Here is a 72,089-nt window from a genome sequence, read left to right on the forward strand (position 1 = left end):
TTATACACATTATCAGATATTTATAAAGTTAAATTACCGTGTTCGCCTCTCAAACCATGCAGATTAAGAATTTCTTTGACAGACTACCTGTCGTTTCTCTGCATCCATTTTAGTTCTTCTGACCCAAATGACGCAAATCCGCTCTAAACTGAACCGGGTCATTTGACACCTCTTTATCAACGTAATCCTTACTTAAAGAACCCCTTAACTTTATACATAAATTATGAATATTGACTTCTGTATATCACAATTGTTTTTTAAATTAAATGAACTCAAATTTACATTAATTTATAACATAAAGCAAATACACATCAACACAAAACATGTCATTGACAGTTACAGCCAGTCAATGGCATCAATGCCTTCAACATCCAGGAACTGCCTACACACTCTGGCCACATGAGGCCAGGCATTGTCCTGCACCAGGAGGAACCCAGGGCCAACTGCACCAGTGTAAGTTCTGACGATGGGTCTGAGGATTTCATCCCATTACCTAACAGCATTCATGGTCCCATTGGCTGGCATGTGGAAGTCTGTGTGACCCTCAAAAGATATGCCTCCCCAGCATCACTGACCCACCGCCAAACCGGTCATGCTGGATGATGTTGCAGGCATCCTGGTGTCTCCTCCACGCTCTTGAGACTGTACTGGGAGACAAAGCAAACCTTCATGGGATGGCACTTATGGATGTGCCATCCTGGAGGAGCTGGACTACCTGTGTCACCTGAATGGGCTGCAGGTACCTCCTCATGCTACCAGTAGTAACAAGGACACAAGAAAAATGCAAAACTGTAGAAAAATCAGTCATGAAGGATGAGGAGAGAGCAGTTGTTTGAGGCCACCACCTGCAAAACCATTCCCTTTTTAGGGTTGTTTTGCTGTTGCCTCTCCAGTGCACCTTTCATTTCCACCGAAACAGGTGACATTGATTCACAATTGCTTATGCTTCCTAACTGGACAGAATGATACCCCTGAAGTTCAATTGACTTGGTGTTATACTGAGATGATTACGTGAGATGATCACCTGTTCCCTTAATTTATTTGAGAAGTGTATTCTTCTGTCAAATGGCTGACATGCTACTGGAGAATCTTCTGTGAGTCAATAACATGACTGGGAAGTAGAACACAATACAAAGATGCCAGATTGCTTAAAACATATATGACAGAAAAAGCCTCCTTGTAGGAATCAATATTTTTTTTAATCTGTTTTCATTATGGAAGACCTTTTATAGTTTACCCCATTTCAGAACAATGAACAGTTGGAAATTCTGGACACTTCCAATACTGTAATTTCATGCCAACTACATCTAGTGTATCTTTAACTGATTCTTCTGTTTTGTGACTGTTTTTGTTGTGGGTGAAGATGACTGGACTGTGAGATACTCCACTCAGAGTATCTGTGCCTTGAAGGGGTCAAAAATGGAGATGTCCTGCTCTTACACATTTCCCAGTGGAACAGTCAAATCAACTTTATGGTTCAGTAAGGGGCCAGATTATAACCCTGTGAACCTGATTGATGACACAGACTACAAAGACAGTGTGAAGTACCATGATGAGAAGTATAGACACACCCTGACAATCACAGACCTGAGAGAGACTGACTCAGCTGTGTACAAGTTCAGATTCATATCAGATGGAGACAAATATACTGGGGTTCCTGGAGTCACTCTGTCTGTCACAGGTACAGTAACATTCTTTATAATAATATTCTTTATTTATTTTTAAGTCTGGGAAATTGAGTATTTTTATGAACTATTAATATTGTGTAAAAAACAGAAGATAATAAGGCAAGGCAAAAAGAACTATGTTTTAATGCTGTTATGAACAGTTTTCTGGTGTTCTGTGATGTTCAGGGCTGCCGGGAGCTTTGTCATTTGTTGCCACTCCCTTTAGCTGCTGCGTCTTCTGCTTCTTCTCTTTACTCGGGTCTTTGTTGAAGCACCTTTGCCAGTGATTACTGCCTTTAGTTAGTCTCTGGTTTCTGGTGCTTGGCATTCAAGCGATAGACTTTAATGATGGTTTTATCCGAAACAAAAATCTTGTCTCTCGTGATCTGAGAGTCCATTAGGTGCCCTTCAACAAATTCAAAGCTGTCATGTTGTTGGGTCAATTTGTAATATAGTATGCATTTATCAGTTTTAACTAGAGAATTGATCTAACATGAGTAATCTTTGATTAACTTTTGTGAGGACCTTAATGTCATCCAAAGATAAAGATTTGTGTAAGAACTGACATTTACTAAATACTGATGTTGCTTCCTTTTATTCACTGGCTTTAAGCAAAATGTTTACTAAAAGTAGAAATGACCAGATGAACTGTTTGATAAACTGTCTGGAATAATAGCGCTGTGGTTAAGGGTGAAAGAAAATGCATATACATGTTCTTGTTTCATTCACGTGTTTCCTGTTTTCCATGTATGTTGTAAGGTCAGACAAAGGGCAACCCGGCCTAGGTGTCACATTAAAACATTCATAGCACATGGGTAACCAATAGGAAGGAAGAGAAATAGGACAAGGAAGTATTCAGGGTTGTCTACTGACAGGTATAACATGTATGTGTTTTTCCAATTGTATCAGAGCTTTCAGAATAAACGCTTAAGACCTGTTGGCCAGTGTTTCCAATGGGTTCTTTAAGACCAGTTGGCTTTTTCCAGTGTTTCCAGTGGGTTCTTTTAAGACCAGTTGGCTTTTTCCGGTGTTTCCACTGGGTTCTTTAAGACCAGTTGGATTTTTCCAGTGTTTCCAGTGAGTTCTTTAAAACCAGTTGGATTTTTCCAGTGTTTCCAGTGAGTTCTCTAAGACCAGTTGGCATTTTCCAGTGTTTTCAGTGGGTTCTTTAAGACCAGTTGGCTTTTTCCGGTGTTTCCACTGGGTTCTTTAAGACCAGTTGGATTTTTCCAGTGTTTCCAGTGAGTTCTTTAAAACCAGTTGGATTTTTCCAGTGTTTCCAGTGAGTTCTCTAAGACCAGTTGGCATTTTCCAGTGTTTCCAGTGGGTTCTTTAAGACCAGTTGGCTTTTTCCAGTGTTTCCAGTGGGTTCTTTAAGACCAGTTGGCTTTTTCCAGTGTTTCCAGTGGATTCTTTTGCTTTACGACTATTAAGTCAGAGCCTTACAACCTCTGACTAGTGACCTTGAACCTGACACAAGTGCCTTTTACTGAGGATTAATTGTCATTCAGCCCCTCTACCTTGAATGCCGGACATGTGGAGTTCTGTAGGGATTGGCTGTTCTTCTGGTAGGTTCTTCCATCACTAGACAGGAACTCTGAACGTCTGTCAGTCAGTTATGGCTTCCTGGTCATCTCCCTGAGCAAGGTTTATCTCCTCCCTGGGTGGCCAGCTATAGAAAGGCTTCCATGTGATTATAATGTTTGTTTATTTATTTTAAACATTTTCAAACACTCTCTTTCTTGTTAGAGTAATGCAGAGATCTTCAAATGGTTGACTTGTACACCATTACTCCACTCCAGGCCAATGAGCTGGGAGTGACAGGAGAGAAGACAAATTGATTGTTGGACATTCATCATATAATCCAGATTATTATCAATATCCATATTCAGCTGTTTTATCATGTATGCATTGACAGAAATGTGTAACTAAGTCAATGTAGGGAGCCATTACTATGGTGATTAACTCAGCGTGTAATATTAATCTAATTCAGGTTTGCAGATGAAGATGACACCTGTCATTGTGACAGATGGAGATAGTGTGAATCTGACCTGTAACACCACATGTACTCTGATTGGCCACACCTACATCTGGTACAGGAACAAACAACTCCTCACCAACCAGGAAGTAAGTCTGCATCTAATCCCAGTCAGCACTGAGGATGCTGGGAACCATTCCTGTGCTGTAAAAGGACTTGAGTCTCTTCCCTCACCTGAGAAGAAACTCATAGTCACATGTGAGTATTTCAATAGAAGGTATATTAGGTATATTGTAGTGATTCATTTTATGTTCTGCATTGCTCATAATATTTATGACTTCCAGATGGACCAAAGAACACCTCAGTGTCAGTCAGTCCATCTGGTGAAATAGTGGAGGGCAGTTCAGTGACTCTGACCTGCAGCAGTGATGCCAACCCACCTGTGGACAAATACACCTGGTACAAGAAGACTGTAACCTCACCAACAGCATCAGGACAGAGTTACAGCATCACTAACATCACATCTGAGGACAGTGGAGACTATTACTGTGAGGCTGAGAATATATATGGACGTCTCAGCTCTCCCCTTGTGTCTGTGGACGTTCAATGTAAGTACACCTAACCCTGTGATTATTTTTGTCAATTAATGCCACCATATCAAATAGAAAATACAGTGGGGAGAACAAGTATTTGATACACTGCTGATTTTACAGGTTTTCCTATTTACAAAGCATGTAGAGGTCTGTCATTTTTATCATAGGTACACTTCAACTGTGAGAGACAGAATCTAAAACAAATATCCAGAAAATCTCATTGTATGATTTATTTATAATTAATATGCATTTTATTGCATGACATAAGTATTTGATCACCTACTGACCAGTATGAATTCTGGTTCTCACAGACCTGTTAGTTTTTCTTTAAGAAGCCCTCCTGTTCTCCCCTCATTACCTGTATTAACTGCACCTGTTTGAACAAGTTAACTGTAAAAAACACCTGTACACACATTCATTCAAACAGACTCCAACCTCTCCACAATGGCCAAGACCAGACAGCTGTGTAAGGACATCAGGGATAAAATTGTAGACCTGCACAAGGCTGGGATGGGCTACAGGACAATCGGCAAGCAGCTTGGTGAGAAGGCAACAACGCAATTATTCGAAAATTGAAGAAGTTCAAGATGACGGTCAATCTCCCTCGGTCTGGGGCTCCATGCAAGATCTCACCTTGTGGGGCATCAATGATCATGAGGAAGGTGAAGGATCATTCCAGAACTACATGGCAGGACCTGGTCAATGTCCTGAATAGAGCTGGGACCAGAGTCTCAAAGAAAACCATAAGAAACACATTACGCCGTCATGGATTAAAATTCTGCAGCGCACGCAAGGTCCCCCTGCTCAAGCCAGCGCATGTCCAGGCCCGTCTGAAGTTTGCCAATGTCTATCTGGATGATCCAGAGGAGGAATGGGAGAAGGTCATGTGGTCTGATGAGACAAAAATAGAGATTTTTGGTCTAAACTCCACTCGCCGTGTTTGGATGAAGAAGAAGAATGAGTACAACCCCAAAAACACCATCCCAACCGTGAAGGACGGAGGTGGAAACATCATTCTTTTGGGATGCTTTTCTGCAAAGGGGACAGGACGACAGCAAAGTATTGAGGCGAGGATGGACGGGGCCATGTATCGCGAGATCTTGGCCGACAACCTCCTTCCCTCAGTAAGAGCATTGAAGATGGGTCGTGGTTGGGTCTTCCAGCAAGACAACTACCCGAAACACACAGCCAGGGCACCTAAGGAGTGGCTCCGTAAGAAGCATCTCAAGGTCCTGGAGTGGCCTAGCCAGTTTCCAGACCTGAACCCAATAGAAAATATTTGCAGAGAGCTGAAAGTCTGTATTGCCCAGCAACAGCCCCGGAACCTGAAGGATCTGGAGACGGTCTGTATGGAGGAGTGGGCCAAAATCCCTGCTGCAGTGTGTGCAAACCTGGTCAAGAACAACAGGAAACCTATGATCTCTGTAATTGCAAACAAAGGTTTCTGTACCAAATATTAAGTTCTGCATTTCTGATGTATCAAATACTTATGTCATGCAATAAAATACAAATTAATTTCGTAAAAATCATACAATGTGATTTTCTGGATTTTAAAAATGACAGACTTCTACATGCTTTGTAAGTGGGAAAACCTGCAAAATCGGCAGTGTATCAAATTCTTGTTCTCCCCACTGTATATAGATTCAAAGAATACTTAAAACATGTTATGTAGAGGTAATTGTATATCATGTATCTTGTATTGTAATATTATTTAAGTCCCAGTTCCAAAATGCCATCTATAGTAATTCATTGTTTTAAGACACTCTTTTAACATAATGTCCCCCAGATGGACCAAAGAACCCCTCAGTGTCAGTCAGTCCCTCTGGTGAAATAGTGGAGGGCAGTTCAGTGACTCTGACCTGCAACAGTGATGCCAACCCACCTGTGGACAAATACACCTGGTACAAGAAGACTGTAACCTCATCAAAAGCATCAGGACAGAATTATAGCATTGCTAACATCAGCTCCGAGGACATTGGAGAATATTACTGTGAAGCTGTGAATACATATGGATGTCTCAATTCTACTGCTCTGATGGTCATTGCAACAGGTTTATGTTTTAATCTTAAAATACAAGGCTGCTGTGATGGCATTTGCATAGAATAGCACTTTTTAGGAAGTAGATAACGAAAACAAAATTATCTTGGAACATTTTATTACTTGCAAGGAGAGAGAATACACAGTCGCAGGGTAGCACATTACCAATGAACACATTATTAAGGTAACACATTACAAATGAACACATTATTAAGGTAACACATTACAAATGAACACATTATTAAGGTATCACATTACAAATTAATACATTATTAAGGTATCACATTACAAATTAACACATTATTAAGGTAACACATTACAAAGTAACACCTTATTAAGGTAACACATTACAAATGAACACATTATTAAGGTATCACATTACAAATGAACACATTATTAAGGTATCACATTACAAATTAATACATTATTAAGGTATCACATTACAAATTAATACATTATTAAGGTATCACATTACATATTAACACATTATTAAGGTAACACATTACAAATGAACACATTATTAAGGTAACACATTACAAAGTAACACCTTATTAAGGTAACACATTCAATACCTGTACAAGTTGGTGGGTGAAAGAATCTGCATATTCATCCTCGGATGACAACATCTTTTCCTTTTACCTTCCTGCTACCTGTTTGGTGTCGTCCTTTACCCTGTCCTTAATCTCATTGATGTTTCCATTTACTTAATACTCAAATCATTCGTTCCAAATTTGTAGAATCCAAATATACCTGTTCAGGATATTCCTTGACACTACTAGTATATTGTCGAAAATGACTTGTTTGTAGTGAGTCCAAATAGCTTCTGATCAACATGAGATTCCTTTACCCAAATGCCATATCATTGATTATAGGTATGTGCCAATAATATTTTAAATTTAGGTGGATTGGAAATTACACCAAAGTGTACATTACGAAAAAAACACTTTATTTAATATATTAAAAAAAAGAAAAGAAAATGCAACTATTTAGTGTGTATATTCTGGAAATACAAAACATTCCTTCTGTTTAACTTTTAAGGTACAACTTAGAAAAAAATAACTAGTAGTATTTCTGTGGAAAAATACTAATTATTTTGAATAATCCCAACCAATGTTTTCTTGCAATGAGACAAAGTTTGTTTTGTGCCCCATAGCTTCAGCATGTCAGTGCTTCACTAGAGTCAAAGGTCATTTGAACAAACATTGTCTGTTTGTCAGAAATACAGAGTGGACGGCACTTTATTGAAGTCAATTTCTTCATACAACAGGATAATGACCCAAAGAAGAGCTCCAGACTATCCAATAACTTTTTAGGGAAGAAGCAGTCAGCTGGTATATTGAGCTGTTGTGGGTGCGGCTTGTCCGTACGGTAGATAAGAAGTGCCATTCAAGCCCATCCAAACTGTGGGAGGTGATTCAGGTAGTATAGGGTACAATCCCTTGAGATTAAATCAACAAATTGACACCTAGAATGTCAGAGGTCTGCAAGGCTATAATTGCTGCAAATTGAAGGACACAATTATTATTTCAATGAAATAATCTTTCTAACCTTGTCAATGACTATATATACCAAATTATTTTGTTAATTTTCGTATTCAAACTCATTTCATGTGGGCTTTCATGAAAAACAATGATGTTTCAAAGTGACCCCAAACTTTTGAACGGTACTGTATTTAAACATATATATTTGTCACAGCTTCGGGGGGTGGAAAAAGGAGGAGCAGGAGAACGGCGTGGTAGAAGGATTATTTAATACGATCAAGTGAATATATCGAGACATGAAGCGTAGCACATCTCTTTTGTACAGTCAGAGACAATTACACACAAAGACAGGGGGAGCAGAGGGAACATATATACTGGGGGGAATGATGAGGATGAGGAACAGGTGCGCCAAACAGGACACAGGTGAAATGCATGATGAGACGAACGGTGGTGTCAGAAGGCCGGTGACGTCGAACGCCGGAGCCCGTCCGCTGCAGGGGGAGGTGAAGCAGCAGAGGGCGCAGTTGTCACAATATTTCACTTTTTCTTTTGACTTTAAACATTTGCTACCTTATTAAATGGCTTTAGTTTGAATGTCATGGTACCTAAGGCTTTAACACCATCACTGTTGATGGTAGGTATCAGTAAATAATCACAGGCAGGACACAAGGCGCAGAGTTGGAGTATCTCATTCCTTGTATTCATTACCAACAAAACAAATGAAGTACAACCTAAAACTGATGACAAAACTGACCCTAACCCTAACACAAATAATGAACCACACAGAGTGTGGAATAACAGGAACTTAAATAGGATCCCCAATTAGAGGCAATGCTAAAGGATTCCCCGATATCAGAACCTGACTATCCCCACTAGAGACCCATAGAGATGCCAAGACGTCTCCCCACTGTCAGGCTCACAGCATCCCGCTAGACACCCATAGAGACGCCTAGAGGCATCTCCATAGGCAGAACCTGACATGCACAGTGCTGTGCCTTTGAAATATTGATTTCATTTACTGTATATTCAAAATGACATTTACTCATATCCATTTTCTATTTAAGGAAAACAAACCTCAGCTGCAGGAATCACGGTGGTTGTTTTGTTTCTGGTTCTCCTACTCCTTCTTTTTGGCCTCATGTGGTTTAGGTGAGGGAAAAAGATTTTAGTTTTCGATAATTTAAGAATTTCTTTGCACAAATATATGTACTTATACATATAATGTTTTCATAACTTTACAAAAACAGAAAGAAGCCCTCCAAATTCACAGCAGACAATGGACACGTGAGTCTGTTGAATCAGAAGATCACTTGGATGTCAACGTTTAGTGGAACACATCCTCATCTTGTCTGTCCTTTCTCCATCAGGGATATTCCATCAGGTGTATGAAAATATCGACATTGATATTTCGATCATCAGATTTTTACGAAGTCTAATTAAAATGATATGTAAATATCTGCCTGTATGAAACTTTAAACTCTACTAGACAACAGACATCTCAAGAGCTTTTCTCTGAACTATTACAAAGGACTGTTTGATACTATGGGTTTTGATGAACTGTTCTATGTTAGTTTAGTTGCCTTATAGGTCCGCTTTAAATCTATGGCACTACAAAAGTAATGGGGAGGACAAACTCCTTTTTCATTTCTGTTTGATTCTCTTTAGATTGACAGCGGCTCAAGTAGCTGAAGAGGAACTCTCTATTATCTACATCACAGGCCACAACACAGAACCAAGAGGACCGGACCACACCAAGACATGAATGTAGGACAATCTGGAAAAAAAAGAAAAAAGAATAGCCCCAGCCAGAACCTGAGAGGAATACATGGTTGCAGTGGGTCTTGTTATATTGGCACTAAATTGAGGATTACAATTACTTCCACAATGCATTATTTTAGTGTGCAACTACGCAACATGTAATTATAACAGCTCTTGGTACATGTCTGACCATCACGTTAAATGTTTCAATTTGTCTATTCAGGGGTATGATGTCACGTGTTTTTTGAACAAAATATTTGTTATTCCTTTGCCATTGAATGCTATTCCACATTTATTACATCTTTGTTTGTTCCATTAAGTAACAGACCAACATGCATAGATTTAATTTAGTTCCTGAAACCAATTCAGGCCTGTCTGCAGACATGATTAATCATATGCCTAACTTCAATATCCTGCTTGTTTAATCATTTAACATTACAAAGCCATGTATTGTGCCGATTCATTAATGAAGTGTTACTCTTACTACTAGTAAACAAATGCCAGGCTCCTACCTGCTCTTCTCTGTGGGCTGTGTATTCCTAATTTACATTGTTCTAATCCACAGCTGGACTGGATGAGGATTACAAAGATCAATAAATCATATGATATGATTTGCTGACACAGTATTCATTTCAAAATATTTTTGTTTACATATTAGTTAAGATACATGTTTAATCAAAAAAATATATTTTGTCACACTGACATTTTGTAACAGATATGTATTCTAAAATGATTACAAAAAACTTAACAAATAGTTAAGCATTGTGATAAAAAATTAAAAAAAACACAGGAATAAAAAACACAAAAAAACATAATTGACATAATTCAAGCAGTATTCCAATAAATATGTTTTAACATTCAATTATCAAGTAAACAAACTCTATAGGTGTGATTCTTCCATTTGCATATTAGGAAATACACTAGAAAATGAAATAGTTTTAATTATATTAATTATATCATAGATACATTAAATGTAACTGGACATGGCTTTTAGGCAGCCTACAGTGGGAAGAACAAGTATTTGATACACTGCCGATTTTGCAGGTTTTCTCACTTACAAAGCATGTAGAAGTGTGTAATTTTTGTCATAGGTAGCCTTGTGCAAATTCAGCCTTGTGCAAATTCACAATTGTATCCCTGATGTCCTTAAACAGCTGTCTGGTCTTGGCCATTGTGGAGAGGTTGGAGTCTGTTTGATTGAGTGTGTGGACAGGTGTCTTCTTTACAGTTAACGTTTTCAAACAGGTGCAGTTAATACAGGTAATGAGTGGAGAACAGAAAGGCTCCTTACAGAAAAATTAACAGGTCTGTGAGAACCGGAATTCTTACTGGTCAGTAGGTGAGCAAATACTTAAGTCATGCAATAAAATGCAAATTAATTATTTAAAAATCATACAATGTGATTTTCTGGATTTTTGTTTTAGATTCTTTCTCTCACAGTTGAAGTGTACACAAAATACAAAAATGACAGACCTCTACATGCTTTGTAAGTAGGAAAACCTGCAAAACCGGACGTGTATCAAATACTTGTTCTCCACACTGTACATTATTACAGATCAACATTAAATATAATAAGAATGTGCAAATAACATATAACATCTAATAAAAATTGTAATGAGACCAAAACACAACACAATAGATCTGGTTAATTGATCTGTAAAACAAGCTACTTTTCTTCATATATAGATACCATGGGGCTGACCATGAAAGTCAGTTTGTGGTTATTTCTTGGTTGGTTTCATATCTTGTTGAGTTCAGGTTTTGTTGTGTTCAGGTGATTCTTCATTCAGGTCTTGCTGTATTTATGTAATGTTGTGTTCAGGTTCTCTTGGTTCTGGGTTTGTAGAAATTAGATGAATCCTCTTTTTGTCGCTGTTTAAAACAGAAATGAAAAAGAAAGTGTATCCCAAATGTCAACCTGTCCCCTCTGTAGTGCACTCCTATTAAACAGGGCTTTTATTAGACTATTTAGAAGTCAGCCCCTACATCAGCCATCATATTGACCAATCTGTGGTTATTTTCAAGTTTTTCATTACATAGTTCCCCCCTTTTAGAGTATTTGGACAGAGCACACATTATTTATAAGAAATTAGTGGTGTTTAGTACTTGATAGTATAAGTTAGTTTTCAGAGCTAAAAGGGACATTGTAGGATTGCTCTAACAAGGACAAGGCCACGAAAAACAAAGAAGTCTGGTCACCTTTTGCAGAAGGGGTCATGAACATGTTTGAGTCGATCACATACACAGACTCCTCCTGATGGAGAAAACAGACAGATGAGCACGTGTTCCAGAAAACATAAACATCAAACATCTGATTTAACAGTCTCACCTCTCCATGATCTGTTGTCTCTGCTGTCTGTTGTGCTATAGGGGCCATGGTCTTGTTTGAGAAATGTACATTGACATAATCCTCCTCCTGGATGGAGAGGACAGACAACATGAAGAAATGTTCCACAAAACACAAGCATTGATCACAGTAAACAGACACACCTCCTCGTTGTCTGTCGTCTCTGCTGTCTGTTCTGCTGAAGGGGTCATGGCCTTGTTCGAGATATTTACATTGACATAATCTTCCTCCTGGATAAAGAGGACAGACAACATAAAGAAATTTTCCAAAAAACACAAACATTGATCACAGTAAACAGACACACCTCCTCGTTGTCTGTTGTCTCTGCTGTCTGTTCTGCTGAAGGGGCCATGGCCATGTTCGAGATATTTACATTGACATAATCTTCCTCCTGGATGGAGAGGACAGACAACATGAAGAAATGTTCCACAAAACACAAACATCGATCACAATCAACTTCTAATTTCAACAGACTCACCTGTCCATCGTCGGCTGTGAATTTGGAGGCCTTCTTTCTGTTTTTTGTAAAGTAATGAATAAATGACTTCATTAATTCAATTATATCTATATAATAAGCAGGGCCTATATATATATATATATATATATATATATATATATATATATATATATATGTATGAAGAGAGAGAGAAAGAGGGAGAGAGAGAGATACACTCACAGTATCTCACAAAAGTGAGTACACTCCTCACATTTTTGCAAATATTTGATTATATCTTTACATGTGACAACACTGAAAAAGTGCCACTTTGCTACAATGTAAAGTAGTGAGTATACAGCTTGTATAACAGTGTAAATTTGCTGTCCCCTCAAAATAACTCAACACACAGCCATTAATGTCAAAACCGCTGGCAACAAAAGGGAGTGAAAATGTCCAAATTGGTGGTTCTTCTCTCCCCGGTGTCATGTGACTCGTTAGTCTTACATGGTCTCAGGTGTGAATGGAGAGCAGGTGTGTCAAATTTGGTGTCATCGCTCTCACACTCCCTCTGGTCACTGGTCACTGGATGTTCAACATGGCACCTCATGGCAAAGAACTCTCTGAGGATCTGAAAAAAAATTAATTGTTGCTATTCAAAAAGATGGCCTAGGCTATAAAAAGATTGCCAAGACCCTGAAACTGAGCTGCAGCACGGTGATATCCTCCCTTCAGAGACTGGGCCGCAGGGCAGTATTCCTACATGATAACGACCCCAAAAACACCTCCAAGACAACCACTGCCTTGTAAAAGAAGTTGAGGGTAAAGGTGATGACCCCTGGCCAAGCATGTCTCCAGACCTAAACCCTTATTGAACATCTGTGGGGCATCCTCAAACGGAAGGTGAGGAGCGCAAGATCTCTAACATCCACCAGCTCCGTGATGTTGTCATGGAGGAGTGGAAGTGGACTCCAGTGGCAACCTGTAACACTCTAGGGCCAATTAGAAAATTTTCGCTTTGGGGTGTACTCACTATTGTTGCCAGCGGTTTAGACTGTGTGTTGAGTTATTTGGAGGGGACAGCACATGTACACTGTTATACAAGCTGTACATTGCTGCATTGTACCAAAGTGTCATTTCTTCAGTGTTGTCACATGAAAAGATATAATCAAATATTTACAAAAATGTGAGGGGTGTGCTCACTTTGTGATATATATATATATATATATATACACACACACACACATACACCCCCACACACACACATAATGCTTCGGAAAAAATGAAGAGACAACTGCACCTTAATTTTAGTATCTTAATTTTATCCCTTCTGTTCCTCACTCAAAACTTTCCTTTTCAACTTTTTTGGAAAGGAAAGAAAAAGGTGCAGTGGTCTTTTCTTTTTTTCCGGAGCTGTATATATATATATATAGTGCTAAGTAAAATTATTTGAAGTAAAATAATCTTAAAAAGAAGCTTTTCCTCTCACCTGAACCAGATGAATACAGAGACACAGACAATGAGAACCAGAACAACCGCTGTGGTTCCTACAGATACAGTCAGAACTGATGTCTGTTTCCCTAAAATACAATGTGGATGATATGAATACATGATGTTGGAATCAACAGAGAATAAATGTAATACAAAATATGAAATACAAATATTCTTAAAATGTTCACTTGATTGTGTTATTTCTAAATAAACTGTAACACTGTCATGGAAATTAACACAAATGATAAAGATATGTCTGATTACTGAAATTGAACCTCCATAAAATTAGCAATTGCAGGAAACAGTGTTTACAGTCTCATTTGCAACACTCTGCTTAATGAATGACGTCCTGACCCTGGTTAAACAAGGAGACCAAGATGTCTTGAAAAGAATAACAGATCCATATGATTTGTTATTTACTTGCTCATTGACCAGGTTACATCAAGATATCATAAACAAAGTTCACCTGTTCACTATTTTCAAATGTAAGTTTCCACAATATCTCACTGTATAATGATAAGTGCCAAATCTGTCTCTCCCTTAGGATTGAGTGCCATCATAATGTATGCTTGTTTTCATTGACAAATGTGTTGAACATTGTCATAATTGTTTTTTGAATGTTTGTTTCGGGGCTAAGATTTCTAATGCATCTTCAATTGGTGCTGATGAAGAGTTTCTCTAAACTACAAGAAAACAAAAAAAACTCTCAAAATAAGGCAAACAATGAATATCAAAATAATTTGATCACCAGGTTGATTTGGAATGCAGTGTAAAGTCACCAACCTAGCTGAGAAAAAGGGGAGTTTTAAAAAGATTTGGTGCTCAAAAGTTTCCATACCCTTGGAGAATTGTTACTATATTTACCATTCGTAATGAAAACATGAGAGAGCAGGCAATCTTATGGGATTCACATTCAACTGTAAGTCATAACGGAATGGCACAATCAAAACAAAACATGGCAACAAAGAAAAAAATTTAACTGACCCCTGTTCAAAAAAGTAATACCCATAGATCTTATTACTGTCTATTGCCCCCTTTAGCATCAATTACAGTGTGCAGTCTTTTGTAATAGTTGTCTATGAGGCCCTGAATTCTTGCAGGTGGTATAGCTGCCCATTTGTCTTGGCAAAATGCCTCCAGGTCATGCAAAGTCTTGGGTCATCTTGCATGAACTGCATGTTTTAGATCTCCCCAGAGTGGCTCAGTGATATTAAGGTCAGGAAACTATGATGGCCACTCCAGAACCTTTTCTGCTGTAACCACTGGAAGGTCAACTAGGCATTGTGCTTAGGGTCATTGTCATGCTGGAAAGTCCAAGAGCGTCCCATGCACATTTTTCATGCAGCAGAATGCAAATTGTCTTTACGGAGATATCCTGTTACGCAGGTCTCTTGACAGTTCTTTTCTGCTCCCCATGGCTCAGTATCTAGCCTGCTCAGTGCATCCAGTTTAGAGCTAACAAACTCTATTTATAGACGATTTATACACTGACACTAATTGCAATTTAAAATTCCACAGATGTGGGAAATTCAACTTTAAATGCCATTTTCACCTTGTGTGTGTCACCTTGTGTGTTTGTAACAATTCCAGGGGTATGTACATTTTTGATCAGGGCCATTTTGTTGATTTTTGTTATTCTTATGATTTAAAAAGGAACCAAACAACTATGTGATAATAAATGGCTTTATATGACCAACATCCTTAAATATATATTCTTTTTTTGCAAGATTAGTCATATTTTCAATAGCACTTACATTGCTTAAGATGGCAACATGGAATCTGACCTTACATCATGATTGTACATAATACATAATATGGTAATAGCTTTAAATATCATGTTTTTAGTATTCATTTGATAGATATTGAGCATGAATGTAATTGATTTAAGATTGACACAATGTATAAGGGTACTAACTATCTCTGTATGGAGGACACTAGGTAGGAAATGTGATGTCCCATTACTGAAGGGTCCCAAACACCCTGTCCATACCACCTGATAGGAACTGTGTATGTGACTGTCACAGGACTCTCTGAATAGACCCTTGGACTGAATCTGACACACTGAAGCTTTAGTTTATATAGTGGCACTGACTAATGAAAACACCAGAGGGTTAGGTGTACTTACATAGAACATCCACAGACACAGACAAAGAGTTGAGACGTCCATATTTATTCTCAGTCTCACAGTAATATTCTCCACTGTCCTCAGATGTGATATTAGTGATGTTGTAACTCTGTCCTGATGATTTTGGTGAGGTTACAGTCTTCTTGTACCAGGTGTATTTGTCCACAGGTGGGTTGGCATCACTGCTGCAGGTCAGAGTCACTGAACTGCCCTCCACTATTTCACAAGAGGGACTGACTGACACTGAGGTGTTCTTTGGTCCATCTGGGAGACATTTTGTTACAATAAATAGTTTTAAAACAATCAATTACTTCAGATGGCAACGTGGAATCTGGCCTTATATCATGATTGTACATATTACATAATATACTAGTAGCTTTACATATCATGTTTTTAGTATTCATTTAAGCTTTAGTTTATATGGTGACACAGACTAATGAAAACACCAGATAGTTAGGTTTACTTACATAAAACATCCACAGAAAAAGACATAGATTTGAGACGTCCATATTTATTCTTAGCCTCACAGTAATATTCTCCACTGTCCTCAGGTCTGATGTTAGTGATGCTGTAACTCTGTCCTGATGCTTTTGATGAGGTTACAGTCTTCTTGTACCAGGTGTATTTGTCCACAGGTGGGTTGGCATCACTGCTGCAGGTCAGAGTCACTGAACTGCCCTCCACTATTTCACCAGAGGGACTGACTGACAGTGAGGTGATCTTTGGGCCATCTGGGGGACATTATGTTACAATAAATAGTTTTAAAACAATCAATTACTTAAGATGGCAACATGGAATCTGGCCTTAAATCATGATTATACATATTACATAATATACTAGTAGCTTTGCATATCATGTTTTAAGTATTCATTTAAGCTTTAGTTTTTATGGTGACACAGACTAATGAAAACACCAGATAGTTAGGTTTACTTACATAAAACATCCACAGACAAAGACATAGAGTTGAGACGTCCATTTTTATTCTCAGCCTCACAGTAATATTCTCCACTGTCCTCAGATCTGATGTTAGTGATGCTGTAACTCTGTCCTGATGCTTTTGGTGAGGTTACAGTCTTCTTGTACCAGGTGTATTTTCCCACAGGTGGGTTGGCATCACTGCTGCAGGTCAGAGTCACTGAACTGCCCTCCATTATTTCACCAGAGGGACTGAGTGAAACTGAGGTGTTCTTTGGTCCATCTGGAAGACATAAATATTGTGAGCAAAGCAGGACATTAAAGACACCAATAAAAAAATATACCTTCTATTGAAATACTCACATGTGACTATGAGTTTCTCCTCAGGTGAGCGAAGAGACTCAAGTCCTTTTACAGCACAGGAATAGTTCCCAGCATCCTCACTGCTGACTGGGTTTAGATGCAGACTTACTTCCTGTTTGGTGAGGAGTTGTTTGTTCCTGTACCAAATGTAGGTGTGGCCAATCAAAGTACATGTTGTTGTACAGGTCAGAGTCACACTATCTCCGTCTGTTATAATGACAGCTGTCATCCTCACCTGCAGACCTGGATCGAATAAATATATAATTCTGAGTTTATGATCTTTGTAATGGCTCCCAATATTGACAAAGTTACACATCTTTGTCAATGCATACAAGAAAAGAAAGGCGTATATGGAAAATGATTAAAATCAGGATTCTACAGTGAGAGGCCAACAATCACTTTTCAGCATTTCAAGAACTCTGCATTTAACTAACAGGAGCGTGTGTTTAAAAATCTATAAAAAATGTACAGAACTATAGCACTGAAGTTTTCATTGATCATCCTTGAGGTGCTTCTACAATTCAGTTGGAGTCCACCTGTTTGAAAAGTCAATTGATTAAACATCCAGTGGCGTTTTTATACATAAAAAATTGGTGGGGCGCAAACCATTTCAAAATATAGGATACATACCAGTAAAGTTACAAACTCCCTCTTGCTACTGATGTGTTCATTTAACACATTAACAAACAGAGTGTCTCCACAAAACACTTTTAACGACAGAGCAATTGGCTTCTACAAGGTGTTGTAGAACACATACTTGAGAGAGAGAGAGAGAGACCTTCTTGTGTAATTGCTCTCCTTCTCTCTCACACACATGTAAAATTACCACTGTCACATTTACAAACCTAAATTAGGAATGTAACCAAGCTCAGAACCAATGTCCCTACAGGGCCATACCCGAACAGCAATGAGCTCAACACCACTGAAGGCCACAACGAAGGGGAAAGACAACTTTCTAGGGATACAGATCCATTCTATGACAACAACCTTGATAGATGAGCATGGACACACTGACACTCGTCACCATCTGTATCAATCGATCCAGCACAAAAATATGACCTTTACTGGTATGTATCCTATATTTTGAACTCTAGATAAGTTCCCACAGTTGTTAAGGGCATGTCAGAGAAAAAAGCCAAGAAGCTGAAGGAATTGTCCATAGAGCTCCGTGACAGGACTTTTAAGGCACCAATTTGGAGATGGGTACATAAACATGTCTGCAGCATTGAAGGTCCAAAAGAACCCAGTTTCCTCCATGGAAGAACTTTGGAACCGCAAGACTATTTCTATTGCTGGCCACCCAGTCAAACTGAACAATCGGGTAGAAAGTCCTTGTTCAGGGAGATGACCAGGAACCCAACGGTGACAGACAAAGCTCCAGAGTTCCTGTCTGGTGATGGAAGACAGCCAATCTCTCCAAAACTCCACCTGTCAGGCATTTAAGGTAGAGTGGGCTGACGAAAATCCCTCCTCAGTAAATGACACAAAAAGGCACGTAAAGGGCACTCAGACCATGAGAAACAAGATTAATCTGTCTGAAGACGAAAATCTGTTGCCTGAATGTCAGGCATCAGAAACCAGAGACTAACTGGGTCAAAACCATCCCTATTATGAAGCATGAAGCTGGTAGCATAATGCAGTGGGGAAAACAATGACCTTAATTACACAGCCAAGACAATGCAGGAGTGGCTTCAGGACACGTCTGTGACTGTCCTTGAATAGCACAGCCAGACACCAGGGGTGAAAATGGTTGTGAGGTGAAATTTTCCATACAACCTGATAGCACTTGAGAGGATCTGCATAGAAGAACAGGATAAAATCCCCGAATACAGGTGTGTCTACAGTACAGTGTAGAACCCCAGAACACTGGAGGCAGTATTCACTGACAAAGGTGCTTCAGCACAGTGCTGAGTAAAGCGAGGAAGCAGACGACGCAGCAGCCAAAGGGAACATTTCCATGACAAGGCTCCCGGCAGCCCTGAACGCCACAGAACACGCTGTACATAATAGCATTATAACATAGCTATTTTGCCTGGCCATTATGATCAACAGTATTTCACACAATATTAATATTTCATAAATATATTGAATTTCCCAGACTTAAAAGAGAAATAAAGAATAGAATTACAAAGATTTTTACTATACCTGTGAGAGTAAGAGTGACTCCAGGACCCCCAGTATATTTGTCTCCATCTGTTATGAATCTGAACTTGTACACAACTGAGTCACTCTCTCTCAGGTCTGTGATTGTCAGGGTGTGTCTATACCTCTCATCATGGTACTTGACACGACCTGTATAGTCTGAGTCCACAATCAGGTTCACAGGATTTTTATATGTATCTTTAGTGTACCAGAAGGTTGATGTGACTTTTCCACTGGGAAATGTGTAAGAGCAGGACATCTCCACTGTTGACCCCTTCAAGGCACAGATACTCTGAGTGGAGTATCTAACACCCCAGTCACCCTGACCCAGAACCACTGAAACACAGTCAGACATTAATAGGATATACAGTACCATTAAACCACAAACCTGTAGCTCTCCTTGAAAATAGAGTATGCCCACACTTGATTCTGGAGGTGCTGATTTGAATGTGAAACCACAGATTATTTATTTAGTGAGGCATGATACATTTTGTTTTAATCAAAGTAACTTGTTCAAACTGCAAAATTAATCTAATAATAATTTAGGATTGTAATTTTGTAGCCTACATTATTGTAATATACATGTCACTGGTTGGCTAGAATTTGTTTTAGAAATCACATTCTTAATATGTGGGACAGCAGTATGTCTTCATGACAGATATGGGAGAATTAGATGTCTTCGGGGCAGATATACGGAACAGCTGGGTGTCTTCAGGACAGACATTTGGGACAGCTGGACGTCTTCAAGGCAGATATATGGGACAGCTGGACGTCTTCAAGGCAGATATATGGGACAGCTGGATGTCTTCCTAACAGATATATGGGCCAGCTGGACGTCTTCCTAACAGATATATGGGCCAGCTGGACGTCTTCTAAACAGATATATGGGACAGCTGGACATCTTCTAGACAGATATATGGGACAGCTGGATGTCTTCAGGACAGACATATGGGACAGCTGGATGTTTTCAGGACAGATATATGGGACAGCTGGATGTCTCTGAGACTGACATAAAGGACAGCTGGATGTCGTCAGGACAGATATATAGGACAGCTGGATGACATTAATTGAAGAAAACACACTTTTATTAGTAAATGGTTGTTTTTGTTGTTTGTTCTTTATGAGACTATGAATTGACTCCCGAAATCTGCAAACGTTCTTGTTACAGTTGGAATATGAGCAATTTTCTGGATACATTAATGATTATGTTATTATCCACCAAATAAAGTTACTGAAAGCCAGACTTTCTGACATCACTCAAACTGCACAGATTGGTCAACGTCCAGTTGGATGATTCAGCTGACAGTAAAGACACTTGATTTTCTTATTAATTTAGATGTTTCTTGTAGATTGATGAAATGAGAAACAAAAACACTCAAATGAAACCATACCTGTTATAGACAATATGAAGACCACCAACACACTTCCTGTTGTACTCAACACCATTGTTGTATCTCCCTGTAGTCTTAGAAACATGAAGAACAACTCAGTCTAAATCTGGAGAATAACTATAAAGTGTATACAGATATGTTCCATTGGGTAAACAAGTAAGAAAAAACAAGGAATAAAGACAACATATCCAATATTGAAATTGAGAAATGGTATTGTTTTTGAAAAATACATGCCCATTTTGAATTCAATGCCAGCAAAATATTTCAAAAAGTTTGGAACAGGGGCATGTTCACCAGTGTGTTGCATCAGCTCTTTTAACAATACTCTGTAAGTGTTTGTGAACTGAGAAGACCAATTGCTGTTTTGAAAGTGACATTAATTCCTGTTTTTGCTTGAAACAGGATATCAGCTGCTCAACAGTTTGGGGCAGGCCAGTTTAGCACCCTGACTCTTTTACTAAGGAACCATGCTGCTGTAATATGCAGAATGTGGTCTGGCATTGTCTCGCTGAATTAAGCAAGGTCTTCCCTGAAAAAGCTGTTGTCTGGGCGGCAGCACTTGTTGCTCCAAATACTGTATGCATTGTGTAGTGATGATTTCACTGCATTAATGGATTTTAAATTGTAGATTTCTAGTTAAATATTGAGTTAATGGAAGAGTACTAAGTCACACATTCAAAGCACATTCCAAGTACTTTGTGTTTAGACAAGAAGAGGAATGCCAGAGTTGCTGACAGTGGATCTGGTCTTTGTTTGTTGACAGTGTTGTAAATGTGGGAGAGGGGATCTGGTCTTTGTTTGTTGACAGAGTTGTAAATGTGGGAGAGGGGATCTGGTCTTTGTTTGTTTGCAGTGTTGTAAATGTGGGAGAGGGGATCTGGTCTTTGTTTGTGACAGTGTTGTAAATGTGGGAGAGGGGATCTGGTCTTTGTTTGTGACACGTCTGAATGGTATCAGTGGATCATTGGGTCTTCTGACCATTTGTAAATCTGCTAAAACCTTCAGTGTATCGGTTCTATGTTCGGTAGGTATGTGGCCATCTGTCTTGAAAGGTAATTTACAATGCCCCTTTAGCCCCTTGGTGGAAACACTGGGAACATGTATAGTTGACGTAAAAACGTTATTTATACTTCAATGTCAAACGAGCCTGCGTTGGGTCTGCGGCCACCGCAGAAAGCCGCACAGGCCCGCCCAGCCAGGCCACATAGTTTAAATAACTATTAGCACGTAGCTTTATGCATATTTGAAATGCATCCTTTCCTCAGTGTTGTGAATCTGCTAAACAAGCACACTGTACTCACCCTAATCTGCTAAAGACATTTTTGGCCAAAGATCAACACCAAGGACAGCGCTGTAAATTTTGTTTTTTCATTTTGTGTAGTTTTAGTCATTTTGACTAAAACTTCTCTCGGTTGTAGACACATCAAGTGAATAGTGAATTTGCCTAGTTATTGTCAAAAGGACGAAAACAGTGAGCCATTTTAGTGAACACAACGCCCTCTTGTTTTAGTCACAGTTTAGTCCAACTCATAGTTTTTGCCTCATTAACCTCTAGTAGCCTAAACCCACCACCATATCAAACAAGGCCAGTGGAACATGTCATAATTGTCCGCTAACAATGTTGATATTGCCAAGAATTTCTCCTATTTATGAAAGAAATGTCAGCGCAGTGTTGTGCACAGTATGGAAGCATGACATTTCCAAAATGTAATTAGCCAGTGGAGAATGCATATTGCACACCTGCTATTATTCGACCAGTTTAATTGACATGGATGTCAGTTTGAAATGTAAAAACGTTTTGATAGTTAACAATTAGGGTATACCCATGTCTCAGGCATCACACTGTGGTGGATATTTTGGGATGGCACGCTTTCAGATGTCTTTTGATGACTGTTGTCAGCTTGCAGTGCAGCTTTGCTATCGTGGTATGCATCGTCAACATTAAAGAATTGGGACAAAGGTAATAATGCTAATTACGGACTGGGACAGAGCTGAATAATGGATTGTTTTGTGCCTTCAGGAACAACTCGGGGTAAGTGGACTTTTAACCAAATATGATTTTGGGACAAACTATCCCTTTAAGAGTGAACTGAAATCAAACCAGTGACAAGCGAGATCTCTGGGAAAATGATGCACAAATACTTCCAGTTCTTGAAAGTTACGTACTTCAGCTTTAACTGAGACAATTCAATCTGTGCAGTCATCCCTATATTATTTGCCGATATGAATGAAAACACCCTCAGATCAAATCAGATAGCCTGCATTTTAACATTGTTACTGTATAATTTTAACGCAGAGCCAAAAAAAGGAATGTGTCACAGATCAACCACTTGTCAAGTGCGTTGTTTTCCATATAATGCAATATGCACCTAAAGTGCATGTAATGTTAAGTTAATGGACAATATTGCTACACATTACAATGGATATCTAACTGCTGTGGAACTCTGATAAAGAACATCGATATGATCCCTCAGTCACAGTAATTATCCCTCAATAAAACACAAAGTAAGAAGTTATCTTCTAAATGCAAAAATACATCTAACATTCAACTAAACACAAAACAAGGCAGCATGACTTCTGACAACATCATCATGCAGTGGACATGGCCAGAAATAAATCATGAAATTGTCCTTAATTCTTAAACAATAAAATATTCAAAGGTACTTACGGAGTGAAGAGGAGAGAGGTATTGTACTGTATTTTAAGGAAACAGACATTGTGTGTGAGGTTTGTGGTTTCTGGTTAACCCTACATTCAAGCAGTCAGGGACCATGAAGTAAAAGTGAAACAAAGCCATTTTTTAGAATGGGCAGCACCATTGTATTTACAGCTTTAGCTTGTTCAACACAACCAATCAACTCATATATCAATAAATACGTATTTATTTAAATGGAGATTTGTACTGCAAGTTACAGATCACTGAACCTTTTCTACTGTAAAGGTGCCTACTAGATTTCAACACCACCTGTTGGTGACTGCTCAGCTTATTTTCAAAAATATCCACTCCTTTACAACAATCTCATGTCCTGTATATACTGAACATTCTATACTCATCACAGCAGCAAAGAAGTCATTTTATATTTCCATTTTGTATTTGTCAACACACAGTGGATTGTAGCTTGAGTTCAGCTGTCCAGTTTACAGAAAACATATTTACAATAAACACTGCATATAATGTCTGTTGTAGTACACTACATTTAACCAGGGTCTATTGGACTAGACTATCTGTTGTAGTACACTACATTTAACCAGGGTTTATTGGACAACTAGACAATCTGTTGTAGTACACTAAATATGTACTAAATATTTGTACACAAAACACATGATTACATATGCTGGAGCGTACTGTCCATGTGACCTCACAGCACCATGGCAACCAAAAGAATATTGAATGTAAATATAATAGAAAATAAAACTTTTTTTTTTTAAATACAAAATTAACAAAAATAAACATGGCCAATATACCACGGCTGTGAGCTTTTCCACAGCTTTACGCCAGTTTTAAGAAAATGGGTAAAGGTTTCAAGAAATGTGTCGTAGCAATTGTGAAAAACTGTAAGTTTCTCCTTCTTGTTATTCACTGACATATTTCAAGCCTAATCAGAGTTTGTTATGCAGAGAGTCTGTTAAGCTGACATGCTGAATGGCAAAAAACACTTCCCTGTTCTACAGTAAATCAACTTACTGTCAGTGAGGGGAAACAGAGAGTGAATTCAAATATATTATATCAGCAGATGTCACAAAGTCCTTTTACAAAACACTTGGCCTTAAACCCCAAGGAGCAACAGTAGTGTTGAATATTTGGGGCTAGGAAAAACTAGGAATGCCAACATTTAGGAAGAAACCTAGAGAGGACCCAGGCTCAGAGGGGTGACCAGTCCTTTTCTAGCTGTGCCAGGTGAACATATTAAGATTACAATTGTAATGATTAATAAATGCGAGTGGGCTGAGTCTAGAGTCTATTTAAACCTAGAGCCAGATCAGAAGCAAGGAAAGGGACAACACAGGGGAGGGGGAGGTGTCAGCACATTGGCAGCTGAAATCGTCAGGCATAGTCTCGATATGCAGCACAACCAGGTGGACTCTGGAAAGGGACAGAAACAGGTCCCAAAGCCAGGAACTCCGCAGATGTGGGCCAGGACCTCATGCCCTCTTAAGTTCAAAATGGGAGGAGACTGAGAAAATTCAAAAAATGCATTCCTCATATCAACCAGGATTTACAGTGGAGAAGGAGAACTTAATGAAGAAGGAGAACTGACCCTACTCCCCTAGAACAATAATGTAGCAGCGTAACACTTTGGGACTGAGACGGGGGAGCCCCCAGACATGGCCCAACAGGCAGGAAATCAATCCACCCACATTGCCAAGCATCAACCAAAGGGACACCCACCAACCGCGATCACCCTGAATGAGGCCTGAGTATTGCCAGCAGAGTACAGCCCAATTGGACAAGTGCGCAACAGAGAGACAACAACATGCCTGGGACTCTGACCCGAGAGCCATTTGGAGGGAGGGCATCCCAGTGGCGATGAGAGAACACCTGGCAAGAGAGCAAGGGTGGACAGTGTCAAGCCTTTCTGGTCACCTTCACAGCCCTGGGCTAGGCTACACCTAATTATAGACCATGTTGTAGATATGAGTCTTTAGTAGACACTTCAGTAGACATTTTGCACTGAGTTTACACTTCTAACCTTGATTGGCAGATCATTCCACAGTTGTGGAGCTCTATTAGAAAAGGTCCTGCCTCCTGCTGTTTGTTTAGAGATTCTAGGTACAATTAAAAGGCCTGCATCTGGAGATCGTAGGTTACGTGCAGGTGTGTATGGCTGGATCATTTCAGCAAGGTAAATAGGAGCAAGTCCATGTATTGATTTATAGGTTAACAATAAAACCTTAAAATCAGCCCTAACCCTAACAGGCAGCCAGTGTAAAGAGGCTTGTATAGGAGTAATGTGTTATTTTTTATTTTTTTTTAGTTAGGATTCTAGCAGCCATGTGCAGCACCAATACCAACTAACAGTCAGGGGACAAGTTGAAGGTGCAGAAGTGTCTTGTCCTTGTTGATCATTATTTGTTCTACTAATTCATATCATTGACACTCCTGCTTAGATTTTGCTTAGTGTTTCAGATGGTCCTGCTGTTTTATTGTAGAGTGCCACCTTTTGGAATCTCAACATTTCCGCACCTTAATAATTTACCTTATTTATGTTACATTAATAACAACCCCTCCATGAACTGCCACCTTAACGCGGTGGAGGGGTTTGAGTACCCGAGTGACCCTAGGAGCTATGTTGTCTGGGGCTATATGCCCCTGGTAGGGTCTCCCAAGGCAAACAGGTCTTAGGCGACGGGTCAGACTAAGAGCGGTTCAAAACCCCCTTAATGATGATAAAGACTTTGAGTTCCGTGACGTCGCCCGGTATGGCGCAGCCGGGGCCCCACCCTGGAGCCAGGCCCGGGGTTGGGGCTCGTAAGCGAGCGCCTGGTGGCCGGGCCTTTCCCCATGGGGCCCGGCCGGGCTCAGCCCGAACGGGCGACGTGGGGCCGCCTTCCCGTGGGCTCACCACCCACGGGAGGGACCATAAGGGGCCGGTGCGAAGTGGATCGGGCGGCAGTCGAAGGCAGGGGCCTAGACAACCCGATCTCTGGACACGGAAACTAGCTCTAGGGACGTGGAATGTCACCTCGCTGGCGGGGAAGGAGCCTGAGTTAGTGCATGAGGTTGAGAGGTTCCGATTAGAGGTAGTCGGGATCACCTCTACGCACGGCTTGGGCTCTGGAACCACACTCCTTGAGAGAGGATGGACTCTTCACCACTCTGGAGTTGCCCATGGTGAGAGGCGGCGGGCTGGTGTGGGTTTGCTTATAGCTCCCCAGCTCTGCCGCCATGTGTTGGAGTTTACCCCGGTGAACGAGAGGGTCGTTTCCCTGCGCCTACGGGTCGGGGATAGGTCTCTCACTGTTGTTTGTGCCTATGGGCCGAACGGCAGTGCAGAGTACCCGACCTTCTTGGAGTCTCTGGGGGGGGTGCTGGAAAGTGCTCCGACTGGGGACTCTATCGTTCTACTGGGGGACTTCAACGCCCACGTGGGCAACGACAGTGACACCTGGAGGGGCGTGATTGGGAGGAACGGCCCCCCTGATCTGAACCCGAGTGGTGTTCAGTTATTGGACTTCTGTGCTAGTCACAGTTTGTCCATAACGAACACCATGTTCATGCATAAGGGTGTCCATCAGTGCACGTGGCACCAGGACACCCTAGGCCGCAGGTCGATGATCGACTTTGTTGTCGTCTCATCTGATCTGCGGCCGTATGTCTTGGACACTCGGGTGAAGAGAGGGGCGGAGCTGTCAACTGATCACCACCTGGTGGTGAGTTGGATCCGATGGCGGGGGAGGAAGCTGGACAGACTCGGCAGGCCCAAGCGTACTGTAAGGGTCTGCTGGGAACGTCTGGCCGAGTCTCCTGCCAGAGAGATCTTTAACTCCCACCTCCGGCAGAGCTTCGACTGGATCCCGAGGGAGGCTGGAGATATTGAGTCAGAGTGGACCATGTTCTCCACCGCCATTGTCGAAGCGGCCGCTCGGAGCTGTGGCCGTAAGGTCTCCGGTGCCTGTCGAGGCGGCAATCCCCGAACCCGGTGGTGGACACCGGAAGTAAGGGATGCCGTCAAGCTGAAGAAGGAGTCCTATCAGGCCTGGTTGGCTTGTGGGACTCCTGAGGCAGCTGACGGGTACCGGCAGGCCAAGCGGGCTGCAGCCCGGGTGGTTGCGGCGGCAAAAACTCGGGCCTGGGAGGAGTTCGGTGAGTCCATGGAGAAGGACTATCGGCTGGCCTCGAAGAGATTCTGGCAAACCATCCGGCGACTCAGGAGAGGGAAACAGTGCCCTACCAACGCTGTTTACAGTAGAGGTGGGCAGCTGTTGACCTCAACTGAGGATGTCGTCGGGCGGTGGAAGGAGTACTTCGAGGATCTCCTCAATCCCGCTGTCACGTCTTCCATTGAGGAAGCAGAGGATGAGGGCTCAGAGGTGGACTCGTCCATCACCCGGGCTGAAGTCACAGAGGTGGTCAAGAAACTCCTCGGTGGCAAGGCACCGGGGGTGGATGAGATCCGCCCTGAGTACCTCAAGTCTCTGGATGTTGTGGGGCTGTCTTGGTTGACACGCCTGTGCAACATCGCGTGGCGGTCGGGGACAGTGCCTCTGGGATGGCAGACCGGGGTGGTGGTCACTCTTTTTAAGAAGGGGGACCGGAGGGTGTGTTCCAACTATAGGGGGATCACACTTCTCAGCCTCCCCGGGAAAGTCTATGCCAGGGTTCTGGAGAGGAGAATACGGCCGATAGTAGAACCTCGGATTCAGGAGGAACAGTGTGGTTTTCGTCCGGGCCGTGGAACACTGGACCAGCTCTATACCCTCTACGGGGTGTTGGAGGGTTCATGGGAGTTTGCCCAACCAATCCACATGTGTTTTGTGGATTTGGAGAAGGCATTCGACTGTGTCCCTCGCGGCATCTTGTGGAGGGTGCTTCGGGAATATGGGGTCCTGGGTCCTTTGCTAAGGGCTGTCAGGTCCCTGTACGACCGAAGCAGGAGCTTGGTCCGCATTGCCGGCAGTAAGTCAGACTTGTTCCCAGTGCATGTTGGACTCCGGCAGGGCTGCCCTTTGTCGCCGGTTCTGTTCGTAATTTTTATGGACAGAATTTCTAGGCGCAGCCAGGGGCCGGAGGGTGTCAGGTTTGGGGACCACACAATTTCATCTCTGCTCTTTGCGGATGATGTTGTCGTGTTGGCCCCTTCTAACCAGGACCTTCAGCATGCACTGGGACAGTTTGCAGCCGAGTGTGAAGCGGTGGGGATGAGAATCAGCACCTCCAAATCCGAGGCCATGGTCCTCAGTCGGAAAAGGGTGGCTTGCCCACTTCAGGTTGGTGGAGAGTGCCTGCCTCAAGTGGAGGAGTTTAAGTATCTAGGGGTCTTGTTCACGAGTGAGGGAAGGATGGAACGGGAGATTGACAGACGGATCGGTGCAGCTTCTGCAGTAATGCAGTCGATGTATCGGTCTGTCGTGGTGAAGAAAGAGCTGAGCCGCAAGGCGAAGCTCTCGATTTACCAGTCAATCTACGTTCCTACTCTCACCTATGGTCATGAGCTTTGGGTCATGACCGAAAGGACAAGATCCCGGATACAGGCGGCCGAAATGAGCTCTGGGCATCCCTGCTTAGACTGCTGCCCCCGCGACCCGGCCCCGGATAAGCGGAAGAAGATGGATGGATGGATAATAACAACATAATACACCGATGATGTAACCACTAAACATATGATGCAAAACACACTAAATCATTAACAAAAGATGTCTGTAGTAGTATAACTATGGAGGACTAAATGTGCTAAGATATAAAATATTTATATATGTAAATATATATATATATATATATATATATATATAATTAAACACTTAAATAATTAAATATATAAATAAATAAATACACATTGTATTTACATTGTTTACACTAACGCATTTCATTTGGATGGGGTGAAGTTGTGCGTGTCTACACAGTCCACGCACAACTTCACCCCATCCAAATTAAATGCATTAGTGTCACTACAGATGGATGTCCGAATTTGACCGGGAACAATTTTGGGCTTTTGAAAAGAACGCAAGATAAAGTGAGTGAACTCAACGCGGAGCAGAAATTGGTGTTTATACATTGTATTATTCATCAGCAAGCGTTGTGCAAGTCAGTGCTAAAAGGCATGTGGTTGATGTTGTTACTACAACAGTTAATTTCATCAGAGCGCAAGCATTAAATCACAGGCAGTTTGTTTCACTATTGGAGGAGCAAGAGAGCAAACATGGTGATGTCAGGTACCACACAGCCGTCAGATGGCTCAGCCTGGGCAAAGTGCTAAAAAGGTTTTGGGTTCTGAAATCAGAGATAAAAGTGTTTTGTGAGATGAAAGGCAAAACCATCCCAGAGCTGTCTGATAAGGACTGGATGGCAGATTTAACATTTGCTGTTAATGTGACTGCAATGATGAATGAACTGAACACACAACTGCAGGGCAAGGACCTTTTTGCTCATGAAATGCATAGCCATGTGAAAGCCTTCATGACAAAGTTGCAATTAATTTCAAGGCAACTAGGCAGCAACAATCTTGAACACATGAAAACCCTGAAAGAAGTCAAACGATCAGCTGATCACCAGCACAGGTACTCATCCATGTTAGGAGCACTGCGTGATGAATTTTCAAGCCGTTTTCAAGATTTCAAAAAGGTTGAGGATGAAATGGAGCTGGTTTCCTCTCCCTTCACCTGCAGTGTTGATAGTGCACCCACTGATGTTCAGCTTGAACTCATTGACCTGCAGTCTGATTCACTACTGAAAGAGCACTTTAAGTCAGCATCACTGCCAGAGAGGAGAACTTTCCAAACATGAGGAGACATGCTCAGAAGTTGGTTCTCTTTGGATCCACCTACATATGTGAGCAGACATTCTCAGTCATGAAGTTTACCAAATCCAGGTACAGATCCTCTCTCACTGATGAACATCTGTCAGCTGTGCTTCGCATCTCCACCTCAGACATTCAACCTGACTTTGATGGACTTGTTAAAGCTCAACAGAGACTGGATTTCTCACACTGAATGAAAAAAAAAGAACTGAAGAACACTAAAATGTGAAATGGGACACTTGCGCAAAGGCAGCCAGCGCCCCCTGCTGCCTTGGAGCGGCAGCCAGCGCCCCTGCTGCCTTGGAGCGGCAGCCAGCGCCTCCTACCTGGCAGCAACGGCAGCCAGTGCCTCCTACCGGCCAGAAGCGGCAGCCTGTGCGTCCCGAGTCTGAGGAAGAGTGGCCTCTGCTGCCTGTGCCTGAGGAGGAGTGGCCTCTGCCGCCTGAGCCCGAAGAGGAGTGGCCTCTGCCACCTGAGCCCGAAGAGGAGTGGCCTGAGCCGCCTGAGCCTGAAGAGGAGTGGCCTGCACCGCCGGAGCTAGCTGGGACCTGGTTGCCTCCACCCTCCGAGGTCTGGCCGGCGCCGCCCTCTCCTGTCCCGGCCGCCCCGGTACCCTCTCCTGACCTGGCCCCTTCGTCGGCCCTTCCGGCTCCTGACCCTCCGCCGGCTCCTGGTCCTCCACCGGCTGCGCCTCCCCAGCCTGTCCCGACGGCTCCGCCACCCTGGTTAGTCTCGGCTGTTCCACCCCCTCGGCGGGTTTGTGCTGGTGGGAGTTCTGCGCTGCCCCGCCCCCCCTCCCTTGGGCTGGGGTTCGTCTTGGCCCGTCCGGTGGCCGGGCCTTTGGGGGGGGGTACTGTCATGGTACGGTGAGCAGCAGCGCCACCGTGCCATACATCTTCAGTTTCCCATCACTCACGAACACATCCCGGACTGTCACATGTTTTCAATCTTTCACACCAGGGGCCTGTTGCACAAAAGTAGAATTAAGAAATCCAGGATAACTGAAAAAGCGCAGCTTGACTTAGCCTGATCCGCTCATCGCGGCTTAATCGGTTGCATGTTTGCTGAGCCAGGATGAGAAGGTGAAGCTATGTCAAGCCAGGTGTAGATAGTCGGGATAAGTGCACGTCCACGGCGTTCTTAAATAGACCACAGTATCGATCACAGATTTACTGATGCAGAGATGGAGAAGACGCGTGCGGCATATTTTTCACCCGAGGAGCAGCAACTAATTATGGAAAGTTATGAGGAGGTAAAGCATATAATACGCAGAAAAGGAAATACGGCGGCTGTTGTTAAACAGAGAGAAAAAGCCTGGCAGACAATAGCGGACCGACTGAATGCGTAAGGATTTAAAAATATCTACTTTCTAGCAAAGTTGTTCACTCTGTTTTAATTGCTTTTAATATGCTTGTTTTATGTGTGGTTTACAGAATTAACAAACTGTAAGATGTCTGTATACATGACATCTGAACAAGCAAATAGAGCTGGCAGATGCACAGATTGCTGTAAGTAAAAGGACTCTCCAGGATCTGAACCTTGGTATAGAAATCTAGAAGAGAACACTGAGGAAACTAGAAAAAGAAGTAAGTGACTTCTATCCACACTGTAAGCACATCTGTAAAACAATGTATTAATCATGATTTTCTTTCTCTCTCCCAAGAACCAAACTGACAAGTGACAGCACTAAAATAAAAAGCTAAAGAAGCATTGTGGTGTTCCCTGTGTGATGAATGTACACTACACTATGCAAAGTTATTGGTTCAGTGTGGTGAGATGAAAATTGAGGTTATGAAACCAAAGTAAGCTACTATAATATTGAATAAAACAGTAGGCCTAATTAAGGAGTAACACAAACAATCCTTTATTAGAGAAGGACAAGACAATGAAATAATTCGTCTGAAATAATGTATTGGTCTCTGACCAGCCTACCATTAATGTCATCTGGGAATATAGCTGCATTGTCCCACTCAATCTCCGGTGCCACTGCTGGACCCCTTTCCTTTCTCAGACATGCAATATTGTGTAGGACCGTGCAGGCTACAGTAATGTCACAGGCCCTGTCTGAGGTGACCCTCAGGTGGTGGAGACACTGAAATCGTGACCTGAGAAGGCCAAATGCCATCTCAATTTGGGCCCTTGTTCTTGCATGGGCAAGATTGTATCCTTGCTGTGCTGCTGTCTGAGGGTCTGCAAGAGGAGTGAGAAGGTATGTCTCACAGGCATAACACTTGTCTCCCAGCAGAACGCCAGAGAATTCACCTGAGAATACAAAATGTAATCATTACAACTACACAAGTAAAACCTTTGACGCAATTGTGTTTATCAGTGAAATGTGTGTGGCCTACCTTGTGATAGTCGCTGGGAAATGGTACTGGACCTAAAAACCTGGGAGTCATGGACAGACCCAGGCCATTTGCCTCCACATTGGTAATGATACAGGCAGCATCACAGATCATCTGAAACAATGCAATGTTTCCTATTCAGTATACATGTCATGCACAGAATACATTTGGGCTAGTTGACAGTAACTAAATAATTTTTACCTGAACATTGATACTGTGGAAGGATTTTCTGTTGACACCATCTCCTTCGTGGGCCCCTGAGGGGCGTTTAATGTGGATCTGTGTGCAGTCCAGCGCACCAATGACATTAGGGAAAGCTGTAACACATAAGTCTGAGTATATTCTGTGACTGTTGTAATGTAACACGTTTTTGTAATCTGTAATTCATGTTACCTGCAATCTTGTAGAAATCCTCTTTGATGAAGCACATTCTTCTGTGGCCAGCGAAGGTAATAAAGATGTGTGCCAAGGATTTCAGTGCCAAACACACTTCTGACACAACGGCAACTAGTGCCTTTATTTAGAATTTCGGCATGTCCCACGGCATATAAAAACATGCCGCTTCTAAAAAAAAAGCAGTGCCACACAATAACGGATTCCATCTCCAGTAAATCGATATCTCTCATGCAGGTACTCCTCGGGAAAAGCTAAAGGGTCTGATCTGTCCCGAAACACCCTCTCACGTTTGAAACCACGTCTAAATATCAGCGCTTCTTCATCCAAAACGTCATTCAGAAATGGGCATGCCATGGTGCAGGGAGGAACACAGGTGAATGGGACTTCATATATTGCTGACTTCATTAAAATCACCGTTGCAAATTCATCAACCATTACAAACCATCTAAACTGCAATAGTAGGATTTAAATCAAACTCGTCACAGCAATAGTGACAAGTAATGCATGTTAATAACAATAAAGCAGAACACATTCAGAAGACAACGGAACAACAGTTAAAGACGTTTATTTCGGATGAGAGCGGCAGCTGATTTAACACATAAGAATTCATCTCCATGGTAACTTGGCTGGGTTTAATTCAGCCTGCTTTTGTGCAACCAAGTCAAAGCTAAATTCATCCAGGATAACTTGGATATCCCGGCTTAATCCCTTATCCTGGTTTTGTGCAACAGGCCCCAGGTCCCAATTGATATTGTTAGTATGTGTTTAAATGTTTCCCCTCTGCTCCCCACATTGTGGATCATTGATGTTGTCATGATTTGATGTCTTGTGTGTGTGTGTGTGTGTGTGTGTACCCGTTGCCTGCTTTTGTTTTGCTGCTTTAGTCAGCCCTTCTCTTTTGTTGTGTTTTGTTTGCTCAGTGTTTGTTTATTCATTAAAATATCCACACCGACTACCTCTGCCTGCACCTGGTTCCTTGCTCCCGCAACGCTACACCCACACGTTACATCAACTGGTTTCTTAGAATCCTGAAAGCGGATTGGTTTATAGCCATGGTATTTGAGAGTGTACAACGCAGGTATGACATCACATACATTTTTAGATTTCTAGTTGCTTTGGTATCAAGTGTGAGTTCTGTGTTTAACACCTCCTAAATGTAGCCTAGTCAGGGTGTGGCGACATTAACATGCATAAAGGAGTTGATAGAAAAGTCTCACATTTCTTCTTTTGAAGGATCCCTACATTTCATAAGAGACAGAAAATGATCCCTTCTGATCACACATCATCATCAACGTCAAGCAGATACTGAATTTTCCAAAGATATTAACTAACCCTCCACCCACAGGAATCTTAACATTACTGAAGCCTACAATCACAGTTGATATGATGTCCTCATTCCGCTGGTCAATTACTAACCTACAGTTTATCTTCATATGATGTCCTCATTCAGCTGGTCAATTACTAACCCACAGTCTATCTTCATATGATGTCCTCATTCAGCTGGTCAATTACTAACCTACAGTCTATCTTCATATGATGTCCTCATTCAGCTGGTCAATTACTAATCTACAGTCTATCTTCATATGATGTCCTCATTCAGCTGGTCAATTACTAACCTACAGTCTATCTTCATATGATGTCCTCATTTAGCTGGTCAATTAATAACCTACAGTCTATCTTCATATGATGTCCTCATTCAGCTGGTCAATTACTAACCTACAGTCTATCTTCAATAACCAGCCTACAGTATCTCTTCAAAATTCTGATATTACACTGGTTGAAATGTAATTGTGTTTTATCCTCCATGTCCAGTCAAAATGAATACACATCTAACTACACCATTTCACACATGGACCATATAATGTCACTGTGATATAAGGTTCCCAGATCCCCAGAAATATCATGTAAAGATCTGACTTGTTCAACTTCATGTACCAGAGACAGTATATCACACAAATACATGCATTTACATCTATACATTTTCACAGTACCTTGGAAAATACATGTCCACCACACGGGACAGGGGATCATGTCTACAAAACCATTAATTTAAATATATATTTAAAATGATTTACTTACAATAACACTTTTCTTTTACGTTGTATGTAGAGGAAACAGAAACCGTTTGGGAGGTTTTTGGTTTGTGCTTCAGTTTTGTGGTCATTGACCATAGAGTTGGATAGAGGAATCCCTTGCAACAAACTCTTTTTTTAGCCAAGGTATGAACATATTCTTTGCAGACCTTAAAAAAATATGTTGTTGAAAAAGTAGAAATGTACATAAATACTACATTACATGACTCTGCCCATGGTGTCACAGAATCTGTAATATCAAATATTTAAAAGTGGGCATTTATACAACTCTATGTTAGGATACAAGATGCAGAGATGGCTTCCTTCCTCAATCACACAAGTTGCCTTTTACAGAATAAACACTGTGATGCTGTCATGGGTAACTTGCTGACTGACTAATCTACAACTCATGTTGAGAAGTTATTTATTATGAAACAAGATTTGAAGATAATTCAGTCTCGACTCACCTCTAAAATCATCATCAATTCCAGTTGCTATTTAAATGCTGGTCAACCACTGATGTCATAAACTTTTATAATCACTGTATCTTGTCACATAGAATGGACCATGTTCCTATAAGGTGTGGATTACCTGACACAGTTACATTAATATATGATGTTTATATTATGTGGTGATTATCTGTCAGTGATCTGGGTTCTCTTCATATTACAGGGTCAAGGCCTTAATGTTGGCCTTCATATTACAGGGTTATTAGGTCATAATGTTGGCCTTCATATTACAGGGTTACCAGGTCATAATGTTGGCCTAGTAACAACATAACTAACGATACACACCAGGTAATGTAATACAAAAACAATAATTCATATATAAACCAGTTCTACTGCTGACACTACTATGCTGTACTGATTGTAACAGAGCCAACAGTATTATCTATTAATCAACATGGTTAGAAGACGGCTTCTAAGTAAACATTCCACTGTACTTCTTCAGCAGTTCTTTATGAAGCATCTGTCTCATTCAACTTATTTACAGTACAGTCGAAATACACAGTGATTACATCAGTTTATGGGAAGTGTTGTCGAAAGCAAACAGTATTTTTCTGTCCAGTTGATTGTGTTCAGGTGTTGTCGTGTCCAGGTCTTGCTATATTCATGTCTTGCAGTACGTTATTTCCCAACATCTTGTCCCAGAAATAGGATTCTTGCAAAATGTAGCAGACATTTTATACCAAAATGGAGAAGTTTTATGCCAAAATGCTTTACATAATGAACAGAAATCCTCACTGTTGATTTGAAAAAATAAATGATTTTTTGACCTAAAACCCGACCCACATGTCCCTTTGAGATCTTCACTTACCTCTCCCAGTTCAACATGTTGTTCAGCATGCCAGCTGCATATTACTCCACTAGGGGGAGCCAAAACTTGCTAAATCTTTAACCTGCGATTAATCGAAACAGATTTAAAAAATAAATAAAAATGCACACTGATTCCTGTGGGATTCAAACCAACTACTTAATACGGTAGCCCTGTAGTGCAAAACACAACAACAAATCATAAAACACAAAGACAAATAGGAAAACACAACAGCAAATAAGAAAACACTTCAACAAATCACGAAACACAACGGCAAATAGGAAAACACAACGACAAATCATGAAACACAACGGAAAATAGGAAAACACAACAGCAAATACGAAAACACTTCAACAAATCATGAAACACAACGATATTAACTTCTAACGGAAAAGGTAGGGCCTATCTAGCAGAGGACGGAACCTCCTGATTGTACAGAAGGACTGCCTGTCTTTTAACAGGAAGGAGAGGTGAAAAACACGGAAAAGCGCCTATTTTCAAAACATGAGTACTCCCGAAGATACTTTCGCTATTATAATGAATTATTTTGATGCAGGGCATACATATGTTGTCAACCAATCACAACATCTGGATGAGTATACGCACTTTGAAGTCACGTTTGAGAGAAGCAGAGTTGTACAGAAGGAAAAACTATTCACAACTGGATGAGGTGAGACGTGCCATGCTTACAGAGCTGCATGGACCAGGGCAACTATTCGGCTATCGGACTATGTGGCAAGTACAGCAAAAACACAAGCTACGTATTAAACGACACACAGTGATGAGACTGCTGAAGCTACTAAATCTTCTACACAGTAGATGTTTTTTACATTCAATTATAAGACTTCTTATATCTGTAATTCTATGATGTGATGGAAATTCCAATGTATCGACACTCGGAGTATGGAACACAGAGACAAAGTTCTCTTTGTACATTCTGACAGTTTTATTAACTATTTATGCACATATGAGAGACACGTCAACCGCTTACACACACATAATCATACATGAACAATCCGTATTTATTACATAGAAAAGGGATGTGTTAAGATGCTGCAATCTGTTTACTCCAAAGGGCGGGCTGTCCCCCCACCTTATCCTTCTCAACTCCTGAGGAGACACAATGTCTGGAAAATCAACAGAGACACTAAAGGGATACAGATTTACGAGTACCCCTCTAATCCACCCGTGCCGGTCAAGGATGTCTCCTATTCAAACACCAGACCCCTCTCGGTATCTTTAACTAGTAACTCATTCATACATATATAGGACGACAAAGAATACATCCTTCTTCTAGGCAGAAATACCTAATAATCCTCTGATATTATACAGACACGTGTGTCACAATCAAAGTACAGATTTACATACCAGCCAATAGAAAGACAGACATTTCTCAAATGCACCTTAGTTCAAAATTTCCATAACAATGGTTTATCGTTATACAACCAAAACAAGTGCTGGCTTTGGATGTCCTTGCAATCCAAGGGACAATGTTACAAATGGATCCAAAATAAAGCATTATGTTACCAATCATTGTTCTAACCAATGTTTCCTTTTCTAAAGTATTTCACACTAAGATGGTAGCGTCCTACATGGCGTCTTCTGCTGGCAAAACGACACAGCAGGGCCGTGGTCAGGGATAGGACCACACAGGCCAGTGCCACGAGAATGCCCACCCACATCACACTGGAACGCTCCCCTCCCTGTGGTCAAGAAATGACATGCATTAGACAAAACACCTGGCTGGCAGGAAGGTAGAAAACACCTAGCAGAACCCTAAAAGCATCAAACTGTGTAACCAGTGACGTTTCCTGGGGAAGCAAAAATCGGTCTCTGACAATTGTTTTACAATTCTGGGAACTTTCAATTTATTACTGAAAAAAACTTCAAAAAGGATTTCAGAGAACCCTGTTGAAAGTTTCCACAATCAGGAGGGAATGAGCAGGAAATTGATAATGCTCCAACCTGGACTTTTATAAATCCATAAGCATGTACAAATACAGTAGTTCCTAGAATTGTGCCATCCTACCTGTTACACAGATATTTTACACAGACACCCCCCCCCCCCCCCCCATTTAGCGGAGCCTTACTGTTCTCATCACCTTTTCCTGTTGTAGTCCTTTTAGCAAAGAGAAAGTGCTGAGATGGTTACAGGAGCATAAAGTGTGGGTGGCATTTGTTATCACCAAGTTGCAGCCCTGCCTAGACCACGTCCCATTCTCTTCTGACCAATAAACACAGTTGGGGTCCTTGTCAGCCAACTAGGAGGTTTATGGGACATTAAAACATTGTTATTACCTTATGTCACTGAAAATGCATCAATGCAAAACCTGTTTTGCTGAAAGTCAGAGACCATTTTAAATGGTGCTACCTCCAGGTGACGGAAGGTGAGGTTGACCGGTTGGTTCAGGTTTGTTGAGTTGGGGTTGCCAGTAGACACTATGACAGCATTGGATATGAGCTGCTGGGTCTGAGATGAATTGCCGTTCAGAATATGCACATTCTTAAATCTGACCATGATGACAAATGCAAACCCTGCAAACAAAACAAAAACTTGATAACGTGCTATACAACGTTTTCGAATGTGGGAATTTTACTAGATCCAGCCCTATCCCAGTCCATCATGCAGCTCTATGCTTTATTACTCGTGCCAACTTTCGTATAGCTCATCTTCCATACAGTTTTGATTGGCTGGAACATTCTGACTCCTAGAAGGGCCAAAACACTGGTTGATGTTTTTAAATAGGGCTTCTCCCCTCAACATAACAATTGGGAAAAACAGCAGTTATCAGATACGCTCACAAGACTTGCAGGTACTAGAGAAACCAAGCGCCTTACTCTGAGTTAGGTAATACCGGTTTCAACTGCTATGCTCCATATTTATGGAATGCCGTGCATGGTCAAGTTATGTTTGAAACATTGGTGCCTATAAAGCAGTTCAAGTGTCTAATAAAATAGTTTTTCACTCTGACATGTGTTTGCATTTCTTAATGTGTGTGCTTCTTGTCGATTTGTTTCATTGTGTTTTCTTCCTGACTTCTGTCTACTTTCTGGAATACAGGGCTCAGGTATGAACGAGACCTTGGTCTCAGCTTGATTTCCTTGTTAAAATTGGGGGGAAAAACATATGACTAGAAAACAGAAAAAACCTTTCATTGGTTGACTCAGTGGAGATGGAGGATGTTGCATTTTCAAATAGGTCGAATGCTCTGAGTATGTTTGACCAGGGTAAGTGCTTGTTAGCTAGCCTAAAACCTAGCCCTTATCCACTGAAACCTCACCACTTAACCTAACTTCAATTGAATGCCTTAAGAGATTGAATGTTAGCTCTTTCCTTCTCATTAAGACAACCAATCACATAACTGTCAGTACCGTGCACAGACCTTTCAAGAGGCATGCTGAAACTGAAAACAAATGGGCAGATTTGTCGTCTCACATGGACGGACGATGGCGATGTGTCTGAGAGCGTGATGCCGGACACCACATATCCATCGGAGTGCCTGACGTGTGTAACGGAGACGGGTGGGCACGTGTCAACTGGAAAGGGCACTATATGGCAAAGGGACATGTGCTGTGCCCAGGTGGGCCTTACCTGGGCACCCGCTTGCATCCTGTAAATGTCTGTCAGATAAGCCTCCAATATGGTCAAATTATTACAATCTCCTGGTGCTAAACATTTGCCACTCTGAATATTGCCAGTGAACTCTTCAGTGTGTCCCTTTATTAACAACTAGAGTAGTGTGCAGTGATGCTATTAGATGAGGGTACCTGGGTAATTATTTTGATCTCCAGTAACAGTCTCCCAGGTAGTGTCAAGTTGAGCGTTCTCACTGGTCAGGCTGACTGGACCTTTAGGTTGAGTCTCGTTTCTGTTCACCAGTATATTGGCCTCTGTGATCCAAAACATGGACCAGATACCCCATTAACCAGAAAATGAACTGCATTTCCACCATCTATGTGATACATGGGTGGTCCCTTGTGGGACCTGCAAAATGGTCTGTGAATCATTAGTGCTCAGAGTGTGTGTTTAGCGTGTGTTCAGTGTGTGTGTTTAGCGTGTCTTCAGTGTGTGTGTTTAGCGTGTGTTCAGTGTGTGTGTTTAGCGTGTGCTCAGTGTGTGTGTTTAGCGTGTGTTCAGTGTGTGTGTTAAGCGTGTGTTCAGTGTGTGTGTTTAGCGTGTGCTCAGTGTGTGTGTTTAGCGTGTGTTCAGTGTGTGTGTTAAGCGTGTGTTTAGTGTGTGTGTTTAGCGTGTGTTCAGTGTGTGTGTTTAATGTGAGTTCAGTGTGTTTAGCGCGTGTTTAGCGTGTGTTTAGCGTGTGTTCAGAGTGTGTTCAGAGTGTGTTCAGTGTGTGTGTTTAGCGTGTTCAGTGTGCATGTTTAGCGTGTGTTCAGTGTGTGTGTTCAGTGTAAGTTCAGTGTGTTTAGCGTGTGTTTAGCGTCTGTTCAGAGTGTGTTCAGTGTGTGTGTTTAGCGTGTGTTTAGTGTGTGTTCAGAGTGTGTGTTTAGCATGTGTTCAGTGTGTGTGTTTAGAGTGTGTTCAGTGTGTTTATCGTGTGTTCAGTGTGTATGTTTAGTGTGTGTTCAGTGTGTTTAGCGTGTGTTCAGTGTGTGTGTTTAGCGTGTGTTCAGTGTGTGTGTGTTCAGAGTGTGTTCAGTGTGTGTGTTTAGCGTGTTCAGTGTGCATGTTTAGCGTGTGTTCAGTGTGTGTGTTCAGTGTAAGTTCAGTGTGTTTAGCGTGTGTTTAGCGTCTGTTCAGAGTGTGTTCAGTGTGTGTGTTTAGCGTGTGTTTAGTGTGTGTTCAGAGTGTGTGTTTAGCATGTGTTCAGTGTGTGTGTTTAGAGTGTGTTCAGTGTGTTTATCGTGTGTTCAGTGTGTATGTTTAGTGTGTGTTCAGTGTGTTTAGCGTGTGTTCAGTGTGTGTGTTTAGCGTGTGTTCAGTGTGTGTGTGTTTAGTGTGTGTTCAGAGTGTGTGTTTAGTGTGTGTTCAGAGTGTGTGTTTAGCATGTGTTCAGTGTGTTTAGCGTGTGTTCAGTGTGTGTGTTTAGCGTGTGTTCAGTGGGTGTGTTTAGCGTGTGTTCAGAGTGTGTGTTTAGCATGTGTTCAGTGTGTTTAGCGTGTGTTCAGTGTGTGTTTAGCGTGTGTTCAGTGGGTGTGTTTAGCGTGTGTTCAGTGTGTTTAGCGTGTGTTCAGTGTGTGTGTTTAGCGTGTGTTCATTGTGTTTAGCGTGTGTTCAGTGTGTGTGTTTAGCGTGTGTTCAGTGGGTGTGTTCAATGTGTTTAGCGTGTGTTTAGTGTGTGTTCAGATTGTGTGTGTGTAACCTGTATAGTTAGTCTCTATCCTGGCCGTCTTCTCTGTCAGCAGTGGAGCGATCAGTCTAATGAAATTTTCAACGGTCTGCAAAAAACTAGTCACATCACTGCTACCATGGGGACCACTGTTATTCTGGTGGTTCAGCTGAACATGGTCAGTGGCATTAATCAATTCCTGGACAAAAGAGAAACAAAGTAAACAGATGAATAAAGAGAATGTTGGTCAGTAGGTGTGGGTTTTCCTGCCAGCACTTGAGATGTATATAACCAGACTGACTGAAAGGAGACGTATATAACCAGACTGACTGAAAGGAGACGTATATAACCAGACTGACTGAAAGGAGACGTATATAACCAGACTGACTGAAAGGAGACGTATATAACCAGACTGACTGAAAGGAGACGTATATAACCAGACTGACTGAAAGGAGATGTATATAACCAGACTGACTGAAAGGAGATGTATATAACCAGACTGACTGAAAGGAGTTGTATATAACCAGACTGACTGACTGTCCCCTCAAAATAATTCAACACACAGCCATTAATGTCTAAACCACTGGCAACAAAAATTTCCAAATTGGGCCCAATCAGCCATTTTCCCTCCCCGGTGACATGTGGCTCGTTAGTGTTACAAGGTCTCTGGTGTGAATGGGGAGCAGGTGTGTCAAATTTGGTATTATCGCTCTCACACTCCCTCATTCTGGTCACTGGAAGGTCAATATGGCCCCTCATGACAAAGAACTCTCTGAGGATCTGAGAAAAGAAACTCAGTAGAATTGTTAAAATTGCTTCATGTTGTATTTATATTTTTGTTAAGTGTACTTGACCAGATGTCACCTCAGAATATTAATACATGGAAAATCTATCATAGTTAGGACATGTGGTTGGTCCTATGACTATTGGAGGCTTGGAGTTAGGGTCAAGAAATGGTACCTTACTTTCAACAGTACATCTCCCCCCAATGGCGGCTGACGTGGTCCAGATATTGAAGAGTTCCTCAACCACAAACAGTTTTCTCTCACCAGAGACATGAGACTGCCAAGGCCTGGAAGAGTCTGGGATTGGGGTGGGGCATGTGTAGCAGTGGGGAAATAGAACAGTTGAAACAACAAAATACACACCTTTCTAAATGTACTGTAAAAACAAAGGTTTTACCTTTCCAGGCTGCGCTTCTTGCGGGTCACAACTGAGCTCTGAAGTAAGAAAATGAAAAGGGTTTATCTCAGGTACTCTTCGACGTTAGCTACACAAGTCCATGAGAAGGGAATACATTTATCAGGACTGGTGGAATGGTGTCAGTCCCTCACCGACACATTTAGTTCCTTTGTGGCCATAGTTGGTCGATCCAGATGAGCATTGACACCAGTAGCTGCCAATCAGGTTGTGACAAAGCCCTTCGTTTCCACAGTAACGTTTCTCCTCCACACACTCGTTTATGTCTGAAAGAGAGTAGTGAGGAAACAACACAATTACATGGATCCATGCAAGCAAGCACGGATGTGCAAACATGCATGCACACACAGAAACACACACACACACACACACACACATACACACACACAAATGCACACACACTCACTCATTACACAGTAATTACCAACACACAGTCCAATCCTGTTACTTTTGAACCCAGGAAGACAGTGACAGGAGTAGCTGCCATTGGTGTTGAGGCAAGTTGAATTTTCCCCACAGATTTGAGAATGAGCCGTACACTCGTCAACATCTGTATTGGACAAAACACAGAACAGGAGGTAAATACCAGCGCTAACAGAATGTTATGAGTCAGCAGAGTTCAGGTAAACAGTGAGAGGGATTGAAAACAGAAAAATAAGCAGTGAAAAGAGACAAATTGACTGTAACAAGAAACCAGGCAAGCCTAGTTCAGCCGGCCCGCAATAGAAAGTGTTGCCATCTTGAGATTCGAACCCAGATCGCTTACGTAAAAAGCTGTGTGGTTAACCACAGACCTGTACATTTGCTGTGTGTCAGTATAGCCTCTTGTCTCTATCCAGAACAAATCCTCTTTTGCCACTGGCTGTTTTAATAGTTAATTGGCCATTCGTGAATGACATTGATAGAGTGAAACTGACTAACGTTTCTTACTAAGTTCACCTCCACCACAAATAGCGTCTATGTATGGCGTTTGCCACTAGCCGTTTTAACAGTGTATTAGCCAGTAATAAGCTTTACCGGTATCTACTAACTTACTGGAATAGTCAAAAGAGTTTGCTGGCGAGTCTGCCAAAGCTATTTCATTTCATGGCATAAGAACGTTTTTTTTTTTATTTCATGAAAATACTACCTTAGAATATTGAGACAACGTGCTCTACATCATGAGAGCCAAGGACAATGGCGTTTCTCACACCTTCACACTATGTTCTTTTGCTGTCAGAGGCAGTCGCTCGACTTCCTGTGTTTGCATATGCAAACTTCCTGTGTTTGCACAATTTTCTTAGGGACTAATCGTAAAGACCTGTCCCTTAATGTGTCAAAATGATAAAAACGTTACAGCCAGTCTATCTCCAATGCCTCGAATAAATGATGTCCATAAACATTCGCGAAGCTTAATGAAGTGAAATATGCACAATATTAACATGAAAATTTACCAGCGCATACTTTGTAAATGCGCCACCGCACACACTTGTATGAGAATGACCCAAACACATTCCCTGTCCTACCTGAAAAGGTAACTATTTTTACAATCTAATTTAAAATGGAGCCTACTTCACATTCAGATTTTCTGAATTATACAAACATATACTATTATCTTTATATCAACAATTGCCTCTGGGTCTCTCTAAGACGAGAGGGTTCCCCTCTGCCTTCGGGTCTCTCTAAGACGAGAGGGTTCCCCTCTGCCTTCGGGTCTCTCTAAGACGAGAGGAGGGTCGCCGCTCTCATTGCCTTCGGTTCTAGAACGGATGTTGGCGAATCGGCCGTCCCAGAGGAGGACGACGAGGACGACGAGGAACAGGAGGAGGACGAGGAAAAACAGGAGAACGTGCCAGAGGAGGGCTCGGAAGCGATGCCCGGAGCCGCCAGGTGCACCGCGAAACAGGTTCTAGAACGGATGTTCGCGAATCGCACGCCCGTCCCGGAGGAGGACGAGGAGGAGCACGAGGAACAGGAGGAGGGCGAGGATCAGGAGGAAGTGTCAGAGGAAGAAGACAACCAGAAACACGAGGCGGAGGACGAGGCCTCGTCCTCCTCGTCGGACCAGGAACAAGAACGATACGCTCCCGAGGCGGAGAGAGATATGTTCCGGTCGAAAAACGGAACAATCGCGTGGTCCTCGGTCGCATATCCCAAACAGGGCAGGCGGTCACGACCGAACGTGGCGGCCACGATGCCCCCGGGCCCCACGGAGCACGCCGTCTCCCACGCGCGGGACGTAGCCTCCGCGTCCCGGCTGTTCATCACACCCGCGATAGAGAATGTGGTCCTGGAGATGACAAACCTGGAGGGCTCTCGGAAATACGGAGACGGCTGGAAGGCGATGGACGCGATCGACCTGCGCGCATACGTGGGGCTGCTGATCCTGGTGGGCGTATTCAGGTCCCGAGGCGAGGCCGCGGCCAGTCTGTGGGACGGGGAGAGCGGAAGGCCCGTGTTCCGCGCCACCATGCCTCTGAAACTCTTTCACACGTACTCGAGGCTGCTGCGATTCGATGACCGCGAGTCGCGCCCGGAGAGACGCGCCACGGACAAACTCACGGCCATACGTGAGGTCTGGGACAAGTGGTCCGAGCGGCTCCCGTTCCTCTACAACCCGGGCCCTCACGTGACGGTGGACGAGCAACTAGTCCCGTTCAGAGGTGGGTAACGCACGAGCACACGTGCGTACGCACGCTAGCGGCAGCAGCACATTTGTAGGAAATACCTAGGGCCGCCCGACACCCGGTGACTATCATGATCATCATCATGATGACTGTCTCTCATCGTCTCCCCCGTCCCCAGGTCGTTGCCCTTTCCGCCAGTATATGCCCAGCAAGCGTGCGAGGTATGGGATCAAGTCGTGGGTGGCGTGCGACGCTAAATCCAGCTACGCGTGGAAGATGCAAGTGTACACCAGGAAGCCAGCCGCAGGCGGCCCGGAGAAGAACCAGGGCATGCGGGTGGTGCTCGATGTGACAGAGGGGCTCAGGGGGCACAACGTGACGTCCGACAATTACTTCACCTCCTACGAACTGGGACCGCGGCTCCTGGCCAGGGGGCTCACGAAGGTGGGCACCGTTCGCAAGAACAAGCCCGAGCTCCCTGCCGCGCTGCTCGCGACCAGGGCCCGAGAGGTGGTCTTGTCCAGGTTCGCGTTCACCCCGAGCGCCACTCTAGTGTCCTACGTGCCCAAGAAAAGCAAGAACGTGTTACTGCTGAGCACGCTGCACACAGACACGTCGGTGAGCGAGCGCCAGGACAGGAATCTTGCCCTCATCCTGGACTACAACAGCAACAAAGGAGGGGTGGACAACCTAGACAAGGTGGTCGGAACCTACAGCTGCAGGCGGATGACGGCCCGCTGGCCCCTGGCGGTCTTCCACATCATAATCGACGTCTCCGCGTACAACGCCTTCGTGATATGGAGGGAGCTCAACCCCGGCTGGATGACCCGTGAGAGGAACAAGAGGAGGGTCTTCCTGGAGCAGCTGGGGAAAGCTCTTGTGATGCCGCTCATGGAAAGAAGGGTGCGTATCCCGCGCACACACTCGTCCGCGGCGCTCGTGAAAGCCGCGCAGAGCGCTAGAGCCGGGGTTCGCCCCAAGGGCCTGGAAGCCGCTGCCCGTGCTCCTGGCCCTGCCCCTGCCAGTAAGAGGAAGAGGTGTCAGAGCTGCCCGCCCAAGAAAGACTGTAAAACCCACACGGTGTGCAGCGGGTATAAGAGATACGTATGCAAACGCTGCACGCACGCCTACTGTCCCACGTGCGACGATTGGGGGTTTACACAAGAAGAGACGGACTGACCCGGGGCGCATGGGGTGTTTGTTCAGCCCTGGGGGTCCCTCTGGCCCCAACGATTTATAACGCTCAGATATTAGGTGTATTTACATTTAGTGTTCCTGTACAATGGGGGAGAGTTTAGACGTCCATATTTATTCTCAGCTACACAGTATTTTACATGAGGAAAGTCTGGAATTATGACTGTAATACAATGTAACAGTAAATGTGTCCATTAGATGTAGCAGATAGTTACTTACATTGAACATCCACAGACAAAGTAGATGAGTTTAGACGTCCATATTGATTCTGAGCCTCACAGTAATATTCTCCACTGTCCTCAGATGTGATGTTAGTGATGCTGTAACTCTGTCCTGATGCTTTTGGTGAGGTTACAGTCTTCTTGTACCAGGTGTATTTGTCCACAGGTGGGTTGGCATCACTGCTGCAGGTCAGAGTCACTGAACTGCCCTCCACTATTTTACCAGATGGACTGACTGACACTGAGGTGTTCTTTGGTCCATCTGGAAGACATAAATATTATGAGCAATGGAGAACATAAAAGACATCACTACAATAATATATAGTATCACACAAAAGTGAGTACACCCCTCACATTTCTTTAAATATTTGATTATATCTTTTCATGTGAAGAAATGACACTTTGCTAAAATGTAAAGTAGTGAGTGTTCAGCTTGTATAACATTGTACATATGCTGTCCCCTCAAAATAACTCAACACACAGCCATGAATGTCTAAACCGCTGGCAAAGAAAAGTGAGTACACCCCTAAGTGAATATGTCCAAATTGGGCCCAATTAACAGTTTTCCCTCCTAGGTATCATGTGACTCGTTAGTGTTTGAACGTCTCAGGTGTGAATGGGGAGCAGGTTTGTTAAATCTGGTGTTATTGCTCTCACACTCCCTCATACTGGTCACTGGAAGTTCATGGTACCTCATGGCAAAGAACTCTCTGAGGATCTGAAAAAAAGAATAGTTGCCATAAAGATGGCCTAGGCTATAAGAAGATTGCCAAGACCCTGAAACTGAGCTGCAGCACGGTGGCCAAGACCATACAGCGGTTTAAAAGGACAGGTTCCACTCAGAACAGGCCTCGCCATGGTCGACCAAAGAAGTTGGGTGCACATGCTCAGCATCATATCCAGAGGTTGTCTTTGGGAAATAGACGTAACAGTGCTGCCAGTATTGCAGCAGAGGTTGAAGGGGTGGGGGGTCAGCCTGTCTGAGCTCAGACCATACACCGCACACTGCATCAACACTGCATGGCTGTTATCCCACACCCTGCCCTCGCCCTCGGGTCTCTCCGACCCACGGTTATCCCGCACCCTGCCCTTTCCCTGGGGTCTCTCTGACCCACGGTTAGCATACCAGTTCCCCTCGCCCTCGGGTCTCTCCTACCCACCATTATCCTGCGCCGTGCCCTCTTCCTGGGGTCTCTCAGACCCACCGTTATCCCACACCCTGCCTTTTCCCTGGGGTCTCTCCGACCCACCGTTAGACAGCACCCTGCCCTCGCCCTCGGGTCTCTCCGACCCACGGTTATCCCGCACCCTGCCCTTTCCCTGGGGTCTCTCTGACCCAAGGTTATCCCACACCCTGCCCTTTCCAAGGGGTCTCTCCGACCCACCGTTATCCCACACCCTGCCCTTTCCAAGGGGTCTCTCCGACCCACCGTTAGACAGCACCCTGCCCTCGCCCTCGGGTCTCTCTGACCCACGGTTATCCCGCACCCTGCCCTTTCCCTGGACTCTCTCTGACCCACGGTTATCCCACACCCTGCCCTTTCCAAGGGGTCTCTCCGACCCACCGTTATCCCGCACCCTGCCCTTTCCCTGGGCTCTCTCTGACCCACGGTTATCCCACACCCCGCCCTTTCCAAGGGGTCTCTCCGACCCACCGTTATCCCGCACCCTGCCCTTTCCCTGGGGGTCTCTCCGACCCAAGGTTAGCATACCAGTTCCCCTCGCCCTCGGGTCTCGCAAGGGCGACACAAGTGTTAAAGATATGTATGATAACCAAAAAATATATATTTACAACACTTTATTCACGTACCTTATATATGATCATTCAAGTTATAAAAAATACTATTTGCAGTACATCAAATGTTGTAAGGAATTATTTAAGCTTTTGTTTTAACCGTGTGATATGGTATAATTTGTTAAATGAAATATCAGTTATTAGGTGTATTTACATTTAGTGTTCCTGTACAATGGGGGAGAGTTTAGACGTCCATATTTATTCTCAGCTACACAGTATTTTACATGAGGAAAGTCTGGAATTATGACTGTAATACAATGTAACAGTAAATGTGTCCATTAGATGAAGCAGATAGTTACTTACATTGAACATCCACAGACAAAGTAGATGAGTTTAGACGTCCGTATTTATTCTGAGCCTCACAGTAATATTCTCCACTGTCCTCAGATGTGATGTTAGTGATGCTGTAACTCTGTCCTGATGCTTTTGGTGAGGTTACAGTCTTCTTGTACCAGGTGTATTTGTCCACAGGTGGGTTGGCATCACTGCTGCAGGTCAGAGTCACTGAACTGCCCTCCACTATTTTACCAGATTTACTGACTGACACTGAGGTGTTCTTTGGTCCATCTGGAAGACATAAATATTATGAGCAATGGAGAACATAAAAGACATCACTACAATAATATATAGAATCACACAAAAGTGAGTACACCCCTCACATTTCTTTAAATATTTGATTATATCTTTTCATGTGAAGAAATGACACTTTGCTAAAATGTAAAGTAGTGAGTGTTCAGCTTGTATAACATTGTACATATGCTGTCCCCTCAAAATAACTCAACACACAGCCATAAATGTCTAAACCGCTAGCAAAAAAAAGTGAGTACACCCCTAAGTGAATATGTCCAAATTGGGCCCAATTAACAGTTTTCCCTCCTAGGCATCATGTGACTCGTTAGTGTTTGAACGTCTCAGGTGTGAATGGGGAGCAGGTGTGTTAAATCTGGTGTTATTGCTCTCACACTCCCTCATACTGGTCACTGGAAGTTCATGGTACCTCATGGCAAAGAACTCTCTGAGGATCTGAAAAAAAGAATAGTTGCCATAAAGATGGCCTAGGCTATAAGAAGATTGCCAAGACCCTGAAACTGAGCAGCAGCACGGTGGCCAAGACCATACAGCGGTTTAAAAGGACAGGTTCCACTCAGAACAGGCCTCGCCATGGTCGACCAAAGAAGTTGGGTGCACATGCTCAGCATCATATCCAGAGGTTGTCTTTGGGAAATAGACGTAACAGTGCTGCCAGTATTGCAGCAGAGGTTGAAGGGATGGGGGGTCAGCCTGTCTGAGCTCAGACCATACACCGCACACTGCATCAACACTGCATGGCTGTCGTCCCAGTAGGAAGCCCGTTCGAAAGATGATGCACAAGTAATCCTGCAAACAGTTTGCTGAAGACAAGCAGACGAAGGACATGGATTACTGGAACCATGTCCCGTGGTCTGATGAGACCAAGATAAACTTATTTGGTTCAGAGGGTGTCAAGCATGTGTGGCAGCAACCAGGTGAGGAGTACAAAGACAAGTGTGTCTTGCCTACAGTCAAGGTGGGACTGTTATGGTCTGGGACTGCATGAGTCCTGCCGGCACCGGGGAGCTACAGTTCATTGAGGGAACCATGAATGCCAACATACTGTGACATATTGAAGCAGAGCATGATCCCCTCCCTTCAGAGACTGGGCCACAGGGCAGTATTCCTACATGATAATGACCCCAAACACACCTCCAAGACGACCACTGTCTTGATAAAGAAGCTGAGGGTAAAGGTGAGGGACTGGCCACGCATGTCTCCAGACCTAAACCCAGACCTAAACCCTATCTGTGGGGCATCCTCAAATGGAAGGTGGAGGAGTGCACGGTCTCTATCCACCAGCTCAGTGATGTTGTCATTCCAGTGGTAACCTGTGAAACCCTGGTGAACTCCATGCCCAAGAGGGTTAAGGCAGTGCTGGATAATAATGGTGGCCACACAAAATATTGACACTTGCCCAATGTGGACATTTTCACTTAGGGGTGTACTCACTTTTGTTGCCAGCTGTTTAGACATTAATGGCTGTATGTTGTGTTATTTTGAGTGGACAGCAAATTTACACTGTTATACAAGCTTAACACTCACTACTTTACATTGTAGCAAAGTGTAATTTCTTCAGTGTTGTCACATGTAAAGATATAATCAAATATTTACAAAAATGCAAGGGGTTTTACTCACTTTTGTGAGATACTGTACCTTCTATTGAAATACTCACATGTGACTATGAATATCTTCTCAGGTGAGAAAAGAGACTCAAGTCCTTTTACAGCACAGGAATAGTTCCACAGGTCGCCCACGGGTCTATCAGACCCACCGTTATCCCACACCCTGCCCTTTCCCTGGGGTCTCTCCGACCCACCTTTAGACAGCACCCTGCCCTCGCCCTCGGGTCTCTCTGACCCACGGTTATCCCGCACCCTGCCCTTTCCCTGGACTCTCTCTGACCTACGGTTATCCCGCACCCTGCCCTTTCCCTGGGGTCTCTCCGACCCACCGTTATCCCGCACCCTGCCCTTTCCCTGGGGTCTCTCCGACCCAAGGTTAGCATACCAGTTCCCCTCGCCCTCGGGTCTCGCAAGGGCGACACAAGCGTTAAAGATATGTATGATAACCAAAAAATATATATTTACAACACTTTGTACACGTACCTTATATATGATCATTCAAGTTATAAAAAATACTATTTGCAGTACATCAAATGTTGTAAGGAATAATTTAAGCTTTTGTTTTTAACCGTGTGATATGGTATATTTTGTTAAATGAAATATCAGATATTAGGTGTATTTACATTTAGTGTTCCTGTACAATGGGGGAGAGTTTAGACGTCCATATTTATTCTCAGCTACACAGTATTTTACATGAGGAAAGTCTGGAATTATGACTGTAATACAATGTAACAGTAAATGTGTCCATTAGATGTAGCAGATAGTTACTTACATTGAACATCCACAGACAAAGTAGATGAGTTTAGACGTCCATATTTATTCTGAGCCTCACAGTAATATTCTCCACTGTCCTCAGATGTGATGTTAGTGATGCTGTAACTCTGTCCTGATGCTTTTGGTGAGGTTACAGTCTTCTTGTACCAGGTGTATTTGTCCACAGGTGGGTTGGCATCACTGCTGCAGGTCAGAGTCACTGAACTGCCCTCCACTATTTTACCAGATGGACTGACTGACACTGAGGTGTTCTTTGGTCCATCTGGAAGACATAAATATTATGAGCAATGGAGAACATAAAAGACATCACTACAATAATATATAGAATCACACAAAAGTGAGTACACCCCTCACATTTCTTTAAATATTTGATTATATCTTTTCATGTGAAGAAATGACACTTTGCTAAAATGTAAAGTAGTGAGTGTTCAGCTTGTATAACATTGTACATATGCTGTCCCCTCAAAATAACTCAACACACAGCCATAAATGTCTAAACCGCTGGCAAAAAAAAGTGAGTACACCCCTAAGTGAATATGTCCAAATTGGGCCCAATTAACAGTTTTCCCTCCTAGGTATCATGTGACTCGTTAGTGTTTGAACGTCTCAGGTGTGAATGGGGAGCAGGTGTGTTAAATCTGGTGTTATTGCTCTCACACTCCCTCATACTGGTCACTGGAAGTTCATGGTACCTCATGGCAAAGAACTCTCTGAGGATCTGAAAAAAAGAATAGTTGCCATAAAGATGGCCTAGGCTATAAGAAGATTGCCAAGACCCTGAAACTGAGCAGCAGCACGGTGGCCAAGACCATACAGCGGTTTAAAAGGACAGGTTCCACTCAGAACAGGCCTCGCCATGGTCGACCAAAGAAGTTGGGTGCACATGCTCAGCATCATATCCAGAGGTTGTCTTTGGGAAATAGACGTAACAGTGCTGCCAGTATTGCAGCAGAGGTTGAAGGGGTGGGGGGTCAGCCTGTCTGAGCTCAGACCATACACCGCACACTGCATCAACACTGCATGGCTGTTATCCCACACCCTGCCCTCGCCCTCGGGTCTCTCCGACCCACGGTTATCCCGCACCCTGCCCTTTCCCTGGGGTCTCTCTGACCCACGGTTAGCATACCAGTTCCCCTCGCCCTCGGGTCTCTCCTACCCACCATTATCCCGCGCCGTGCCCTCTTCCTGGGGTCTCTCAGACCCACCGTTATCCCACACCCTGCCCTTTCCCTGCGGTCTCTCCGACCCACCGTTAGACAGCACACTGCCCTCGCCCTCGGGTCTCTCCGACCCACGGTTATCCCGCACCCTGCCCTTTCCCTGGGCTCTCTCTGACCCACGGTTATCCCACACCCTGCCCTTTCCCTGGGGTCTCTCTGACCCACCGTTATCCCACACCCTGCCCTTTCCCTGGGGTCTCTCCGACCCAAGGTTAGCATACCAGTTCCCCTCGCCCTCGGGTCTCGCAAGGGCGACACAAGTGTTAAAGATATGTATGATAACCAAAAAATATATATTTACAACACTTTATTCACGTACCTTATATATGATCATTCAAGTTATAAAAAATACTATTTGCAGTACATCAAATGTTGTAAGGAATTATTTAAGCTTTTGTTTTAACCGTGTGATATGGTATAATTTGTTAAATGAAATATCAGTTATTAGGTGTATTTACATTTAGTGTTCCTGTACAATGGGGGAGAGTTTAGACGTCCATATTTATTCTCAGCTACACAGTATTTTACATGAGGAAAGTCTGGAATTATGACTGTAATACAATGTAACAGTAAATGTGTCCATTAGATGAAGCAGATAGTTACTTACATTGAACATCCACAGACAAAGTAGATGAGTTTAGACGTCCGTATTTATTCTGAGCCTCACAGTAATATTCTCCACTGTCCTCAGATGTGATGTTAGTGATGCTGTAACTCTGTCCTGATGCTTTTGGTGAGGTTACAGTCTTCTTGTACCAGGTGTATTTGTCCACAGGTGGGTTGGCATCACTGCTGCAGGTCAGAGTCACTGAACTGCCCTCCACTATTTTACCAGATGGACTGACTGACACTGAGGTGTTCTTTGGGGCATCTGGAAGACATAAATATTATGAGCAATGGAGAACATAAAAGACATCACTACATTAATATATAGAATCACACAAAAGTGAGTACACCCCTCACATTTCTTTAAATATTTGATTATATCTTTTCATGTGAAGAAATGACACTTTGCTAAAATGTAAAGTAGTGAGTGTTCAGCTTGTATAACATTGTACATATGCTGTCCCCTCAAAATAACTCAACACATAGCCATAAATGTCTAAACCGCTAGCAAAAAAAAGTGAGTACACCCCTAAGTGAATATGTCCAAATTGGGCCCAATTAACAGTTTTCCCTCCTAGGCATCATGTGACTCGTTAGTGTTTGAACGTCTCAGGTGTGAATGGGGAGCAGGTGTGTTAAATCTGGTGTTATTGCTCTCACACTCCCTCATACTGGTCACTGGAAGTTCATGGTACCTCATGGCAAAGAACTCTCTGAGGATCTGAAAAAAAGAATAGTTGCCATAAAGATGGCCTAGGCCATAAGAAGATTGCCAAGACCCTGAAACTGAGCAGCAGCACGGTGGCCAAGACCATACAGCGGTTTAAAAGGACAGGTTCCACTCAGAACAGGCCTCGCCATGGTCGACCAAAGAAGTTGGGTGCACATGCTCAGCATCATATCCAGAGGTTGTCTTTGGGAAATATACGTAACAGTGCTGCCAGTATTGCAGCAGAGGTTGAAGGGGTGGGGGGTCAGCCTGTCTGAGCTCAGACCATACACCGCACACTGCATCAACACTGCATGGCTGTTATCCCACACCCTGCCCTCGCCCTCGGGTCTCTCCGACCCACGGTTATCCCGCACCCTGCCCTTTCCCTGGGGTCTCTCTGACCCACGGTTAGCATACCAGTTCCCCTCGCCCTCGGGTCTCTCCTACCCACCATTATCCCGCGCCTTGCCCTCTTACTGGGGTCTTTCAGACCCACCGTTATCCCACACCCTGCCCTTTCCCTGCGGTCTCTCCGACCCACCGTTAGACAGCAACCTGCCCTCGCCCTCGGGTCTCTCCGACCCACGGTTATCCCGCACCCTGCCCTTTCCCTGGGCTCTCTCTGACCCACGGTTATCCCACACCCTGCCATTTCCCTGGGGTCTCTCCGACCCACCGTTATCCCGCACCCTGGCCTTTCCCTGTGGTCTCTCCGACCCAAGGTTAGCATACCAGTTCCCCTCGCCCTCGGGTCTCGCAAGGGCGACACAAGTGTTAAAGATATGTATGATAACCAAAAAATATATATTTACAACACTTTATTCACGTACCTTATATATGATCATTCAAGTTATAAAAAATACTATTTGCAGTACATCAAATGTTGTAAGGAATTATTTAAGCTTTTGTTTTAACCGTGTTATATGGTATAATTTGTTAAATGAAATATCAGATATTAGGTGTATTTACATTTAGTGTTTCTGTACAATGGGGGAGAGTTTAGACGTCCAAATTTATTCTCAGCTACACAGTATTTTACATGAGGAAAGTCTGGAATTATGACTGTAATACAATGTAACAGTAAATGTGTCCATTAGATGTAGCAGATAGTTACTTACATTGAACATCCACAGACAAAGTAGATGAGTTTAGACATCCGTATTTATTCTGAGCCTCACAGTAATATTCTCCACTGTCCTCAGATGTGATGTTAGTGATGCTGTAACTCTGTCCTGATGCTTTTGGTGAGGTTACAGTCTTCTTGTACCAGGTGTATTTGTCCACAGGTGGGTTGGCATCACTGCTGCAGGTCAGAGTCACTGAACTGCCCTCCACTATTTTACCAGATGGACTGACTGACACTGAGGTGTTCTTTGGTCCATCTGGAAGACATAAATATTATGAGCAATGGAGAACATAAAAGACATCACTACAATAATATATAGTATCACACAAGAGTACACCCCTCACATTTCTTTAAATATTTGATTATATCTTTTCATGTGAAGAAATGACACTTTGCTAAAATGTAAAGTAGTGAGTGTTCAGCTTGTATAACATTGTACATGTGCTGTCCCCTCAAAATATCTCAACACATAGCCATAAATGTCTAAACCGCTGGCAAAAAAAAGTGAGTACACCCCTAAGTGAATATGTCCAAATTGGGCCCAATTAACAGTTTTCCCTCCTATATCAGGTTTCTACAGTGAGAGGCCAACAATCACTTTGGCCTCTCTCCAGTGACTCATTGTTCTCTTCACCATTTGAAGAACTCTGCATTACTAACAAGAAAGTGTGTGTTTGAAAATGTAAAAAAAAAATACAAACACAACTAAAACACTCATGTTTCCGTTGATCATCTTTGAGATGCTCCTACAACTCAACTGGAGTCCACTGTTATGGAAGTTCCATCGATAAGAACTCTTAATGGTAGTAAGTGCAGAGCCAAATAAATATTGGCATTGTGCCCCGCTACACTCAAGGAGTCCAATCCCAGGATGGTGAAGAGCCTTGACCTGGGGGACTTCGTGGTGGTTTGGCGTCTTTCGGGACGTAATTTGTGAGGTCTATGAACCTGAGGTGGTGGACACTCTGTTAGCTAAGGAGGTTGGTCGCGGTGATCTCATCGGCCCATTTCACGCTTCTCCATTCTCACCGTTCAGGGTCAGCCCCATTGGCATGGCCATAGGCATCAATTGCGTATGGTGAGGTATTGCAGCTGCCATACCCTGGACTTTTTATAGAATTCTTACTTGTATTGCCGAATAATTCATGATTGATGCTTAACAAATATTAGGTTCATATTTACATCATATTTACTATTCATATTGCAGATTTTGAGTGTGTGTGTGTGTGTGTGGCGCGTTACGTATTGTACGTAGCTAACTGATGAACTGCATTCCAGGCAGGAATACAATTTAAAGGCTATAGCTAGTTTGAATTTAACATCGATCAATGACACGCAAACAAAAACCAGAAAACAAATAAATACTTTTTTTTTTTTTTTAAATGTAGGCCTGAAGATGCATCTGCAATGCAGAACCTTTCTATACACCCTGTAGAGTACATCCTGTTAGACTCTGTTAGACTGGATGTACTCTACTTCCCAAAGACAAGCTTTTTTCAAGGCAATGTATTTATGGCTTTCTATGGCTTCCTCAGGTGTGGGGAATATACAACCTTTCGATCCTCTGTGTGATTTAATTATATGCCTGATTTAGTGATGGGAACGGGCATGTTTGAGAAATGTTTGAAACCTTCAAAGACTGATAAAGGAAGTGTGGGAACTCCAGTCTTCATATCTGCTATTTGTAATTCCTTCTATCCTTTTATTTCCACGTCTCGCTACCTGGTGCATCGATGAAATAGTGTAAGTAAGATAGCGCTAGCAGTTTCTGCACGACTGCTGGCGATGTGGGCGGTTGTCAGCTAAACACAAGTCCCCAGTACGGTCGTAAGCGCACTCAGTCGCCCGCAGGCGACTGTAGGGAACTAGACTACGTGAGACTGGTCAGTAACCTCAGTTCTAGACACAATTCAGGACAAGCGTGGGTTGTGTCATGATGTTAGCACGGCGTGCCTGGTTTTTGCCATCTTGTGATGCCGGTGTTGTTCTGGTAGCTACACAGTCGGGAGTATGGCGTTGGGCTACCCTATACGTGATCAGAACCTTATGCCTTGACTAAGTCATTATAATTTGCATGGCATAATAATTCAATAAATACTCCATTCTGACTTGACTCGTCTCAATGAATAAAAATTAAATGGGATGTGACAAGACTGCCCATTCATTCTCTAAAGACAAAATGTGTTCCTTATCCTTCCTGCCCCCACTTGTGTTTTCCTCTAGGTGTTTACTCTCAAGGGGGTAGGGGAACATTGTAAAAGTCACTCTCAGACAGCTAGCCACATTCCTGAAGAACAAAGGACAGAAAACTTATTGGTTTAGGCAGATTAACAGATGGTCAGAGGACACAATGACATGTCACAAACAAAGACTAGATTTACATTCCAGGGAATAGAAAATCTGACATTTTAAACATTAGTTCAAGAAATTCCATAACACCACCTGTGGTAAATTTTAATGATTAAACATGATTTGTCACACACCTCTCCATATAAGGTTCCACAGTTGTTAAGGGCATGTCAGAGCAACAACCAAGACAAGAAATTGAAGGAATTTTCCATAGAGCTCTGTGACAGGACTTTTAAGGACAGATTTGGGGAAGGGTACCAAAACATTTCTGCAACATTGAAGGTCCCCAATAACTTTGGAACCACAAGACTCTTTCTATTGCTGGCCACCCAGTCAAACTGAGCAATCGGGTAGAAATTCCTTGTTCAAAGAGATGACCAAGAACCCAATGGTGACTGACAGAGCCCCATAGTTCCTATCTGCTGATGAAAGAACCTACCAGAAGGACAACCAATCTTTGCATGTAATGTAGAGTGGCCAGATGAAATTCGCTCCTCAGTAAAAGGCACATGACAGCTCAGCCACCTAAACAACTCTCAGACCATGAGAAACAAGACTCTCTGGTCTGCTTCCTTGAACCTGGAATCCCGGATGTCAGTTTTGATGTTTTAACTATTTTAACTATTTTTGATACAGACTCTGCTAACCATCTTTTAAGGAACTTTTATACATGTATTAATATATTGCTCCAATTGGTTTATTGGTCTGTGTGTGTGGCAAAATCCGGAATAGAACCAGCTGGATGTCTTGTAGTGTCAACCTATTAGTAGAGTTTTTAACCCTCTATTTTAACTTTAGGTGGTGTAATCCGCACCCTACATGTGACAATGGCTGTGAGGCAAACGGGAGAAACTCCCCAAATACAGTTGGGTCAATTGTGAAGCAGCATAACCAAGAACCCTCGAGGCAGTAATCTCTGGCAAAGGTGCTTCAGCATGGAAAAGGAACTTTTTTCCATGGAAAAATATGCTATTCCACGTGTGTAATTATTAATTACTATGTTTTGAGTTAAATACACAGTGTCTTGTTACACATGTAAATAAAACATTTTAAATATACTTATTCAGACAGCACACTTGGAATAGCATTTTACAGGATGGTTTGTTATGACCCTTTGTTTTTCCACAAGTGTAATAACCTATACCGATAAAGGATTTACCTGTGGTAAGACAATGTTGTTAATACAGTTGTTAATATGTATTGGCATTGCAGTTACATAGTAATAAGTGTCAACTAAACGGAAAGTGTTATTATATAAATGTTACTGTACCTGTGAAAGACAGAGAGACTCCAGGAAGACCAGTATATTTGGCTCCATTTGTCATTAATCTGAATTTGTACACAGCTGAGTCACTCTTTCTCAGGTGTGTGATTGTCAGGAAATGTCTCTTACCAATGTCTTCTCACTGATTAAAGGACTGAGTCCCTTTGTTCAAATAAGAAAAGGAATGTGGGGGGATCTGGTATTTGCCTAGGGGGCATTATTGACTGGTATTGGCATCTGTATAACTCATCAGGGCATTAATTGTCTGTTCGGATGCTGTAAGAGCTTTTTAGAGTTCAAGAGGTTACCCATGTGGGGGAGGACAGCTTGCCCTTTATGTGAAGCCTAGGTATTGATAGAACAAAGGGAATGTGTTGTATTGACAAGACAGATGGGCAGCAACTTACCACACCCCTTTTTTCCGTTTAAGTACTGATGACTGTTCATGTATTAAGATAGAGACTCCTCGGGTGATTATGTTTGGAAGCGTTTGACGTGCCTCTCTATTTGCAAATAAACTTAATTATCCCAAAATAATTTTGTCTCTGTACTTCCCCTGATCGATGAAATTGTCATCACAGTCTATACTTCTCATCATGAAACTTCACACGACCTGTGTAGTCTGGGTCCTCAATCAGGATCACAGTGTTATTATTTGCCCCCTTACTGAACCAGAAGGCTGATGTGACTGTACCACTGGGAAATGTGTAAGAGCAGGACATCTCCACTGTTGACCCCTTCAAGGCACAGATAATCTGAGTGGAGTATCTCACAGTCCAGTCATCTTCACCCACCACAAAAACAGTCCCAAAACAGAAGCATATTAATAAAGCAATTAATTATGCATTGGAAATAGTTGGTATGTAACAGTATTGGAACGGTTCTTTGTGTTGTAATGGGGTGAATTATAGAAGCTCCTCCATCATGAACACAGATAAAATAAAGACTGATTCCAATGATGTGGCTTTTTCTGTCAAATATATTTTAAGGAATCTGACTGATTTGTGTTGTTTTATTATTCAGTCAAAAAATATTTCAAATGAACTGTTTTCTATTCCTGACGCACAGCAACGTCTCCACAAGCATGTCATGCATTTGACAGGTCTATATACTATCTCAGTATTAGGGCTTTGTTACATAGATGGTTGCATGAAATTGTAGCTTCTTAGTGGATCCTTCTGCCCATTTGACTGGGCCATAACAAGAGACATTATAAATATTTTTGTCTGGGCTTTCCACACATATTTTTACAAGCGCATTGAAGAGGTAATGTTGGAATAACCTGAAATCTAACATTGTTTTCAGAAGTGTGCAAAACTCTAAATGTGTCTTGGATTCAGTGTGACTGTTTATGATATATGAGTCAGATGTGTCACAACCATGTTATCACAAAATCATGTGGTGGTTTCGCTTAAAATATAGTGTGACCCAAAAATGGATGACCTTTACAACCCATTTATCTCCGGAGTGCTTATCTACAGTACACAAAACTTCAATGTTTATTCAATATAAACAGTACATAAAAAAATCCAGAAATAACTGAATTAATCTTAACTGCAGTATAAATAATGTTACTGTACCTGTGACAGACAGATTGACTCCAGGAAGACCAGTATATTTGTCTCCATCTGTAAAGAATCTGAACTTGTACACAGCCGAGTCACTCTTTCTCAAGTCGTTGATGGTCAGTTTGTGGCCATTCATATCATCGCTATGGTAGATCACACGGTCTTTGTAGTCCGTGTCATCAATCAGGTTCACAGGGTTATAATCTGGCCCCTTAGTGAACCAGAAGGCTGATGTGATTTGTTGACCACTTGGATACTTGTAGGTGCAGCTCAGCTCCACTGTTGACCCCTTCAAGGCACAGGTACTCTTAGTGTAGTAGGTCACACCCCATCCATTCTGACCCAGTACCACTGAAACACAGTCACACAACACAATGGTACCATAATTAAATTGGTCTATTAGCCGACAATTAAATAGCGATTCCTCCCCATCTTGTTGCTGTAGTTGCTGAGAAAAGATACCTAACAGAATGCAACAAAAAAGGATGTTTTCTCTGAAAAAAATTACTTCAAAATGAGCCCATACCTGTCAGAGACCAGAGAAAGACCACCAACAAACATTCTTTAGTTGCCAAGGCCATTGTTGTAAACTCCCGCACTGTAGTCCTAAAAATGCATGAACAATTTATTTTGTAGCTGGTGAATAAATTACAAGTGTGAGTTCTGTGTTTAACACATTTAAACATAGCCTAGTCAGGGTTTGAGGACTGTTAATTGGATAATGAACGTATAATATTTATAGAATTTATCATGAATATAAAAGTGTTTCATTTCTTCTTATCAGGTGGTGGCCCTGCATTTTGAATAGAGACAGAATACTTCCCCTTCTGATCACTCATTATTATCTACATCAAGGTGATATTTAATGTTCCAGTGTTGTTAACTAAAACTCTGTATGAACACCAATAAGAAATGCAATATTTTTTTTACTTCCATCTCCCGTCACAAGAAAAAACATATACAGCAAGAATACAGCAAATAATAAAGCAATAAATACCACTATGAATTAGCAGCATTTTTAAAAGAGTGCTTAAACTAGCAGCAATATGGGTATTAGTATTGAATATTAAAGATCTGGTAGTAGTATGGCAATAATATACATAACAATGTAAACTAGCAGGAATTTTAGAGAGAATAGGAGTCTGGGTCATTTCACATGATCTGGTAGAAACTGTTTCCAGTTGGACTGTTTTGTACAGAATATTTCTATACTGGCAGTCTGGTGGATCTCAAGGGTCAGAACAGTCAATGGGTTGGGGGGACCCTGGTGTCATGAGACTCCAGGGGATGTAGAGTAGGGTAGACAGTGTTGTGGAAATTTCTTATACAATGTATTCTGATTGTATTAAGGACTGAGTCCCACTGTTAAGATAGGTACAGGAATGTGTGGGACCTGGTATTTGCATAGGGGACATCTATTGCCTGTCCAGATGGAGATCAATGGGTTTTAGGACAGGATAGGAGAAGATACAACAGGGGGCAGTAAGGTCAGTTGGCCCCTTTGGGTAAACACTACAGTATGGCAGGAAGGATAAGTTGGGGGAAGATAGCATTTGATAGAACAAAGGGAAGGTGTTTGATTGACATGAAACAGATGGCAGCATCTTACCACACCCCTTTTTCCTATGTGATATATACGGTTGAATGAGCTATATTAGTTAGAGGCTCCTCAGACGATTATGTTTGCGTAAGCGGTTGACGCGTCTCTCATAATAGTCTCTGTGCATAATAATTAATAAAACGGTTATGATGTACAAAGAGAACTTTGTCTCTGTGTCCCTTACTCCGAGTGTCGATACATGGAATTACCATCACAATTTGGGGGCTCGTCCGGGATCCTAATCCTGATCGGTTTGAGTCCCTTTCCTAACAGGTTAACCGTGCACGGCCAGAGAAAGCTCTGGAATTCTAGTACCGTCCAGAAAAGGCTTATCCTTTGACGGGCTGAGAAAGAGTGCCTGAAGGGAGCTGTGACTCGTGCTTGATCAGTACAGGTTTCCTGCGGAAATTGAATTTGGGGGTAAGAACGCAATTCGGTTTAAAAACTTTAAGTTGGACTTTATAGTTTAAAATCTGCAGTAAAAGGTTGGACCTTTTTAAAATCTCATTTGTGGGCTGACGAGCTTGACTTCGCTTTCTGGTTGTGTTGAGTATAAATTAGATTTACTGGGTAAATCTGAAACATGGGGACGTGCGACAGTAAATATTTGCCGGTCTCTCGTGTTTACGCTGGACCGGCAAAATTTATCACTGACGTATATGGTGTTTGGACATGTGAACAATGTTTCTTTGAGTGTTATTAGGTTTTCCGGCGACTGGCGTTTTCATTCGGTGATGGATGCGCGGCCTGTCGGGCTGATTGGAGGTAGATGGCCGTGGTAACGTATGTGAAGTTGTTTGGAAGGCGTAGGCTACGGTGTGTAGACAGTGTGGAGTATATTGATCTGTGTTGTAGTTTTTTTTTGCTCAGGTTAGATGGCTCGTTCTCCTCTGATCGCCCGTCACCCCACCCCGCGGAGTTCAGTTGGACCGATAGGTGGGTCTCCTTGGAGGCCCGCTCGGGACACTGCATCGTTGGAGTCATAACGTGGCCAAGCTCTGTGGACTTTTTCGTTGTGAACGTGGAAATGCGGTGGGCCGCTGGAGGCCGTTTTCTGCTCCGCTTTGGAAGTGTTGAGCATGTCTACGAGTTTCAAGAAAAGTTCCAAAAGTGGGGAGTTGTACACACCAGGTGTACACACCCGTAATCTCTTTGGCCTTGCCGCGAGTGATTCAACGGGAACACGCAGGAACGCTGAACCGCCTGAGGGAGGGGTGCGGACGGTCAGACAGGGGACCAGAGGGAGCATCGACCGGTGAGATTGTTCCTTAATACAGTTTTCATATGCTTTAGTAAACAATGTGGTTGATGATTTGATGGTTTTGTAGAAATTGATAGATGGATTTGAGTAAGTATGGTGACTAGAAGTTTTTTTGAGTATTGCAGTCAGGGCGGCTGTAGTTAGAAACATGTCATTTTTGTTCCATGTCCTGACACCAATTCCCGTGCAGCAGTTGGACTGCGTGATGGAGTATAGCGTGCTCCTGTATGTTTGGATGTTGAAGTGTGGTGTTTTGGTTAATAGCGACTGTAGTTAGGCCTGACAACCATTCCTATGCTGCTAACCTATTGCGTTGCGATTAGTGCTGGATTATAAGCGGTTGGACTGCTTGAACATCTGCAATTTAGGTTGGACTTAAATATGCAATTGAGATTGGATCTCATACTTTCAGTGCCTGTAGAAGGCTCCTGTAAATTGCCGCAATTGTTGGTCAGCTTATGGTTTGGATCAGTATGCTACAGAAGTTGTATATGCACGCGCCACTTGTGTTTGTTCTGAATGTGGTTATGGCCCGAGTCAAGGGCATTTGTCATTGTCTGGTTGTGGTCGGTCTAGTAAATGCATTTGTCCATTTTGGTATTCCCTGTGCACGAGGGATCCGATTGGCTGCATTGAGTATTCCTTGATAGAATATTTGATCTCGTTTACCGAGGTTGGTGTTAACTTGGAAGTTTTGTAATAGCAATGTTTCGTCTTGTTTGGAGTGCGTTTGGGCGAACGCTTACATTGCGTTGTTAACATGGTTATTATGCGAGGCCTACTCTTTTGGCCTTTGCCTTTGTGTTGAAATTGAATTTGCCTGATGGCTGGCACACGTGGGAGTGTTAGCCTGCTAACTTAAGTGTTTAAGAGAATATTGTCCGAAATATAATTAGAGGGATAGCTTAGAAATTGGTATAATGATGATTCTGTGATTTGGTAAAATATGGTCTCGTGGTTTCGTAATGAGGGGTTAAAATAGTGTTTTCTCTCTCCTTGTATGGACGATAGCAAAAGTTTTAGTATTAAGATAACATGCTGTTTTCCATGAAGACTGGATTCAGCCAATATAGTCATGGCCTATGAAGAGGGTTACACAGCCAAAGCAAGTTTACTCCCCACAAAATTAGATGACCTATTTTTTAAATGCTAAGTTGAGTTTGGTTAAATAAAGGTGTTTTCTAACGATAACTGGGATAATACTTGTGTTTTTAAAACCAACGCATGATACTTGTTCATGGAATTTAAATTCTGGAATGGTACATTAGTGAACAAATAGGGTATTGATGTAAAGGTGTTTAAGGCTACATTGAGTTTCCTTTGGATTTCTCATTGTACCTTGATTATAGTGACGTCATAAATCTGTTTTCTGCCTGGATTGCCATTCTTAAGAGTTTCTTAATTTCCACCATAATGTTGACTTGTTGTATAGATAATGATAAGTACATTTTTACAAACTGCGAAGATATTAGATAGGTTGGACACTAAATCTAAAATCTTCAGTTAACGAACGATGTAGGCTAAGTTGAGAGGATGGTCTGGGGACCATAAACGAACATTTGGCCTTGTTAATGGCTCACCATATATGTGTGGAGCTCAGAGCTTCAGGAAGGGTGGGCAGGTCCACTGGGATGGCTTCCGCCACCCTTAACATTATATCAAGGTAGCATATTACTAAGGGTTAAATTCGAGTGTTCAGCCTGTTCTCACACGTGGTAATTTTACCAACACATGTTCAGTTTTGGGATGATAAAACATTAAGTGAAAGCAGAATAAGTTTTCCTTTTGGTTGCTTTAATGTTTACATTTATGATTTCGAATCAAATTGTAGTAAGGGTGGAGACCTTGAGTCATCCAACATTGTTAATTGCTAGAACAAATTCGATGTCTTTGCATGAGATATGCATGGAAGTAGCGATTTTGGCTGACCGCCACTATTTTGAATGACGTAGACTTACATCTAAAATTGAGAAAATTCCCTAGAGTTTAGGAGGTAAATTGAGTCATGATGTTTGTTGGTCTCAAATTAGTTTGGCCATTGCCTGTGTAGATGCACATTTTGATATGTTAATTTGGGAGTTCCTTCACACGAGCGACCGTGTGTGTGGTACAGTTTTTATTTCCTTTGTTTTTCTTATTTTCGGTTGTTTTGGTTGGATATTCAGTTTGTGTCCCTTACTCCGAGTGTCGATACATGGAATTACCATCACAACAGTTAGACCCTTTAGAAGATCCCTGATGTCAAAAACCATTGAGTTACTGTACCAGGATGTAATTCAGCCTGTCAGAAAACTCTCCATAGAACCCCTGTAGAACACTGTGAGGGTCCTCTAGGACAGACTGAATACACAACACTGTGAGGGTCCTCTAGGACAGACTGAATACACAACACTGTGAGGGTCCTCTGGGACAGACTGAATACACAACACTGTGAGAGTCCTCTGGGAAAGACCGAATACACAACACTGTGAAGGTCCTCTGGGACAGACTGAATACACAACACTGTGAGGGTCCTCTAGGACAGACTGAATACACAACACTGTGAGGGTCCTCTAGGACAGACTGAATACACAACACGGTGAGGGTCCTCTGGGACAGACTGAATACACAACACTGTGAGGGTCCTCTAGGACAGACTGAATACACAACACTGTGAGTGTCCTCTAGGACAGACTGAATACACAACTTTGTGAGGGTCCTCTAGGACAGACTGAATACACAACACTGTGAGGGTCCTCTGGGACAGACTGAATACACAACACTGTGTGGGTCCTCTGTGACTGACTGAATACACTGTGGATGTGATTTGCTGTTTGACAAGCCTCTTGAAGCACATCATGATGACAGAAATGAGTGCTACAAGTCGTTTTTTTTTTCATTTCAGTTACTTTCTCTGTCTTGTTTACTGGGATGATGGTGGACATCATCAGTGGAGGAGAGATGACAGAGAACACTCCCACTAGATGTCTGTTTGTCAGTTACAACACGCATGTAATGTGTGATGTGATGCATGTATGTTAACATCCATCATCTGTTTAAGCTGACATGCAGAATGGTAAAAAACATTTCCCTGTTCTCCAGAAAAGTATACTTACTGTTGAGTGGAAACAAATTGATTCAAATGTATTTATGAAGCCCTTTTTACATTAGCAGATGTCACAAAGTCCTTTTACAAAACACTTGGCCTTAAACCCCAAGGAGCAACAGCAGTGTTGAATTTTTGTGGCTAGGAAAAACTCCCTAAGAATTCTCAAATTTAGGAAGCCTGACCCAGGGTCAGAGAGGTGACCAGTCCTCTTCTAGCTGTGCCAGGTGAAAATATTAAGATTACAATTGTAATAATTAATAAATCTGTGTGGGCTGAGTCTAGAGTCTATTTAAACTTAGTCCAGGTCGGAAGCATGACCAGATGGACAAGGAAAGGGACAACACAGGGGAGGGGGAGGTGTCAGCACAGTGGCAGGTGAAATCATCAGGCATCGTCTCAATCTGCAGCACAACCAGGTGGACTCTGGACAGGGACAGAAACAGGTCCCCCAAGCCAGGTACTCCGCAGGTGTGGACCAGGACTTCATGCCCTCCTAAGTTCAAAACGGGAGGAGACTGAGAAAATTCAACAAGGATTTATAGTGAAGAAGGAGAACTGACCCTACTCCCCCAGCACAATAATGTAGCAGTGTAAAACCTTGGGACTGAGACAGGAGGTCCGGCGACACTGTGGCCCTAAACAGGGCCCAACAGGCAGGAATTCAATCCACCCACATTGCCAAGTATCAACCAAAGGGACACCCACCAACCGCAATCACCCTGAATGAGGGCCGAGTATTGCCAGCAGAGTACAGCACAATTGCACAAGTGCGCAACAGAGAGACAACAACATGCTATTGACTCTGACCCCAGAGCCATTTGGAGGGAGGGCATCCCAGTGGCGATGAGAGACCACCTGGCAAGACAGCAAGGGTGGACAGTGTCAAGCCTTTCTGGTTACTTCCACGCCCCTGGGCCAGGCTACACCTAATCATAGACCATGCTGTAGATATGAGCCTTTAGTAGACACATGACATTTTGCAATGAGTTTGCATTTATAACTTTGATTGGCAAATCATTCCTCAGTATTGGAGCTCTATGAGAAAAGGTCCTGCCTCTGAATGTTTGTTTAGAGATTCTAGGTACATTTAAAATCCTGCATCTTGTGATCGTAGGTTACATGCAGTTTACATGGCTGGATCAGTGAGGTAAATAGGAGCGAGTTCATGTATTGATTTATAGGTTAACAATAAAACCTTCAAATCAGCCCTAACCCTAACAGGCAGCCAGTGTAAAGAGGCTAGTACAGGAGTAATGTGTTAAAAAAATAAACGTTCTAGTTAGGATTCTAGCAGCCGTGTGCAGCACGACTACCAAATAACAGTCAGGGGACAAGTTGAAGGTGCAAAAGTGTCTTGTCCTTGTTGATCATTATTTGTTCTACAAATTAATTCCATTGACACTCCTGCTTAGATTTTGCTAAGTGTTTCAGATGGTCCTGCTGTTTTAGTTTATTTAGAGTGCCCCCTACTGGCATCTCAACATTACCGCACCTTAATTGTTTAGCTTATTTATGTTACTTATTAATAACAAAATAACACACCAATGCTAACCAATAAACATATAATGCAAAACACACAAAAAATGTAACCAATGATGTCTGTAGTAGTGTAACTATGGAGGACTAAATGTGCCATGATATAAAATGAATAGTGTGTGTAAATAATTAAACACTTAAATTATTAAATACATAAATGAATAAATACACATTGCATTTACATTGTTTACACTAACGCATTTCATTTGGATGGTGTGAAGTTGTGTGTGGACTGTGTGTTTTATGCTTGGAACACTGTGATTGGACACTTGAGGAGAAACCATCAGATGAGGGCTGTCAATCATGTAGCACACAAACGAGTTTCATGGTTTCCTTGTCTTTATGGATACATCATTTGGTCGCTTTGAGAACTATTTAACCAGATAATTTATGTCGTTAGCACGTGGCCTTTTTTCAGTTAGGCTACTTTCATTATGGCAAGTGTATGATCATGTGGAGGACTGGAGAAGTGGGTGTGGCTTGTTTTGCCAGGCTGCCAGCACCGATCTATAGCTCATAAGTAGGCGTAACCAATGATGTCTGTAGTAGTACAACAAAAGACACATCTATAATCCCTCCCCACATACAACAACCCTCAACTAGACACATCTATAACCCCTCCCCACATACAACAACCCTCAACTAGACACATCTATAACCCCTCCCCACATACACACACAACCCTCAACTAGACACATCTATAACCCCTCCCCACATACACACACAACCCTCAACTAGACACATCTATAATCCCTCCCCACATACAACAACCCTCGACTGGACACAATCTATAACCCATTATTATTAATGCTCTTTCTGTTTGTTTTTCTTTCTTTTGTATAGAACAAATTCATTTTTTGTCAATAAAACTCTTGCTGATTCTGAGAACGTTCATCATCACTGTGGCTTGCTATTCTCCTTGTAATATTTAATGTAGCGTGTCATCTGTACACATCAACTGGTTTCTTAGAATCCTGAAAGCGGATTGGTTTATAGCCATGATATTAGAGAGAGTACAACGCAGGTGTGACATCAGATACATTTTTAGATTTCTAGTTGCTTTGGTATCAAGTGTGAATTCTGTGTTTAACACCTTCTAAATGTAGCCTAGTCAGGGTGTGGCGACATTAACATGCATAAAGGAGTTGATAGAAAAGTCTCACATTTCTTCTTTTGAAGGGTCCCTACATTTCATAAGAGACAGAAAATGATCCCTTCTGATCACACATCATCATCAACGTCAAGCAGATACTGAATTTTCCAAAGATATTAACTAAACCTCCACCCACAGGAATCTTAACATTACTGAAGCCTACAATCACACTTGATATGATGTCCTCATTCCGCTGGTCAATTACTAACCTACAGTTTATCTTCATATGATGTCCTCATTCAGCTGGTCAATTACTAACCCACAGTCTATCTTCATATGATGTCCTCATTCAGCTGGTCAATTACTAACCCACAGTCTATCTTCATATGATGTCCTCATTCAGCTGGTCAATTACTAACCCACAGTCTATCGTCATATGATGTCCTCATTCAGCTCTTCAATTACTAACCTACAGTCTATCTTCATATGATGTCCTCATTCAGCTGGTCAATTACTAACCCACAGTCTATCTTCATATGATGTCCTCATTCAGCTGGTCAATTACTAACCTACAGTCTATCTTCATATGATGTCCTCATTCAGCTGGTCAATTACTAACCCACAGTCTATCTTCATATGATGTCCTCATTCAGCTGGTCAATTACTAACCTACAGTCTATCTTCAATAACCAGCCTACAGTATCTCTTCAAAATTCTGATATTACACTGGTTGAAATGTAATTGTGTTTTATCCTCCATGTCCAGTCAAAATGAATACACATCTAACTACACCATTTCACACATGGACCATTTAATGTCACTGTGATATAAGGTTCCCAGATCCCCAGAAATATATATGTAAGCATCTGACTTGTTCAACTTCATGTACCAGAGACAGTATATCACACAAATACATGCATTTACATCTATACATTTGCACAGTACCTTGGAAAATACATGTCCACCACACGGGACAGGGGATCATGTCTACAAAACCAATCATTTAAATATACATTTAAAAGGATTTACTTACAATAACACTTTTCTTTTACGTTGTATGTTGAGGAAACAGAAACCGTTTGGGAGGTTTTTGGTTTGTGCTTCAGTTTTGTATTCAGTGACCATAGAGTTGGATAGAGGAATCCCTTGCAACAAACTCTTTTTTAGCCAAGGTATGAAAATATTTTTTGCAGATCTTACAAAAAGGTGTTGTAGAAAAAGTAGAAATTTACTAAAATACTATATTAAATGACTCTGCCCATTGTGTCACAGAATCTGTAATATCAAATATTTAAATGTGGGCGTTTATACAACTCTATGTTAGGATTCATGATGCAGAGATGGCTTCCTTCCTCAATCACACAAGTTGCCTTTTACAGAAAAAACACTGTGATGCTTTTATGGGTAACTGGCTGACTGACTAACCTACAACTCATTTTGAGAAGTTATTTATCATGAAACACAATTTGTAGATCATTCAGTCTCGACTCACCTCTAAAATCATCATCATGATCAATCATCATCATCAATGTTTTATACCAAAATGGAGATATTTTATACCGAAATGCTTTACATAATGAACAGAAATCCTCACTATTGATTAGAAATGTTTTTGATATTTTGATCTAAAACCCGATCAGAATGTCCATTTGAGATCTTCACTTACCTCTCTCAGTTCAACATGTTGCCTGCTGCACATTTCTCCCCTAGGGGGAGCCAAAACTGGCAAAAACTTTAACCTGCGATCAATCGACACAGATTCAAAAAATAGAATCAAAGACACTTCCCAATTACCTTTCAAATCTAAACCTTTGGCAAATTTTGTGGTATAGCACAAACTCATATTGCTTGGATAGACATGTCTCGATTAGTTATTGGGCAGCGTTATGTAGAAGCCACTGTCACCCATGCAGTCAATGTAAATGATGTGATCCTAAAAATCCTGGAGTTTTATTCTGTTTCTAGGTCATATATATATATTCCTTCATATGGGAGGAATTAACTTCATCAGACTGGCAACCAGGCTAGCATTTATTCTGCTTTTTACTTTCTGTCCCTTTTACTTTCTTGCTCTACTTGTCTGAAAAAACAAGATACAGGTTGTTACCTTCTCTCTTCTCTGTACCCCCTTCCCCCAAACATCTTTGTCATTCCCTTAGATAGTATAAGACAGGATTGAGTGTTATGTAGTGTGTAATAGACCAGAGAGTTTAGACCATCTAATACAGCAGACTAAGTTTACATGGCGGGTCATTCTGGCCAGTCAGTCCAATATCAAATGCCCAGCTGCTGGCCACAGATTTAAGCCGTGGTATATTGGCGATAAACCACAAACTCCCATGATTCATTGTTGCTCCTATAATCCATTTACCATACCACATATGTCAGACAATCAGCATTCAGGATGTGAAGCACCCAGTCTGTTATTCGCAGTTAAAGTTCAGGTCTTGTTGTGTTCAGGGTCAACAGCACCTCATGAATGACCTTGATGCTCTGTCTGTTATAACAGTTGTCTCTAAATTAATGTAATGACAGAATCTAATCACCAGATGGCAGCAATGAGTCAGTAGACTGCAGGCAAGCCAGTTACTCTGGAACAGATAAGACCAATTGTAGTTTTAAAAGGGAACCGCATTCCCATTCTTGCTTCAAATTGGATTGCAGCTGCTAAAAAGTTTTGGTCTCTTTTAATGTATTTTTGGTTTCATAAAGCACCAAATGTTTTCTAAATGTGGGCGACAGGTCTGGGCTGCAGGCAGGCAGTTTGACATTGTGGTTTGACATTGTCTTGCTGAAATAAGCATGGCCTTCCCTGATAAAGATGTCGTCTTATTAATGGCTTTATATGTTCCTCCAAAACCTTTTTATATTGTTCAGCATTTATGATGCCTTCAGAAATTTGCAATTTACTAATGCCATGTGCACACCAATGTACCCATACCATCACAGATGCTGGCTTTTGAACTGTGCGCTGATAACAAGCCAGATGGTCCCTCTCCAGTTTTCCACTTTGCCTTAGTCCATCTTAATTGAGCTGGGGCCCAGAGAAGGCAGCTGCAGTTCTGGATCTTGTTACTATAGTGTATGGCTTCT

At 42.3% G+C, this 72,089-nt stretch overlaps 2 protein-coding genes and 1 long non-coding RNA gene across 5 annotated transcripts in view; all 3 read right to left on the minus strand.

Annotated features, from left to right (window-relative positions):
* LOC114839868 overlaps positions 1–329 on the minus strand; it is a 2,402-nt gene extending 2,073 nt beyond the window's left edge. The window contains exon 1 of the mRNA XM_034294479.1: positions 38–329. The gene's annotated coding sequence lies outside the window, so the exon portion shown is untranslated. The remainder of the gene's footprint in view (positions 1–37) is intronic.
* Positions 330–37,655: 37,326 nt separating this feature from the next.
* Positions 37,656–41,950, minus strand: LOC117594883 (adhesion G protein-coupled receptor E3-like). Of its 3 annotated transcripts, XM_034294326.1 has the most exons (5): positions 41,622–41,950; positions 40,072–40,194; positions 38,675–38,838; positions 38,394–38,564; positions 37,656–38,006 (listed from the first exon to the last, which is right to left on the minus strand). In XM_034294326.1, exons 3-5 carry the CDS (start codon positions 38,819–38,821, stop codon positions 37,842–37,844), a joined length of 483 nt encoding a protein of 160 aa, XP_034150217.1. In that variant the 5' UTR covers positions 38,822–38,838; positions 40,072–40,194; positions 41,622–41,950; the 3' UTR covers positions 37,656–37,841. The 3 variants fall into 3 exon arrangements, with proteins under 3 accessions (XP_034150217.1, XP_034150216.1, XP_034150215.1); XM_034294325.1 differs by lacking the exon at positions 41,622–41,950 and having other exon boundaries at positions 38,406–38,564; positions 40,072–40,394; XM_034294324.1 differs by lacking the exon at positions 41,622–41,950 and having other exon boundaries at positions 40,072–40,394.
* Positions 41,951–42,601: 651 nt separating this feature from the next.
* On the minus strand, positions 42,602–49,037 carry LOC117594886. Its single transcript, XR_004576171.1, has 5 exons — positions 48,908–49,037; positions 43,213–43,338; positions 42,923–43,054; positions 42,771–42,808; positions 42,602–42,670 (listed from the first exon to the last, which is right to left on the minus strand). It is a non-coding gene; the product is annotated as an uncharacterized LOC117594886 (long non-coding RNA).
* Positions 49,038–72,089: the final 23,052 nt, after the last annotated feature.

This window comes from Esox lucius, chromosome 9, assembly GCF_011004845.1.
Source record: "Esox lucius isolate fEsoLuc1 chromosome 9, fEsoLuc1.pri, whole genome shotgun sequence".
Taxonomy (NCBI): Eukaryota; Metazoa; Chordata; class Actinopteri; order Esociformes; family Esocidae; genus Esox; species Esox lucius.

Coding starts and splice junctions, on each gene's coding strand:
- LOC117594883 (XM_034294324.1), bottom strand. CDS start 40,210: ATGTTTTGGATCACAGAGGCCAATATACTGGTGAACAGAAACGAGACT. Junction 38,839..40,071: donor AGATCAAAATAATTACCCAG/GTACCCTCATCT, acceptor TTTTGTTTGCAG/GGTTTGCATTTGTCATCATG. Junction 38,007..38,393: donor AGGAAAAGGTGATGAGAACA/GTAAGGCTCCGC, acceptor TCTTGACCACAG/GGAGGGGAGCGTTCCAGTGT.